Here is a 57,825-nt window from a genome sequence, read left to right as displayed (position 1 = left end):
TTACCGTTTAAACTTTACCTTTAATAACATAAAGTTTCCTAGTTTTTAAAATGCAATCAGTAATACTTTTATAACAAATTTATATCAGTAATGATTTCTTGGTTAATGTCAAGTTGTCATAACAAAGACATTTTGAATAATGTCAACTTTGTATTAAAAGTGTCATAATTTACTGAATGACTCTTTATGACAACAATCATAAATATTCATGAAGGCTTATTCATGTTCATGACAGGTTTTTATGACAGTGTCATGTCAGTCTTATTCACCCCCCTTCAAATAAAGTGTTACCCAGTATTTTATTGAGATTAAACACAAAGTAATGCATATTTATGAAGTCTAAGGAAAATGACACACAATTTCAAAAATATTTGACCAAAAAATGTCCACCTTTCTGACTCTACTTTGTTCCACCACGTTTGAGTTACGTCTCCACCAGTCTTGCATATTTAAAGATGTGAGTGTCTGCCAAGTCTTGTTGCAAAAAAGCTTTTGTTCAACCATTCTGGGCAAGGATGTCAGTAAAAAGCAATAATCAAGTCTCACAACATATCCTTTATTTGGATCTAGGTTGCCCTGTATTTAGCTCCATCCACCTTCCCATCCTGCTGAAGAAAATGATTCCCCCCGCATAATACTGCCCACACCGTGTTTTTTACTAGTGAGATGGTGGAAAATCTGAGAAGTGCATTACTAGTAGTCTACAGATTCTCACATGCCTATCGTGTTGGAATAGCTGCCTTTTGGTGGTTTTACAGTGATTACAGGTCGACAGCGTTGCATCCACAGGTGTTTCATCCACTTGTTTCTGGGTGGATAGAAATAATGAATCACGCACACATTTCCTTACTTTTTGTGCTTAATGTATTTAGCTGGAAATGACTTCATGTTTTTGTGGCTATAATATTTAATTTATATGAAAACCTATAGCGTAAGAGACACGAGATAAGATATTAGTATGAAAGCTTGAAGAAGGAAATCGGCTTGATTTTGTACATGACTGCATACATGTTTGATATTATGTAAAAAATGACACTAAGCTTTAGTCAGTTTGTTTCCAACAGTTTTCTTTTTCTGCGTGTGTGTTTATCTCTGCATGTACCCAGCTGCCCTGTGTGCAGACGTAGAGGAGAGGCTGGTGAGTCACCTGTTGTCACCGGAGCGGTATAACAAGCTGATCAGGCCGGCTGTCAACAACAGCCAGCAGGTCTCCATTAACATACAAGTGTCTCTGGCCCAGCTGATCAACGTGGTAATTGAATGCAGGATCCCACAGCTGAAAAGACATGCTGCTATCGCACCATCACATCGTCATGGATTGCTATTTTAAAGGATTTCTCTATGTGTCTCAACTGTGTTGCCATGTTTGTCTGCCTTTCAGAACGAGAGGGAGCAGATCATGACCACCAACTGCTGGTTAACCCAGGTTTGTTCAGCTGAACTCCATTGTCTGTTGCTATATTTGTGTGAGAAAAGGGATTGTTGCGTGCCTTTAGTTATATTAGTCAGTGTCATACGCTCACAAACGTATTTAGATTTGTCGCAGTGCAGTGGTTTGTAGAAAATTGTGCACAGACGTGAAGAGAAAGTTCCCTGGTGAGGTCAGCTCACATGTTAGCCAAAGATTTTGGTGTGCTACTATTATAAACACACGTTGACAGCTGACTCAACCAATATTTTTATGGATGAACCAGCCTGTTTACGTATGACCTCAGCATTCATTTATTTTGTTTTGTTACAATTATTTGTACATCTTTTCAAAGCTCCTTGTCGGGGATAAGTAATGGATATTTTGAAATGACTGTGTGTGTGTGTGTTTTTAACTTAATTAATTCACATGGATTTCCATAACTTTAATCTTGCATCAGGGATGGAATGACTACAGATTAATGTGGGATCCCAACGAGTATGAGGGAATCAAGAAAATCAGGCTCCCGTCACAGCACATCTGGCTTCCAGATATCGTCCTTTATAACAAGTAAGATGGCTTTCTGACTGTGTGTGTGTGTGTGTGTGTGCGTGTGCGTGTATGCGTGTGTGTGGGGGTGTGTGTGCGTGTGTGTGTGTGTGTGTGTGTACGCATGTGGTGCATGTGTGAGCATAGCTGGAATGAAATTGGAGGATTGAGAGAAATGCTTGACAAAACTCAACTTTCTAAATGGGAATTCAAATTCAGTTCCCCTGTTTCATTTCTGATATTGATATTTTTTATCTTGTCGTCGTTTCAGGTAATAGTTTTCAAGTTTCTTTCACTAATGGTGTTTCTGGTCACTACAAGGGAAAAAATATATATTTATATGTTTTTATTTTTAGGAAACACCAATTGCTAGGTAAACTCTTGGCTACTGAGAAATGATAGCTCTCAATGTAGTTTCTAAATATTGAGAAATGATATTCAGAAATGTTTCTTAATATCGTTTCTCTGGAGGTGTGGACTCTGTTGAAGCTTTAAACTTTACCCAATATCTAACATTTGCCAGTCATGTATACAGGCAAACCTTGTGGAGGCTATGAAGCTTACCGGAAATTGCCAGTGCAGTAAACAACTGTCCCCCACTGTGAACATGGCCAACACACGGACTGAACAGCTTCACACTTCCTCCGTCACTACTGTTAAAACTGCAGGTGGACAGATGTTGTCGTTCACAACTTCTCTATCTATTTTCTGATTGGCCCAGCTGAAATGCTACTGGAGAAAGTCTATGATATACTGAGGGTAACCTTTTCTATCAGACCTAAAACAAAACAGGACAATTGATGCCTAACACACATCCAAACTGGTTTTAGAATGGATAAAGTAGGCTGACGTAAAGCTTGCAGAATTATGTATCTAAAGTTTCAGCTTTAACTCAGTTGAAAAGAAGTCTGGCTGAAGGTTTGATCCTACCAGTTCAAATATCCAGCCAGAATTTTATCAGGAACTTGTTGATGGCTACAAAAAGTGAGTTTGAAGGTTCGACTCACTGAGAAAAATGTGCCAAAGCAAATATTAGTGAGGGTGTAATGATATGCTGGAGCTCTTGGTCATAATTTTGATCAAGCTTTATTTCAAACTTGATTACTATGTTTCTATGTTCTGTAATTATTCCGTCCTTGAAAAAGAAGGGTTTTAAAAACACCTTTGGTCTTCTCGTCTCTTTCAGCGCTGATGGAACGTATGAAGTTTCCTTCTACTCCAACGCTTTAGTTTCCAACAATGGAGATGTTGACTGGCTCCCGCCGGCTATCTACAAGTCCGCATGCAAAATCGAAGTCCGAGATTTCCCCTTTGACCAGCAAAACTGCACCCTTAAGTTTCGTTCCTGGACGTACGACCACACAGAAATAGATCTCAACCTCCTCAGCGATTATGCTTCACGGGATGACTTCAAACCCAGCGGTGAGTGGGATATCGTTTCCCTGCCGGGACGCAAGAATGAAGACCCAAACGATATCAGATACCTGGATATCACCTATGACTTCATCATCAAGAGGAAACCTCTGTTCTACACCATCAACTTGATCATTCCCTGCATCCTCATCACCTCCCTGGCCATCCTGGTGTTTTACCTTCCATCAGACTGTGGTGAGAAGATGACTCTTTGCATCTCCGTCCTCCTCGCCCTGACTGTGTTTCTACTTCTTATCTCAAAGATAGTGCCACCAACATCTTTAGCAGTGCCTCTCATTGGGAAGTACCTGATGTTTACAATGGTGCTGGTCACCTTCTCCATTGTCACAAGCGTTTGCGTGCTCAACGTCCACCATCGGTCCCCAAGCACACACACCATGCCGCCTTGGGTCAAGCGGGTCTTTCTCCACCGGCTCCCTTCTTTCCTCTTCATGAGGAGACCCGGTAGCTCAAACATCCGCGAGAAATTCAGGAAGAAACACCAGAGGAAAAAGTGTTCAGATCAGAGGCCGTGCGGAGCAGAGAGTGGGACGGGTATCTCTGCAGGGGTGGCGGATTCTTCGCCGTCCTTCTATGTCAATGAAGAGTCAGCCAAGCGCTACGGCTGGAGAGTCAGTGACTTATCGGAGAACACAGAGATCAGGAGGAGGATGACGCTCAAGAGCAATATTGATGTGGAGGACGCAGTGGATGGAGTGCGCTACATTGCTGAGAAAATGAAGAGTGAAGATGATGATGAAGGGGTAAGTTATTTTGAGGCACTAATACAGGGAAACTATTATCACTCCTTGAACTTTGGGTCACATTGCAAAAAACAACCCTCAATGTATTTTAATTGGATTTAATGTGAAAGTACGACAAACAATAGTGCGTAGCTGGAAATGTAAGTGTGCCAGTGAAACATAGTTTTGGAAATATCTCCATTGGATTTAGGTCTGGACTTTGACTGGGCCACATTGCAACCATCTCTGGTTGTAGTGAGACAAAATTTGTACAAAGCTTAAGAGTTACAAGAGTATATATGATGCTTGATACAAGTTTATCATTCACTGCAGAAATCCCCCTACACAGTATACTGCTTTTTTTCATAAAAATATTTATTTTTATATTATTATATTTAGTCTTTTTGTGTTTAATCTTAAAGAAGCACATCTGATGATTATAATTATATCTGACACAGCATGGGGTAATAATTAGGATCTGATTGCTGCGTTTGGTCCGGCCTGACCAATTTTTGACTTTTGACTAGACTAAAAGACCTTTATCAATACTAGAGGTGGTATTATGAATGCAGGTCCTTCAAGTCACCTATGCTTTATTTTTTATTTCTAAGGAGCCAGAATTGAATGTAATTTCTCAAGTGATCCAGAACAATATTTTTCCAGATTTCCTGAGGATTTTTCTTGACTGGCTGCTATCTCACTCATTATCACCATGAACCCATATATACCCGCTTTAATGATTGAAAAAGAAGTGGCTGTGTGAAGGAATGTTTTGAGTAACCATTCACATAGCCAGAAGAGTTGTTGCTTAACAACTTTAGAAATGAAAGCTTGTCTTTATGGAAGCAAAACAAATAAGGAAGCAGAAGAAATTTGGGGTCACTCAAGATTTCAGCAGAATATTTTACAAATTAGCTGCAGTGCTCCCATCTGTCGTACGCCTGCAGGTCTCTACAAGACAGCTTGATAAACTGCTCCCACGTGGACGATACTGTGTTTTATCAGGGAGGGAAAATCTGCGAAAGTGTGGATTATTTTGTCCAGGAAAAAAAAAATTAAATCCAAGTTAGGAGGTGCATCCCCTCCTCATATGCCCACGGACCTGGTTGCGTCCTTCCCTTTCTAAAGATTTAACATGTTAATTATGTTCGCTGTGGAGTCAGCACATATTAATTGTTATTCTCTGTCTCTGCCTGTTTAGCTTTGCATAACTGATTTTTTCTGTGCTGTTTCTGAACTTTTTGTTGAGAACAATGTTGCAGAAACGACTTGGAAATAATTCACGCTACTTATGGCAAAATGCAGTGAAATGATACAGAAAGTCAGCTTGAAACAACTGTAGAGACGTTGGATTGAAAGTTGAAGAATCAAACTGTGAACATTTTCAACTGCAAAAACTTAAAATGATTGACATTATGCTGCTACTACAAAATAGTAAAAAACTTCAGATCTGATTATCACTCTATGAGACAATAATTAAGACCAGTAAGTTGCTGAGTTGTGTTTCAACATGTTTTGACACGTTTCTGGTTCTGAGGACAACTTACTGATTGATAAGGCTTTTGTAGGTCCAGAAGTTATCATTAGTAGTCTGTTACATCTTTATTGTTTAATTTATTAATAGTACAACTTATTTATAGTATTAAATGAGCTCCTGGTTTCAGGCATTTGACTTTGACATTTTCACCATTTCCTTTTTTTTTTTTTTTTTTACCAATTGTTTTTTACCAATCGATTACTCCTTAGCTGAAGACCTTAAACAACAAACTGACAACTTTTAACAACTTCTCTGATTCTCTGCAGATCATTGAAGACTGGAAATATGTGGCCATGGTGATTGACCGCCTCTTCCTGTGGATTTTTGTATGTGTGTGCGTCGTTGGTACTGCAGGACTTTTCATGCAGCCTCTGTTCCAGAGTTACAACACCCCGGTTATTGAAGACGCAGAGCATAAATAAAACCAGAAGCTCCACCTTTAAATTCTAGCATTCCTCTAAAATTAAATTAATTTTCTGGGAACTAAACAGATCTCTGTTAGGATGTTTGACACATGCATCTTGCACATCCATCACTTCACCTGCTGACTTTTGATCTTCTGATTTTTATTGTCCTCTACGCACCATATGCCAGTGTTGTCATATCAGGTAATTTATAATCAACAGTGCAACAAGATTAATTAATCGTTGTTTATGAGGCAATATAACTCCCTTTGTTTCTTTTTGCCAATGGCACATATGCTGTATGGATTTATATAATTTATATTTGCCTTGTAAATGAGACACAGGAGAAAACAAATAAAAGTTCTGATGGGTTTTGTGACTGTGAGTACTCACATTTCTCTCTTGGAAAGCATTTGCCTAACTTCTTCATTGTGTGTGTGTGTGTGTGTGTAAAGCTTGCTTTGTTGCACAACCAAAAGATATTGTCCACGGTTGATAAAAAACAATTATTCTCAAATTGCTGCTACTGTTTCTTCAAGTGGATTTTAGTTTTTCTATCCAGTTTGCATTCATCAACTCTGAAACCAGCAGCAATAATGTTCATGTAATTCATCTAGACACTCTTTACTTTAATTTCTGTGTTCTCTTTCATATTGTTTTCTTGATCTTTGCCAATAATATAATACAACTAACCGTTGTTTAATTTCTTCAGTGATTTTTCAGTGAAGGTTGAACTTTATGTTGTTTTTCTCCTCCCACTGACAAATCAAATGTCTCTTTGTGTTTTAAACAAACTGCTGGGATCTGATGTCTAATATGAACTGATCAATAAAGGGGAAGGACGATTACTAAACGCTATGCTTAAGTTCAAACTCAGTAACTTTTTCAGTCCTGCAGGTTTTTGCTTTTTTTTATGCTACAACCACACAAACAGATTTTTTCTTTCTTTTTTTTTTTTTTACCTTTTTAGGGGGCTGCTGGTGTCTTTGCCCTCATTACGGCATCTTCACTATGCTGCTTATTTCAACAGGGGTTTTTGACTGCCACATATTCCAGACTATGGCATGTAAAAAAAACAAACAAACAAAAAAAAACATAAATATATTCTGAACAAGAAGATCTGGAGGGCATTTGAGTGTGCCTCCTTTCGCCTGTGTGAGAAACAGTCATGAACAAGGATGAATCTTAGTCAACAGATTCCCTGGACGGCCTTTTGACCTCAGGGCTTGCAACCTCACCTTCTGTTATTTTGAGATGGCATTGAGGCTGAAGAAACACTGACTGGGACTGAACACACTCATAATAACTGGAGTCAGAAGTCTGGCAATCTTCCCCATCTAAATTATATCACAGCTGCTGCTTCCTTATATACAGTGCAGTCCTGAAAAAAGGGTCACGAGCTAAACGGTAGAGTTAGCCTTTGGTTGCATGTCACAAATAATCTGATCCGACCTAATCTCCAGATAGATGTGAATCAAGCACCTAAGCATTCAGACTGCCTTACATGCAAACGGCTCTAACACAAACTTCAACTGGGCTTCATGTTAGCTCAAGAATGGCTCATTTCATGGGTTTCTGTAGCTGTACCTCATCCTGGACGTTGAAGACGCTGCTGGAGAGGGACGTATGGCTTTCCAAGTTGTTGTAATTTCAACATTTCACTGACACAAAACTCAGAGTAAAAGAACTCCCTAACACTTTAGCATGAAACCAGGTATTCAAAACAGAATTTAATAATTATTTTAACGATAACGAAAAGACACCCCCTTTAATAAATGCGTCTGTACACAGTGAGCTCTGAATTCAACCCTTCTTCTGTTTGAACGTTGAAACCACTTTGAGCCTGTGAATATCAGCCAAACACCCTCAAAATGCAGAGCCGACAACTTGGACAAGGAGGACATGCACTGCAAACACACACTCTAGTAATCAGAAACATTTATAATCCCTGTTCCCACTGAAGTGGGATTGTGTTTAGCAATTATGTTAGTAGCCCCAGCCCTATCCTAATATGACACATAAATTACATTCTTGACATCTCCATCACTTTCTATCACTAGAGTGGCTCTATGAGAGTGGGATGAGAGTTAAGGGGGGAGGATTGGTGTGTGGAGAAGTTGTTTATCTGCACGGCTGGAGAGTCACTTAGGGCTAAAAGTCATCATTTGCTTTATTTCAACACTTTATTTTATGGTCACTTTGATTTCCGTTTGTTTTGTTTTGACATTGTTTCTTGATTTATTGCTGCCTTTCCGCCCCTTGTGTCTTGTCTCAATAGAGACTGCCTGTTAGTAAAAGCAGGCGATCTCTAAAGAGCAGGCAGTAGAGGCTTTTACTCTTTTCCTCTCTATGATAAGAGAAAAAAAAACATGAATGAGTGTAGCCTGATCAGTTGACAATCCTGAGAGTTTCACTCTGATTTTATTAAATAATATGCACTTTCTGTGAATTTTCCCAGGGTACTGAATGCTGTTTCTGCCCACATCAGTTTTATATATTCCTGACAGGCCTTATATCAACATTATATTATGGATACATTTATATTTTGTCCATCTTTTCTACATCTTAGATAATAGCTCTTTGGAATTCAAAACCGTTGGAGTTAAAATATTCTTACTGCTATATTCAGTGTCTTAAACTGAATTATTTTGGTGGATTGTAGATTAAACTGAAGTAACATGGGAACAAACTGTATCTTTTTTAGTGGCTGGCTAATAAAATGCCTGATGATTAATATTAATTTTAAATGTTTGACTGGTAAATATTGAACAAACCATGAAGTTAGGAGTCGTTTTATGACTGAATGACCTAAATGTCAGAGTTAATGACTGAATACAGCAGCCAAAATTTAAAGAAAATATTTGAAGAAATCATAGAAAGCTTTTAAAATAATGATGATCGCAACCACATTTAAAGATTTATTAAAGTTAAATCATTGGGGGATGACTCAATGTCTGTTCATATTGTTGATGAAACCTGTTGTTTATGTCAAGGCCTGTGGCCTTAACCTATTTCTTGATTCTTGTTTATTTGCTATGTCTCCAACCTATTTTTTCATAATTTTTTAAATTTAATTTGTTGTTTTATTGGAATTTTGGTAAAATTTGTGAAAGCACTTCTTGGATTACATGGTTTTTGTTTCCTTTTTTTTTATCTTTGGACAACTAAACAACTAGTAAACAACTAACCAATCCTTTATGTACTCAAAATTAAGTAATCAAATGTTTGCTAAAGATCTCAAGACTGAGAGGAAACTATTTTATTCAGACGGAAAATCAACAATAATAATGATGAATGGGAAACACATTTTCGCTCAAATTTTCTTAAGTTCACCTGTTGCCTCTCCGGAAGATTTGACTTTTATAGCTGCCTGTTTGCTTTGGTAGGTTTGTCTTTTGGAGCCGATGCCTGATATTAAACTAACCAACCGTAAATACAAACTCCAAGCTTGTCAAAAATGAACTCAGTGATGCTACCTGAAAAGTCAGTACCTGATTTATCTTGTCGATTTGAAAAGTGGATTTTTAGAAGTTTTTTAATCCAACGAGTGTGTCTGCTGGCAGTGACCCGTTTAGAAAAGCATCTTGTGAAAAGGAGTCCTGCTGCATCCAGGTCCATCACTCAGACGCCAAACACTGAAAAAGAGATGGACAGACGGAGCTGTTAACACCGCAGCTCCATAAAATGTGACAAGAGCTGAAACCAGAACGGTGGAGGGAGGAAGACAAGAGGGGAGTAAGAGACGTGGAGTCGAGGACGACAGCAATGATAAAGGTCAGTCATAAACAAGAGGCACAGGGACCTCTGCTGCAGAGCCGACGTTAAAGACCGCTTCAGAGTCCAGCTGGAGATCAATAAGCATTTCATTTTCTCTGAAAGACAAACCCACATAAATGTATAATATGTGAGCATTCGCTGTGCGAGAACATACTGTATGCACCTTTGACGTATTGGAAACACGGCACTTTCAACTGCAGCTATTTTATAAAATATCTAAAAATATATAACTGAATTTTAAATGTATTTCTGCTTTGAGTGGCACAAATATGTTTAGTATCTTTTTAAAATCTTAGCTACAAATAAAACAGAAAAAGATACTAACACACATTGTTCTATTCTATTCACCTTCTTCTGGGTGGGTAGGACAAAGCCTTGCACAAATATCCCTACTTCTTGATAAATAAAAATAACCCCCAAGGCATGCCGCTGCCACCACCGTGCTTCAGTGAAGGTATGTTTAAGGTTAGTTTTCCTGCTTAAATGTCAGAGATATAGATTCAATAACTAGAAGCTGTTCTTCCACCTGAGCTGTGGATCTCTGCAGCTCCCCCGGAGTCACTAAACCTGTTTCTTCACCAATGTTCTCTAACAGACCTTTGAGACCGCACAGTGGATGAATTCACAGTAAGCTGAGATCAAATAATACTCATGTTTGCTGCTTAGGTGATTTCTCAGGGCAGATTGCAAAGAATTTTATCTCAGCTTATCAGAGTAACAGATGAAAATCCACATGCATATCACATTTCAGCATCAATACTTTTACATTTTGAATATAAAAATTTAATTTGGCCAAGGTGAAAAAAGGATGAGCTGCACTAGATTTATTTATTTTTTTCTTAAAAACCGCATATAATTCAGCTTTCTAATTATGGACTACTTGTTGTTGTCTATTACACAAAATACCAATAATATACATTGATATTTGTAAGTCTCCTGTGACAAAACGATCAAGCGGTAGCCACCGTGGCAGTGTAATATGTTCCCTGTATTTGGCTGTTGCTCTCATCTCATCTCCATCGTCCTCCACAGGACATCCCTTCAGGATTTATACCTGCCATTTCAGCTCCGAGGTCGATGTTTATGAACCACATTAGTGCGTCACAGACAGTGTAGCTGCCATGCTGTTGAATCAGACTGCCATCATTCTTTCTCTCAGTAAAGGCAAGCCCTTCCTCATGCAGGGTCCAAAACGCTGTACAGGGATCTAAAGTGGGTTTCAGGCATCACTGTTACAGAAACAAATATGTCCTTAGGCCTGCTACCTGGTGACAGATTAAAGGGCTCAAGGCTGCCTTCTAGTGGCCAAACGAGATACTACAGAGTCCAGTTCTTCTGCTAACATCAGTACATGTCTTCAGGTGTCGTTTTGAAAGGACTGAATATTAGTTAAAGAAACTCATCATGATAGAATACTTCATTCACATCAGTATGATTAATATTATGGAGGACCAAAACTGATATAATTAAACATTTTTTTTTTAGTTTTTCCTTTTCCTTACATGTGTTTTCAAGAATAAATATAATTTTTTTTCAAAAAAGTTTTGATCAGATTCAATAATAATTAGGCTGTTTAGACTCCTAGCTTGAGATTGTAAAAAACTGTTAAAATAATTGTTACTAAGCTACTTGAAACTGATCAAAGCAGTGACATTGTCCACAAAGCACTTCTTTCTATAAATAAGTGCTTACGTTTTAGAAAAATGTGTCGCATTGGATGGATGTGTTTGACCCCCTCAAGCCAGTCTAAAAAATAAAAAGGAAAGATGTCCAAGTTATTCTCATTATGAACTAAATATAAAGTATATTAAATTTCATTCACATTTATGTAATGGAAGTTTTTATTTTATGATTAATATGGGAAGACAGAACCATGTGAGAGGGGGTTCGTGCAAAAAAAAAAAAAAAGATCAGACAGAGACTGCTGTTTAATTAGCAGCGTTGAGTTTTAATCAGATAGCAGTGAAGGCATTTAATTAGTCGCCAGTGGCTGAATTCAGCAACAGCATGACCATCCATGCTGCCTGTAGTGGACATTGGGCTATGGGACGGCAAGCAGGACGATCCTGAGACCTTAATATGTCTTGAGCTGGAGACAGAAGAAGTGAGCAGCGATGAGGATGCGGGAGGCGGCTACATCTGAGGATGAATGTTTTGAAAGAGCGCGGGGTTGAAGAGTGTAGCGTGACTGGCACTTTGGGACAAGCTGCAGGGCGAAAGGGGACGGTGGAAGCTTTTAAGAAGAGGTTAGCGGACAGGCTGACGGTGGAGTGGCGGATTAGATAGAGCATAAGAAAGAAGGGAATTATAGGAAGAAGGCTAAGCATTATTAGGTTGTGTTAAAGGATAGAAAAAAGGAAAGATGAAGTTATATTTAAATAACATCCTCCACTTTGTATGTTTGAAATCTTACCCAACAGATAGACACACACCCCAAGAGTACTGTGCTTTATTGTGGGTCTGAACACACTGAAGAAAAACAAATAATTAATTATTGCATTAATAAAGTTAGTGAGAGGCTGCTGTAAATGTGCAAAAGAGTGTCGACAAAAGTCTTTCCTTCCAGCAGCTGTCAAACACAATCAGCAGTGCTTTCAGCAGAACATTATAACACAATAGTACAATGTCACCACTATTTATGTGAATTTAACAGCTTATATGTAACACACTTATGTATCCTGTTATTTAATATTAGTTACTGAACAATATTGCTGCATAAACTATTCTATTCTATTCTATTCTATTCTATTCTATTCTATTCTATTCTATTCTATTCTGAGTTCTGATTCTACGTCTTCTTTCACATTTTATTCATTGACGGATGAGAGCAAATTTGTGCTTGTAGGTATGACAAAAGTCACAGAGCACAACGATTGCTTGAGTCTTCTGTAATTTGCTTTTTCACTTGAAAAAGAAAATGGTCAGGGTCCACTAGATTAACTTTGAAGATAAGGAAAATGCTCTTATATGAGAAACACATCCCAGATTCTTTGGTTACATTTGATTGTTTACACTATGTAACTGAAATAACGCTTCTTGACTGAGAGAAGGATTAAAAGCAAATGCCAAAAATGTTTCCCTTGCAGTTGTCAGATCAGAAAATCCTAAGTTTCTTTTTTAATCAAAAATGTTTCCACCTATTTAGCTTCATGTATTCCTGAAAACCCACAGCTTTAAAGTTAAATCTTTAAAAACATGCAAGGACAAGGGATTTCAGGACCTAACGTCAATAAAAGACAAGTTAAGAGTAACGCCTTTTTGTCTTTTATACACCAAATGCCATGGGAAATCTTTGTATATTTTCAACATGACATGTGTCAACATCAGAGCACTGACTTTTCCTATAGGGACCAGGAAAGGAGACATACAAGACTTGTCAAAAAGAACAAACAATAGCAACACAAATAAACCAGATAAAACCATAAAAACTTAGCTTCAAAAATAGCAATGAAGCAACTTAAGTGGGTCAGTAGAGGAAAAAACTCACTTCACTTCCAGTTGTACTAATTGTTGTTAAGACTCACAGAATCTCACCTTCTTGTCTCCTGCTATTTCTTACATCACTGACCTTTTTTACACTCCATAGTCAGGTGGCCTGATCCTTGCTAGATGTCTTTCTCGCTTTACTTTTACTGATCACACCCTCTGTGCACCCCTCTTGTTGTGTGCCTTGCGTTTTCCTGGTATTTTTGTTTTTCACACAAAATCTTTTGTGCGGTGACTGGCTCAATTTCTTCTTTGCTTCTTGACTGTAAACATGTACAGCTTCCAAAGACAATGGCTGCTGCAGACACACACACACACACACACACACACACACACACACACACACACGCACACACACACACACACACACACACACACACACACACACACACACGGCTACAAACGCACAAGCTCTCTCTCAAACTGTGGTGGAAAATGTAAACGCTTTTTGTCAGAGTTGTTCATTGACTGAATCGATTCACACTCCTCCATACAGCCAGTGGACGTGCTCATGCCCACAAATGTATAAGTTGTGTCGTGAAAACAGAAAGAAAAATCAAGTGCAGTAAATTAACTGAGGGTTTCACTGACAGTGCTTTGCAATGTAATGAGACCATGAATGTCATCTTATGTTATAGACAAAGGCAAAGTTGTGCACATTTTTTCAGGACAATTTCCTTCTAAAAATTTGTTAATTGCATCATAGTTTTGTGTTCTTCACACCTGGACCACCTTTCACTACAGTTACAGCTGCTGAAGAAATAAGGCTACTACTGCAGAAACAAGGATTGTTCATAAAATCAAACTGATGGATTACGATTAATAAAATAGTTTTGAATTGGATTGAATTTGAAAACATACGTAGGCTGTTAGTTGAGGTGGACAGCCATATTTTGGTTGGTTTGCACCTGTGTCATATCCTTTCTACTTTTATTTAGGGGTAAAGAGAATAAATCAAAATGCAAGCCACACTTTGCAGATGTTTATTTTGCAAAAACACCATAATTTTCCTTCCATTATTTGGGTTAGTCTACACTTAAAAAAAAAAAAAAGAAGCACACAAGTTGTGTCAAAAAATGTGAAAAAGTTCAATGGGTAAGAGTGCCTTTGAAAAACTATAGGATGATGCTTATTTTTCTGCCAAAATATAAAAGCACATTGTACATGTAATTAAGGTTTTGTGTTAACTGATGTTTACTTCTGTCCATTGCACCGTCAGCTTCCCTTCAAAGATGAGCCAGCATTTAATCTGGACTTGCCTCAATATTTTCACTGCTATTACATGATGTACATCAATAGCTTTCCATTATACGAAATGGGCAGCTAATGCTTTATGCCGCCTCAGCATTGTTGTGCCTACAAAATCAATTAAGTGACTAAATGGGCCAAATGCAGCTCAGTCGTGAAAACACAGGATGCAGGTGTGTAGCCACTGTAATTCTTTCAGTCGTTTTTATTTAAATATTTTCTTTCCCTTTTTGAAATGCGTATGCAAAAAGTACATCTGTTGTGTGTTGAACACACAAATGCAATATAATCATTGCCTTTGCGAGGACAGCCCTCCCAGACGAGCCTTGATGCTGTGTGTATGAAAAATAATTTCATTATTTCACCGTCTCTGACTCGCTGTTGAGTCAGGTCGCCAAGTTTACCCACGGGGTGAGAGGGAGGGAGGGTGTGCGGTGAGCAGGAGCCGGGGACGGTGGAGGGGAGGCGGGACGAGGAGAAGCTGGTTGTCCATGTCTGCGCAGCGCATCCATCCTCCACGCGTAAAGGAACGCAAAAGCGGAATCTTCAGGCTTCACAGACCTCTGCAGGCAAACAGAGACTGGGACCCGCTGTCCGAGACCACGTTTGATCCAATTAAGGTGTCGCCAGGCTCAGATGTTTCGATGAATTTCTTCGGTAAACTACCAGTCTTCCTGCTGTTGGTGCTCCTCGCAGCGCAAGGTAAGAAGAGACTGTGCCCCTTATGTGATCGAGACGCAACCAAGTATTCCTGATTATCTCACAGGTCACCAGTTTTTTTTATCTTTGTAAAAAAAAAACAATAACGTAAGAAGTTAACTCTTCTGCTCTCTTACGTAAAAATGAATGGTTTTGTTTTTTACTCTGAATAGGCATACATGGAGAAATAAGTTGTAAGGTTTTCTTTTTGGCAAAAGTTAACTTCAGCTCATGAGCCACGTCGTGCTGCTTTTCTCACAAGAAGGGATTCTGACGGTGACAAATAGCTCCAAAAGCGAGTTAGGACATCCTGAAATTCCTCTGGGAGTTCAGGGGCGCAGAAGCAACACAATGAGGACAGGTTCTCATTTTAATGTAAGATGTTCTGTCCCATTTAGAAAGCATGCAGGTAGTATTTTGTATTTCTGAATAAAATCATGAAACCTGGCAGCTCCAGGTTTGTTTATGTAGTGCTGCTCTTAGAGCTCTTGATAGCTCATACGTAAGGTCTGAAATGAAACTGGAACTGGGAGTAGTCTACCAAAAGAGACGAACGTCAAGGTGATGAATCTATTGTTACTTAAACTACTTAAATTGCTTTTGTATAAAACAAACATCCATGCCCATAATGATGACTGTTTTATATCTTAATATCTGTCCTGCTGCAGTCTTTTATAGCAGTTTTATAGGGACATGCCTTACAAAAGTAGCCATGTCCTCTGAACACTTTTTCCACATTTTAAACACTAACCTCATTGTGTTTCATTTGATAAATGAACACAACGTGTTGCACATTAAATACAGTGAGGATGAACATTCAGGTCCTTTTAGTTGATACTTTTTAAAATCACCTTTTGCAACATTTACAGCTGCAAGACACGCTTCAACCAGCTTTTCCTTTGGTAAATAAAAAGATCAGACAGATCACATCTATAGACATAATTTTTCAAGTTTTCCCATTTGGTAGGACCGAACTTTGACTGGGCCATTTTGATATATCATTATGTTGTGACTATAACTGTTCTATTGTTGCTCTGGTTTTTTGTTTGGGGTCTTTGGTCTGCTGGAAGGTGAGTTTCCATCTCAGTCTCAAGTCTTCTTAAACCTTCAATGCTTTTTATTCCTAGACTGCCATCAATCTTTCCCTCAACTCTTAGAAGCTTTCTTGTCGCTGCTGGAAACCTCCCTCCCCCCCAAAAAAAACAGCATCATGTGCTTTTTTTCAAACAAATTGGTAACACTTTATTTGAAGGGGGTTGAATAAGACTGTCATGACACTGTCATAAATATTCATGAAGGCTTATTCATGTTCATGACAGGTGTTATGTCATGTTTATGAAAGTGTCATTACAGTCTTATTCACCCCCCTTCAAATAAAGTGTTACCAACAAATTTTATTCTTGTCACTCTTTCATGAAGGCCACATTTTAGATTTTAGCTGAGAAAACATTCTCGCTGGCTTGAAACTCATACTTTATGAATTTATGAATGACTTCAAACAGGCTGTTTATTTTCAATACTCTACAGCGATGCTGGGTTAAAATGACTGAAATATTTCTGAAAGGGCCACTCAGTCAAGTTCTCCAAAGAGGTAAAAAACACTCATTTGCAGTTTTTGCTAATGGTGTCATGATTCTTACCTGAGTTTAGTTTTCTTTTGTGTTTTGATAATTTTCTTGTTTTTCATTTATGTTTGATAAGTATTTCCTTAGTCAGTTGTTTTTTCAGTGTTGGGAAGATGGCCATTTTAGTTAATTCCTTTAGTCTCTTCTTGTGTTTTGTTCTTTGTACATTTGTGATTATTTCTCCTAGATGTGTGTTAATATTTTGCTCTTGGTGTGTAGTTCCTTTTGAGCTTTAGTTCACCTCCCTTTGTCTTAATTAGTTTCTCTTCTTTCCTGCTTTCATCCTTTGACAGCTGTATCACATATTTTTACATTTTTACATTTTTTCATGTTGGTTTTCATATGGCTGTTTTTTTTTTCTAATATGCCTGATTAGAAAAAAATGTAGGTATGACCGAATAGATAAAACCTGAAGAAATCTGCAAAACAGCAAATATGTTTTCACAGAGCAAAACAATTTCTCACCTATACTTGATCACATTTTCTTAGACATTCAGTGAGTTGTCAAGGGAGATAAAAAATAATATCCAGACGTGAGAACTGCAATAAATAATGTCTTGTCCCATTAGATGCTACATGCCAACATGTTTTATGAGAGTCTCCCCAAAAGGAGAAACAAAACATGCTACAATCACAAACATAAATGTGTTGGGTTTGGCTCAACTTGAACTTTTTCTTCAGTAAAACAAGAACAAGACTGACAAAGGAAACCATACATAAAAGCACCGAATGTTGAGTACGTCTGTAATGATGCGGTTCTGTTTGTCCTGGGAACTTTCTCATTATGAACACAGCTGGGCATTAAATAGAAATGTAGTTTTATTCTGCCAGAAAACTAAAAACGATAACTTAATAGGAATTGCTAGATGCTTTCATAATTTTGAAAAGGTAACTCAAAATAAAATGAAAAATTCTTCTTTTTACATTGATTTCACAAGAATTGTTAGGAGTGAGAACAGCTGGTGCAAAATGTTGCGATTTAGTAAATGAAAATAAGAATTTCTTAATTTGTGATTTAAATTGAATAAAGGTAATAAAATAGTGGATTGATTTTTCAAACATTTGAGTCTGAGATTATGGTACTACATTTTCTGATTACGTTTTTGGGGGCTTTTTAACCATTTACCTTGGCAGAAAAAAGGGACATTGCATTAGCAAGCTAAATGAAAAGCTTACATGAAAATGTCAAGAGTAATTTTATGTAAGATGTGAGAATAAACCATCAATAAATTAGCTGGTGTTTCTTGATGCACAGATTAGAGAAATTTTAAGCTGCAGGCTGAGTTCTTACTTTGTACATATCATGTTTTTACTTTATGTTATCCTGTTTGCGATGTACAACTCCACAGATCATACGGGCTGTTTTTGGATTTTCAGAACGGGACGGATGTGTTATTTCTTTCAGTTTCACACATTATGTACTGAGCGTCAGTGTAATTTTTTCAGTTTCAAAGCCCTGCGTGCAGCTGCAAGTCTGTTCCAGATGTGGTGCCTGCAGATCTCCCATTGGGAGCAGCTTTAAGTGCTTCTATGTGCTCATGCCATGTCTGCTGTGTGAAAGTCAGTATCTTCTCACATCCTGTAACCTGACACAGAAACGTAGTTGAAGGTAGGATTGGTTTCCTTTACACAATCTGTGGGATAAACTCTCCCGACTTCCTCTTTCATACTCTTCTGTCATTCTCCTTAGCGTTACAGACTTGCTGCGGGTTTGTCCTTGAACTCAGGGAATCTCAGAAGAAAAGCGATGCCTTGAAAGTGCGACAGTGTCAGTGCTCTCGGAGGAGGACAGATTTTGCTCAGCAGAGATTAAACACAGTTTTTCCTCAGTGGAAGTTTTTAATTTAGCACTTTAGTGGAAAAAAAGGAGAAACAAATAGTGTATTGTGTTGTTGCTTTGTCCTTTTATTCGTCAATCTCTATTGTGTCATTTTCAATAGCAACCGTTCATTCAGAGGAATTACTTCAAAATATACACTGATATACATACTGTATACACATTCACTCCCAGTGGGGATGTGCTTTGTGGGCTTCAAAAGGTATTGTCTCGTTCTATCCAGGATCTGGTGGTTTGTCCCCAAAACAGAGGAGATGCTGAGCCGCGGTTCATGGGATTGGGGTATTTCATTTAAAAATAGAATCTGACTGAAGTGGCTCAGAGGAAGGGACTAAGAGACTCGTTAAATACGGAGGTGTTTGTTGGAAATGTGACATTCAAAACAAAGTTTCAGCCTGTGGGACAGATTGGCGGCGTGCATCAGCATATTCTAGGACAGGATGGGTTCCTTCAGGTCTGAAAGGCAGTGATTAGAGATAGACTGCATAATGCATTTCCCTGCAGCTTCTCGCCTGCATCATCTCCAGCACAAAATAGCTGAGGGAGATGTTCAGCCACGCCTGCATTTTTCCTCATCTAATCCGCATTGTAGTTTATGCTTGACCCCTTATCTCACTTCACTGTGCATTTTAATAGGCTGTGGCTGCATGTTAACTGTGCAAAGAGGATCTGTCTCCGCCGAACTAGCTGGGCCCCAGAGAGCAGGAGCTGCAGGTTGCTGATAATTAAAAAAAACAAAACAAAACACACAACTCATTAGAAGTGAATGCTTTGAATCTGCTGCCTTGGTTGCAGTTCAAGAATCAGACCGATATTTTTCTTTCAGTATTGTAGAAATGATTTTGATCGAGTCTCTGTAACGCTTATCAAAGCTTTCTTGTGTAGGGTTGTCTGCCCTCGTCCTGCTATCACCTACTATATTGGCTCCAAAGACTTAAATGCTCATCTGAGCTTTGCTGTGCACTACAGAAAAGCTCTCTGGTTTCTCTCCCAGAAGCAATATAGTTGCATTAAAGCCTGACAGGCAACCAGTGCATGTGTGTGTGTGTGTGTGTGTGTGTGTATGCTAGTGTGTGGCTGTGAGGCAGCTTGAGGATCCTCTTAACGCGATTGTCATGTGATTATTGCAGCCAAACGCTGGTGCACACATGGTGTGTAGCCACCACGGGCAAACAATTTTTTCCACCTTCCTATGGACGGGCTTAAACATCATGGTGCCCTCAGATCTAAAGACCCAAACTCACATCTTCTTCAAGACTGTCAAACTCCTCTGGGACACCCTGCTCTTTTATGCTGGGAATTGCGTGGGGTACATTTCAGGATGGCAGTAAAGAAAGTAAAAAAGAAAGAGTTTTTTTGTAGTTTTTTTCTAAATGAGATGCCTTAGATGGCGGCCAAACTTTTCAGCTTCTGTTCCTTAAATAGCCTGTTAAAAACAGTTGCTTTCTTTGCATATAAATCCTGCTGTCAGTGAATTTATTCCTCCAGAAAAAACATTGTTTAAACGTCAGCCTTTGGTTGAAAAACAAAAATATTTTTGAAACTCTCAACCTTTTGCATCTTCGGTCTCCTTCTGACTTGACTAACCTGGCAAATTATATGTACTCTTTAATCTTCAATTCATAAAGATATAAATCACATTTTTTTAAAAGGAGTTTTGTCTAAACTGTCTTCAGTTTTCTCAGTATTCCTAAAAATATCTGGTTGGCATTGATCCGTGTGAAGTTTGCAACCTCTATGTGTGTTTTTCTTTTTAAATATGTTGTTCTAGTGATGGTTGTGAGAACTCCTGTTGAGTTCAGAGAATGGTGATGTTTAAATACTCATATCTCAAGATCACAAGCCAATTATCTCATTAGCCTGATATTATTACACATTTTCTAAGATAATGTGGTAATTTTCGTTTTTTTAATCTCTGTCTAACAAAGCTTGTCCTCTTGTGATAAGATCATAATTACATTCTGCTCTCCAGAAATCAAACGTCTCACTCTTAGAAGTGGATGGCAGATTGATAAATGCAGCAAATGATGGAAAATGATGGAAATGTTAAAAGGGAGCAGAAATGGTAATGAGTAACATGCAGTTGAAGAACAACAGATCTATGGATGATCTTTTTTCTTCTTCTTTGACTCAAAAGATCTAAGGTTTCCAAGCACTTGAAGAAGTTAAAAAAAAAAAAAACTAAATTTGATGCAATCAAATGAAACCGGATCACAAAATCCTGAGTCTGCATATGAACCCTGTGATCTTTTTGTCTTTGTGATGAAACATAATAATCATCATAAAAAACAGTGAAAGACTAAAATGAATAAAACAGTACAATATTCTGAGCTAAAGATCCACTGGCTTTGCACATAGACTGACTGCATATTTTGCCTTTTCTTCTTTGCAAAACGCACAGATGGCCGTCTATGTAATAAGAGATTTGGAGGCAGATGCACTGGATTTTGAAGGAGTGTCATTTATTGTAGTGCTGCCACTCTTAAGAATTTATGGACACTAATTTCAAAACTCAAAGCAAATTAAAGATCGTGGGTGTATGGTGATCTGCGCTTTCAGGAGGAGACTCAACATGTGTGCAGCAAAGTGGAAAAAAATAGGAAAAAGAAAGAGCTTCAGAGACATTGAAAGGATTATACAACAAAGACATCTGCATCCCTGAAGATCTAAAAACAGGAGCAAACTTTTGTATTTGCTGTGACTTTGAGACTCAACATCTTCCCTGAGTCCTGATTCAGTCAGTGTGACTGACAGACGTGATAGATAAGCCTGATCCATCGTCTCTCGAAGACAGATATGACATGTACGGATTCCCCGCTGGTGTTTCCATGGCTCTGCAGGGTTTACGCGTTTTAAACAGGCTTCTGATACGTTACTGTAAAAAATCTTCTTAATTTGACTAACCCGCTTCATAACGTCTCAAAGTTTTAAGGTTAAACATGCACAGTTGAATTTTACAATATGTCTACCCTCCTTTTTATCTGCAAAACAGATGAGCTGTCAGTGTTTATAAATGACAGTGTTGATTTCTTCTTCTTGTCCTTTCAGAAAAACAAAACATTCACGAACTTGAGAATCAGTGCTAGGAAAACACATTTTAAACTAATTGCAGCTATAATCTGAAAATTTTTTTCAGAGCTTGAATTGGCTGGATCAGTTCGCAGAGTTACTAACTAGTCCTTTATGATAAAAACAACAGATAGGTTGAGAAAAATATCTGCAAAGATGTCAACAAAGATGTTTTAGAATTTACAAATATATATATATTTTTTCCTTTTAAAATCAGAACACAGGTTGAACTGTTGAATTGCAGGAATAATGGCATTAAAAGGGAGCTGTGCTCACAATCATACAATTTACTAGGCCGTATATTGATCAGGCTCTCCTATATGAAGAGTCTCGTACTGCAGCTCGTGCTCATTTGGATGGTCATGGCTAATGCAGTAATCACCGTGGATCCTCTTTTGCGTCACTGAGCGTGTCAAAGTCAGGCCATCGAGTCCCCTGGAGAGGAGACCCATGCTATCTGGCTGTTCTCTGCACGTTTCTGCTGTCAATTTTCTCCTCCTATCTCCTCGTGCAACTGCCTCCCTCTGTCTTTGTATCCCCTCTCCATATACTCTCGCTCTCTGTCAGTGGTGTATTTTTGGAGGGTAATTAGTTCCTTCAGACTGTCCACCACAGGCTCCCAGGCTCATCCTGTTAAGCGCATGTCTGACCAAAGAGTCTCCCACAGGCCGCGGGTCCTTCTGCAGCTCGCTCCTCCTGAAGCCACGAGAGAAACTAAAGCACTCACTGTTTGTCTTGCTAAGTCTCAATCAGTGTTGCTTTTCCTTAAAGAGAAATGCTTGATTGTTTGGCTTGGCTCCAGCCGCTCCAGAACCAAGAACTTTCAATTTGACATCATAAAGACGGGGAAGAAAAACAAGAAAAAACTTGTTTTGTAATTTGAAATGTGACTCTCAGGCTAATTTCATGTGATTTTCGTCATCAGAGACAAAAACAGTTCTGATCAAAATGATAATGTGTTGAAATCTGAGCTGTTAAGAGTGACGATAAAGATGATTATGATAAGGGAATGTTTGACAATCTGTCTCCTGCAAAATGTATGTTTTAAAGTTAATAACAGCACACTAATCACCGACAGAATATTGTGAAAATCATAAAGCGTCAGCATGGAATGTGGTTTCTATCTTCTTTTGTGTTTAATTGTAATATCATCTACAAAGCCTACATGCTACAGTGAGTTAACTAACATCAGTTTCAGTTTAAACTATGAAAAAACAACTCAATCTCTTCACGATGACAACTGAGTTGCCAAAGAATAATATAAAAATGTATATATTAAAATTATTATGACAGACATATTAAATTTCAATGTCTTGCCATTTTAGAAGACTCAGTTGATGTTATAAAACAATTCAAATCGTCAGACAGGCCAACTAAGTATTTTCTTACATAAAAATTTGTTAATTCAAGACATTAATAAATTGATCAAATGTAATCGCATAGTCTAAATGAAAAACACTGCTTATTGATACACCATTACAGTATTTTCTGCCTTGCTTTTCAGTGTCATATGAATATATGTAGCTTCAAGTAAACAACGTTAGAACACATTTCTTTATTTATCTGGTACTGTGGTTCACTGAATGAGCTCTTGCATCACTATGCAGATGCTCTGTCTGCATTTTTGAAAATTCACTTTTCTTCACATGCTGAATGCTTAGAGTAGTAGAGTAAACATAAGACCTTATTTTCTCATTATTTTAGCTTATTCTTTGATTACTCAGAGGACTCTCAGACTATGCATGTATTTATTCATGCATGAGCAGGTTTCAAATGCTTGGTTTTGAATTACTGCACACACTTAAGCCTTACTTTACATATCAGGGAAACGTAAGCAGGAAAAGTTACACACAATCATCTGAAGGGTAAAGGAGAGAAAAGGTTATATTTAACACTCTTAATCCTAGAATACTTAAGATTGTCCCTTAAAAAAATAAAAACAAGTACAGGGAATTAGGGGAATTACTGTTCCAAGGAGGATTTTTTTTAAAACTTTTTCTATGCAACAAAGAACAAAAGGTCCAATTAATTGACTGATTATAATTGCCCTGGATTTCCCTCAGCCAATTACAGGCTTTACCAAGGTTCTGGCGCAGCAGCAAATCAGCAAGCGGCGGGCAGTTTTTAAGGCAGGTACCAAGAGCTGAAATTACACAAGTGTCTCCAGAGAAACGTCATTTTATTAAAGTTTTAAGGAGCAGCTCGCCTCAGCCAGTGACCTCAGGAAACTTATAGACTTTACAGCAGCACAGTAATGAGATGTTAGTGGTTTTAGTTCCCTTATTGCACCAACCATTTTTATTTTTCAGTTTTTTTAATTGTGACCAATACGTCTATTACACAAGGTTTGCTGAAAGTAGTTGGTCTACAAAGAAGTACAGTGATAAGAAGGTGATAATAAATGGCAAAATAAATAAACTTATCGCAACTTAAATTTTATGGTTAAAAATGTGGCTCCAGCCATTACACAAGCTTTACCAACTCGGCCAAGAAAAGTGATGATTTCTGCCAGAATTACATCTGACGCTTGTTTGATAATTATAATCTTGACTGGGTGTGGATAAGGGAAGATCCCCCATAACTTCAAACTTGTGCATTGAATTCCTATTTTTAAAATGCTTTGAACATGTTAAAATTAGGGTGATGGCAAGGAGCCCTTTTAACTTCAAAGACTTGGAGTTTGTCACCAAGACAAATCATCGTGGAAGCATTCGAAAACCAGGTCAGAAATTATTTTAGATTTTTGAGAAGGAAAAAAAATCATTTAAATAAATACACAAGATCTTATTTTCAGAACTGATGCAACTTTTATGTTGTTTTATTAGCTTTTAAGAGATGCCTGTCTCATTACTTATCGCAAGCAAGCTCCTTTGTTGAATAAAATTCAAATCAAATTTTACACCAGATTAAATTTGATTGTTAAATTAGTGATATCAAACAGCTACTGCAAATTCTGCTGCTTGATGCAGAACCAATGGATTCTGCTTTCATCCTTTTTGGTGGCCTGCATGTTGCCTGCAGTCATGTGATCTTATTGTTTGGTTTGCTCAGACATCATAATGAAACTGACCCCCCCTGAGGTGAGCTGAGGCTTGTTGTAACATCAGAGCTCGTTGTTATCAGACCAGATCTGTGCAGATTCACACAGTTCATCTCTTAACGGACGTTTCCTGCTCCGGCAAGTCGGTCACTTTTTGAGAACGTGAACAATTGAACTGATTCAGGATGTCTGGAAGATGCTCGTCACGATACTCTCATTAGAAATGCTTACGACTTTACTGTATGAACAGCGAATATCACATCTATTTCAATACAAAGGTTCCTCTAACATTGTTCAGATTTGATTAAAGAGAACTTCTTCAGGCAGCCCAGTTTTATCTGAGAACGCTTTGGTAAACATCAGCCATATGAGAAGAATAATAAACCCAACACTGCTGGGAATGAGACCGAAGCCAACCACACAAAAAAAGACTGTTTTGTTTTTGTTATATTTTATGCTATTCATGATGAAAGATCTTAACTCCAATTGTTTTGATGTTAAACAAAATCTGGCTACACCTTTACTTCCTTCAGTTGACATTAAAGACTTTTATTTTTAATTATAGCTAATACTTTCTTTAAAAAAAGAGTAGTGTAAGCTGAAGTACTTTCAGCATTTCCTCCTTATATTAGTATGAAACATGATGCACAATATAAGATTGTGCAGAGAAAAGCATGATAAGTAAAGGAGAATATTAAAATGAATCTTTTTGATTTGTGTAGCATAAATGGACTCAATAATAAATTAATGTTTTATTTAGTTGTTTAAAAAAAACTCTTTAGTGACTGTTTATATCTCTGCAAATCAAATTTGACCTCCTTATCATTTTATTTACTGACTCACGCAGCAAATAAAGAGCCTTTTTTTGATGTGAAAGCCTTCAATGATATGCACATCTCTACTTGACTTGAAAGCTATGATGGGAAATTTCATGTTTAGATTTTCAATATGTTTGTGTCTTACACGCAGAAGTGATTTTGTTCAAAGACACTAAAAGTCAAACAGATGGTATTCAGTGTCGAGTTTAGAGAACATAATCAAGGGGTTATGAACATATTATAAAAGTTAATTAGATCAGATTATTTTAAAGTAAGAGTTGGAGGTGAGAGACGCCCTGGTGGATCCGTCTCCAGAGTTTATAACTTTTCTCCGGTGGCGTGGCTGCATGCTGTCCCAACATTTTCTGCTCAGACAGACGCAGGTCTGTGTGCCACCACAAGCATTACTTGTGACAGTTTTTCATAATCTGATCTTCGGCTCAGTCTTCACCTCTGCAGAGGCTGTTTTTCCTGCTTTGACTGAAATCCTCTACTGATAGAGATGGACAGTTCAGCAGCGAAATGCTCTGTCACCATCGTGCAAGAAAAGAGAGAGAACAGACCTTTTTCTGTCACGGTTTTAAATGCAAACATATCGCATTAGAAGAGACTGTTTGGCAAGGCTTAACATAAGAACTTCTATAATTGAGCTCCATTTTTAGACTTGTTTAAGTTTTTGTCAGATTTTAAATAAAGTCATCATTAAATTATCAGCTGAATTCCATAAATTACCACATGAGTCCTAACATGGTCAATATGTGCATTAATTGCAGTAGCTACTTGTGCAGGTGAAGTAAAAGGATCTATTTGTTATAGTGTACAAGTTGCTCAATTTCTCCTAAAATAAACTGAAACAGCTGCAGCTTGGACACAAATGGTTAGAGTGTGTGTCAGTCTATTGTCATTACTGCAGCATAGTAAATCATAACATCTTACTGACTGACGGTTTCAAGGGAAAGATGAAGTAAAGATAAGGTTTTTTTCAGTGATTTTGTTGAGACATTTTGGGGAATAAACAAGGAACCTCTCCTGCAGAATGTTGTGTTTTTCCACACAGACTGATAATAACCTTTATTTACCAAGAGCAGCAAGCTAAGCAGCAAGCTCAGCACCTTGCCTGCTAAGAGAAGAAACGTTCCCCACCTGCACTGGCCTCTTTACACCACCTCCTTCCAGTTCAGTGTTTTATCACTTGTTTTTTAAATGTTCTGTATGGGTATTACGCTGTAGGAATAAACTGGAATCGATCTGATTTGACTGAGTAAGAAAAGTCTGCTGAAGACTTCATAGAGCTCAACTTATGCTCTGACTTTCCAATGATATCATTACATACATTTGAAAAATATATTTACATACATGGGGGCGAATAAATAATTGCATTTTCACGCTCGGACATTAAATCAGATTAAACTTTTCATTTTTAGGTCAGTTCCGATTACCATTTTTAAAATTTTCTAAATGTGAGAATAGTGAGTGAGACCTTTTCTTTTCTTTTTTTTTTTTTTTTGTAAATTTCTATTATTTTCTTTGAAATAAATAGTTTTGCATATATTTTGTCAATTTTTGGGGAATTACTTGTCAAACTACCAATTTATTCAAACATTTTTGCTGCCCCTCTGCAAGCTTCTCACAATAGTTTGCTGAAACTTTGCCTATTTTCTCCTGATCAGGTTTGTTGGCACAACTTTTGAGCTTGGACCAAAAGTTTTCTATTTAACTGAAATCAAGTTTTTTTTAAATGGACTCATCAAAACTTCATTTTGGGTCTTTAGCTACTTTGAAAGTATTTTAGTAAAACCATAAGGGTCATCGCCCGCTGGAGGAGCCATTTGTCCCCAAGCCCCACCTTCTGGCTTTTATTGAGATGTTTCTTCAGTATTTCTCATATCAAATTGTTTCCCTTATGACGACATCTACAGTTTGTGAAGTGCACCGGTGTTGTTCTCAGCCTCAAATGGTCATGATGGATAAAAAAATTGTAATTTTAACAGAACGACGGTTTATTTTTGCCAAACATAACAACTCTGTGTTTCTGTTGTAGTTGTTTTTATTTAACTTTAAAAAAATAATATCAAAAGACAAAGAAATATATAGATTTTATAAGGATTTACACATCATTGACCACCATATTTGTATCAAAGTTTCATCAGCTTCTGCCTGATACTGTCTCATATACTTGGGAAATGTAACCTTGATGTGAGAAAATCTTCGACTCCCTATAATAACTTTCTGTTTGCAGACACTGAAAATAAATCTGTTTGGAGCGGTGACCTTTCTGCAGTATTAGTGTCAAGTTTAATTTACTGGCACTGATAATCACAGACGGCTCCACAAAGCCCCACTTTGACTCAGTCAATGTAAAGTGGCAGTCTTTTTTTCTTTTTGCCATTTTCGCTAATCTTCTGTTAATTTTTTCAACGTCGTCACCCTCTGTTTTTTTTTTTTTCCAGGCTGCTTCTCATCCAAGGCAGAGGACAGATTATTCCGAAGGTTGTTCCGAAGATACAACCAGTTCATCCGACCTGTGGAGAATGTGTCTGATCCAGTTACGGTGGAGTTTGAAGTGTCCATATCACAGCTTGTTAAAGTGGTGAGAACACAGAATCATCCATCCGTCGGCTCCTTGATCTGTCATAAATTATTTGTTCAGCATTTATATTCTTTCTATAGGATGAGGTGAATCAAATTATGGAAACTAACCTGTGGCTGAGACATGTAAGTGCTGCTGTGTTTTTTATTCGCTATGTTTTGTGCTGTTTGAGTTTCATCAGCATATCAAGTATTGCTGTAGAGATACACTAGTCTCACGATACAATGCGATACGTGATATTCTACTCACAATACAATTTGGTACATTTTTAAGATTTCCTGAAAGATTTCATGGGGACTTTGGTGACATTTTGTGACTGTCCCATAGACTTGGATTGAATTGATTGAACTGATGGTGTAATGCTGGTGTAATAAATGTTGTTTTTGTTATACATTTGCTTTGTTTAATTGTTAATTGCGTGGCTTTTTGTATTTGGTTATGCAGAAAAGAAACCTTTTTTGCCTTATTCACTTATATTATATAATGTAATTTATCTATTTCATGTCATTATTTAATTAATTGTAACAGGTTGTTTCATTATATGTCATTTTTAATGTACATGTGCAACTGGGTAAAAAATGTCCTGTGTGATAGCTGTCATTTAATTCATGTGGATTTGACATAAAACTCAAAGTAGGATTTAACATATCGATATTCGCGGATGAAAAATCGAAAAAAAATATCACTACATATCGTAGAATCGTTAAAATTACACAGCCCTAATGTCAAGTGTTTCTGTTTTACTACCCTTCAGGTTTGGAACGACTATAAACTGAGATGGACCCCTGTTGAATTCGACGGCATCGAGTACATACGAGTCCCATCCAACAAAATCTGGAGACCGGATATTGTCTTATACAACAAGTATGTTTGGATAAACAGATGATAGGAGGATTACGTTTTTGTCTGTTTGAAATTCTGTTGTAAAAAATGTTAAATAAGTCTTAAATAGAAACCAATAAAAACAGCAGGATAAAAAACGTAGGCCAAGTATTCCACATTTTTTGTTTGTGTGAGACTGGATGGTATTTTTTTCTTGTGTTTGCTACGTTGTCAGTTGTCGGCTCAAAATCCTCTGACGTTTACAGTAAATGCAGTAACCTTAGAAATGTTCTCCCACAGTGCTGTTGGTGACTTCCTTGTAGACGACAAGACCAAAGCTCTGCTGAAGTTTGACGGCACCATCACTTGGGTCCCCCCAGCTATATTCAAATCCTCCTGCCCAATGGACATCACTTACTTCCCCTTTGACTACCAGAACTGCTCTATGAAGTTTGGATCCTGGACCTACGACAAAGCAAAGATCGACTTGGTGCTCATTGGCTCAAAGGTCAGAAATTAAAAAAGAAAAAAAAATCTTGGATATATCTTGTTTTGTGTTTTTATACATACTTTTTAGTCAATATTTTTCTACTAGCATTAAAAAGATGGCTCATGTGATTGTATAAATGGACAAATCCCACCAATGTAAGTGAAAAATAAAGCTATACCAGATTATAACATACGACTTCTGTTGCTCTAACGCTAAACTTTCCATGTTATTGCAGAAACAGCTAACATTATACACAATATACATATTTGTCACATCCTACCAAAAACATTCCTTAAAATATCAATTTTATAATCTATTACATTATATAAAATTTTACCAACATGGAAAAATATTGTTGTACAGTTCAGCTTTCACATTGGTAGAAAATAATAAGTGTCTGCCTTACAAGGATGTTAATGATGCAGATCAATAATAGAGAAAATGTTTTGTGTATTGGAACCGATTAAGTTTGATTTTGTGTGGAGACATAGAGAGATTTTGTTGTTATTCATCAGATTTGATATGGCAATTTCTATTGCATCAATATTTGTTTATTTCTGACACATATGCAACACAAAAATACCCTTGAATTGTTAAATATTGCCACATTTCTAATAAAGAGCTTCTTTTTAAACTTACATTTTCCAGGTGAACCTGAAAGACTTCTGGGAAAGCGGGGAGTGGGAGATTATTGATGCACCTGGATACAAACACGACATTAAGTACAACTGCTGTGAGGAAATCTACCCGGACATCACCTACTCCTTCTACATCCGCCGCCTGCCTCTTTTCTACACAATCAACCTCATCATCCCTTGCCTCCTCATCTCCTTCCTCACGGTGCTGGTTTTCTATCTGCCGTCAGACTGCGGGGAGAAGGTCACCCTGTGCATCTCCGTCCTGCTCTCCCTCACTGTGTTCCTGCTGGTCATCACTGAAACCATCCCCTCCACGTCGCTCGTCATCCCGCTGATTGGAGAGTACCTTCTCTTCACCATGATTTTTGTAACTCTGAGTATCGTCATCACCGTCTTTGTGCTGAACGTCCACTACCGCACTCCGATGACTCACACGATGCCCGAGTGGGTGAGGATGGTGTTCCTCGGGGTGCTGCCCAGAGTGATGCTGATGAGACGGCCGATTGACCAGAGCTGCTCGTCACCCGCCAGAATTACAGGAGCGACAGGAGGAGGAGGAGGAGGAGTCGTCACCGGCGGAGGCATTAAGAAGAGAAAGACCAGCGTAGGAGGAGGAAGCAGCTCCGGAAGTGTAAGCGTTGGGGGCATAACTGGAGGCGTGGCGTGCCCGCCGCTGGATAGTGGCTTGGGGGGAGGCGGGACTTCCTCGGCTGGCGGCTCCATGAACTGTGTGGAATATGGCGATGTCAACCGTGACCTTAACCGCGACATGACCAGGAGGTGTCCCTACAGGGGCAAGGAGGTGCCGACTCCCGTTCCTCCACCGATGGTCCCTCCACCTCCTCCCCAGGCAAACCCAGCTCAGGGGCCTCCGGAGTCAGAGCCCCCGAAGGCGCCGAGGCCTCTGAACGCCTCGTCGCCTGTCAATGCTGTCGTTGCCTTTTCTGTGGTGTCGCCGGAGATCAAGCAGGCCATCGAGAGCGTGAAGTACATCGCAGAGAACATGAGGACACGCAACAAAGCCAAGGAGGTACATAAGCAGGCGTTTAGTTCGGCATGCCTGTTGATTATTTATGTTAGTATTAAGTTTCTAATCCTAATTAGATTCAAAATTTCTCTCTAGAGAAGACCTAATAATACTGTAAAATGAGTATGCAGGAGCTGCCTGTTAAGTCATGTGGAGTGGGAATAGGCCTCTGGGCGACGGTTGAAAGTTGATGCTTTAAAGTGATGCTGCACAGATTTTATGTAAGAAAACAGTAATGAATAAATAACTCACATAATACAAAATCCATAATAAATATCTCTAGACCAAGTCCAGTATTTGCATGTATAAATTTCAATTGGCATTAAACCAAAACAAGTAGTTGTATCGACATGACCAAAACTTTAGTTTGATGTTAATAATTAGAAAAAAGAAAATACATTTACGTTTTAGTAAACAGTATGTCTTTCCAATCCAGTGATAAGCTCTTTAATGCTCAAGTATTTCACTTTTTGTGGATTTCTGTCTTAAATACAAGCAGTTTTACAGATCTCTCAAATTGCTTCAGAAATATTACGGTGACTCATTATCCTATAACATAAGACAATATTATTTATGACATTTTCTCGTGGCTTTAACAGTTCTGTGTAAACTATTGTTTCTCCAGTTCTGGATTTACTGTTTTCCTGTGAAATGAGAGTAAAAAGTGGAAAACAAACAGAAGAGGTCAGGTGTTTCTTCTGCTTTTTAATCCAGTGGTGACTGGGGTGATGTGTGTGATGCTGAAGGCTGTAACTTATGTCTCAACTCAAGAGCATAAATACTTTATGACAGAAAATAGAAAGAAGTGGCATTAGGTGAACTTGCTTGCTCATTGATCAGAACTGCCTAACTCAAAACACCAAAAGCCAGATCTCTGAAAAAATGTTGCTAAATTTATTACATTTTATGCAACAAAGATCAAGTTTTCTAACATGAAGAAGAATGTGATCTCTAAACAAAATTCTGATTTTATAATATAGAAAAAACACATGTTGACCTTTTAGCACTGAAAAGAAAAAAAACAAATCACCTAATCTATTAAATACTTTTTTCATGATAGCGTTTCTTAAGGGGAAACCAAATAAATTAATAAAATTTCTCCTTTTGCCATATCCTTATCCAATAAACTGGACTGTTATCATTGCAGCATACAGTATATGAATTCACACATGCACTGATTTACTGCCCTTCATCTGTTTTATATTGTTTTGGGACCAAGAATCTCTACATTTAAGAGACAAACTTTTGTTCTCACAGTTTGCATACAGAAGTGTGTGTTACTTCTGCGTGGTTAGTAAAATTATACTTTTCTTGGTAAACATTGTAGAAAGCATTTCCCCTCTGCTATATTTGGAGTTTAAAGCTGCTTGTTTGTTCCAGAAGCGGGGTTTTGTGCCCGTCGTCCTCACTTTCTGGATAGTCCTGATATCTTTGTTGCGTCGCCTCCATCCTTCCTCAGCAACACGCATCTTTCTTCGAGGCTTGGAGAATAGCTAAACTGCTTCCTCAAAATGCATAATAGCATTACGGTCACTGGATAATCACAAGCTTATTTTGCACACCTGAAAAACCAGATATAGCTCCGGGAAAAATGCTCTATTCTCTAGTTGGACAGCTCTAAAAGGCTTTCCAACTAACAAACAACCTAAAAAGTAAAGTTATTCCAGAAATATTTTCTGTATTTGATATTTTCTGTTGCCAACACTTTCTCCGTAAGCCTTTTATTAACCTCGAGGTAGTTTTTTTTTTTTATTTACCTCATGTTTTTTTGTGAAATCCATGTATTGGGAATAAACTTTTTTCTTGACTGCATCTGCTTTAGATTCTAGTTTCCACACGTTGCATAATGCCCTTTCCGTTCTCTCTTCAGGTGGAGGATGACTGGAAGTACGTTGCCATGGTCATCGACAGGATTTTCCTGTGGGTTTTTGTGACAGTGTGTGTGCTGGGAACTCTGGGACTTTTCCTCCAGCCACTTATAAGCTTCTTAAAATGAAGAACTTATCTTGCCTCTCTTTTCCCCCCCTGCTTTACTTGTCTTACTGATAATTTCTTTACACCTTACTTGAGTTACTCTAGGAAATATCCTGCATTTAGCAGTATCAAAACAAGCACAAGACCATCGTTGTTCTTCTTTTTTTGGCTTCTGTCACTTCCTCTCTCTGTGTCTGGGGTGCCATCATCAACCATCCTTTTCAGCTCTCTTCTGTAGATTTCCCTAGACTGAAACACATCTCTTTATTCCTCATCTATTTGCCCTTTCAGCTGCCAATTCAATGCTATAGCAATGCTGCCATCTTGTCTCCTCACATATTTTCCGAAACCTGATTTCCTCGTCATCTCCCTTCTGTTTATTTTTTTTTTACCTCTCCAGTGTTTTACTTTGAGCTCCCACTGGAGGCATCTTTCCACTGTCATCTTCTTGGCGTAGCCGCTTAGATGTCAGTTTCCAAGAACTCTTTGGAAACACATTTGAGTAGAAAGAAGAAGAAGAAAGTTACTTCTTCTGAATTACCTTGCAGTAGCACTTAGTTGTTGTAGGCCAGTTCAGTAAACCACAATCTGGTCCAGTAATGACACCAAGTTGGGAATTATTGCACAATGTGATCTTTTCTAGATATGATAATGATATAGATATGGTTTCTGATAGAAGATAATGATCTGTTTATCTATGTTTTCCTTGTAGAGAAAAACAAAAGCATAATGCATGCTGGCCTCTAACCTTTAACCTTTAACCTTTAACAATGACATGTTTTCCAGTATATTTATATGTGCACAGGATATGAATTCAGGACAGGAGTTTGCAGTGTATGGAGGCACTTTTAACCACAAAATGTACAATTGAACCTGTAAAATGACTTGAAACAATAAAACTGTTTCATGCAAATTATTATAATCAGTGACATTTTATGTTTTTGGTTTTCATTGTTGTATTTTCTCTTTTTTCTATCTTTTTTGTTACATTCAAGTAGCATGTACAGCTCATAAAGCTGCTGATTTTTTTTCTTGTGAATCTGCTGTGATGCTTATTTTTCCAGGTCTATGCCCAAAATATCTCCAGACAGAAACACATATGTTAATATGAAATATGATAGTTTTCCATCTTCTTTTGCAGATGGTTGCAAGGTGTAGAAGCGTTCTTCTATGAATAAGATCTGAGTAGCTGCAAGCTGGACTCGCTCATGAAAATCTTCCTCTGAATTTCCAAGCTAGAATCACTTTGTCTTTTTATTTTTAAAGGTTTGTTTCATTTGTAGGCTCTTGTGGCCTTTGACAGGTGTGAGACAGTAAGGCGGGTTGTGAGAAAGAGGAAGAACATGGGGCAAAGGTCATCGAACCTGTGACGGTCGTGTCGAGGAACAAGGCCTGGATTCGTGGGTTGCACTTTAAACCCGGGCGCCACGCTGCTCCCAAGGTGTCTGCTTTGGTTTATCAATGTTGAAATTGTGATATTTTTACATGCTTACTCACTGAGTTTGAAGTTATGTGTCTGTAGTAACAAACATACTTTCAGAGCATAATGTAAACGAGCATATTCAAATGATGATTATTCTAGGAACTTTTGTGGGAATCGTTTCCAGAAAACTTTCTGGTAAAGCAAAGAGGTAAGTTCGTCGTGGCCTATAAAAGATACACAATCACATGGATTAACGTGCATCTAGAAGATGCTTTATTCTTCAATTACACACATTTAAAGGTGACTCGTGAGACTAAAAGGGGCCGTCATCTCTAACAGGCGCTCACACACCAATGTGTTCAACGTTTAGAGTAGTGGCAGCTCAACATCTGAGTAAAATAGAGTCACTGTGGCTTTGAGTAGGCCCATCTCATGCCTCCGAACAGCTCAACAGTTCAGTTTAATCCCTACTTGAGTCAGTGAGCATGCACATACGTGTTCCTGCACACGTGTTTGTTGGCGAGGAGAACAAAAAAAGGCTGCACGTGTCTCCGCAAGATGTAAGAGTAGTCGAGATGGTGACAGAGCTAAAGCATGCGAGTTCCTGTGTGTGCCTGGCAGCATGAGTGTCACTGAAGTCGGATTAAGGGATGGATGGAGGCTGAATATGGAGATGAAGGGGGAGCTGTAGTACAGACACACACAGTAACCAATCTGTCTCAGTCTTCAGCCTGACAGTCACATCGTCTTCTGCCTGTGACAGATTGAGGATGTCAATTAAAGATCCACCGGCTTTTCAATCTATATTTGGACTGTAGCTGTCTGATGCGTGGAACACTAACAGGCTCTAGTCACTGCAATGCCTCTCAAACTAATAACATAGAGAGTGAAAAAGTCAACAAGCGGGACAATGCTGTGCTCTTTTATCCCTCTTCTCATAATTAACCCTCCTATTGCTTTAGGACAACTTTTTTGTTTTTTTTTTTACTTTGATTTCAGCAACAGAATGGAAGAAAGAGTCAGAAATCAGCAACTTCAAGACAGCTTGGGCCACTTAATCTGAATTTGAAATGGTTTCCCTTTCATATTTTAAAAGCAGGCAGATCTTTGATTCATTGTACTTGAAGTGCTTGGTGGCAGTCAGGTCATAGCAGAGTGGTAAATTCAGGGATTATACATTATTGAGACCACCACATGGATGAATATTTTACATGATTTGTTGCAGCTAACTCTTGACTGTTGGAATCCAGCTCACGGATGGCAGACCTTCCTGGACTGAGGACATTTCCTTGCTGTACAGCTTCTCTTTTTGTCTGTCTCTTTCCTTGCACTTCTTGCCCTTTACTTGGAATTTTTTTTTTTTATATAACCTGTGCACATACACTCGCGGTGGAATTACAGGATGAGACAGGGTCACTGCACTGCAGAGAGGCGGATGGTGAGCTAGGCTGCTCTTTTCAGCCACTGGGTGCAGAATGGAACACGCTTGCAGTCAGTGGGCCGTGGTTAAGCGAAGGAGACTCGGAGCTAAATAATTCATTCAAATGGGAGCCTTCAAAACACATGCACACGCAGATAAAGGGTATTCTACTTGTCAAAGCTAGCTACTGCTTCCACTAGATTACTGTCCACACTTACCCATAGAGAGCAAGTTTCTAATTTTACTACTTGGTTAATATTTATAGATGGGGTGAAGAACCATTGACCTGGAACTGAAACAATAACTTCATCAAGAAATTAATAAAAGATTTTAGCTTTTATTTTAGTTACATGTATTAATCAAAGTTTAATGAATGAAAATATACATTTTATACTATTTGTTTTATTGAACTGGATCCTAATTTAACCTCGTTTTTGTGGTGGATTTCTCTAAACGTTAACTCTAACCTGCATACGTTGACTCTGGTGTTAATAATTATTCACAGAAATTCAGATTAACTTGGGATGCCTGACATGAACCTTTATAATATAATGATGTAGGAAGGTTGCTATTTACATAGAAGTTGATTAAAATTGCATTGACAGTCAGAATAATTGTCCAGCTTAAAAGCAAAGTCAGATAAAAAAGTAAAACTTACTGTAACAGTTTAATGAAAGAATTTTTCTATTTGGGTATATATCCTGTTCTCAGTATTCCTTTATTGAGAACAGGATCATAACTGTAAATATCCACACAAGGCAAAAATTTATAGAAAAATGTGTGTATTTTCTAATGCAGACCAACAGAGAGGACTGCGTGGACACACATGCATAGGGGCTTTAAAGTGATTTTCTACATAAAGCATACAAGTAAATCAAAAGAAATAGCTGTGACTCAAGCTGTTTACTTTAGGCATTTTCTTTTCACAATGTCATGTAAAATCCACCTGAAGTGGACTTAAAATGTCCCTTTTTTATGTTTAGATCGTATCTACTGAAGCTTTTATGTGTTATTAAAAATCAGTTGGATTTCTCAGCTTTATTGTGAAAAACTGCTTGAGAGGGCCTTTCAGAATGAGGTTTCTCTCCCTTTCTTCCATTTTTTTTATTTTTGCTGGAAGGTGTGAGAGGACGTGTGAAAGTGCAGAGGCAAGCAGCACTCAAGTCACACTTTTATTAGGAGGAAGCTGTGAAGGATTCAGCACCTCGGACAACAATTGCTGCATCATTTCACCATTTCAGCACCTTAAATGACAGCTGCAGACAGTCAAAACCAAAAACCTGAAATGTCACATGTCAAAAACTGTGGAAACCAAGAGAAAATTCACTAGCAAAACATTTGCCTCCATCAACAACAACAAAAGGGAAATGTGTAGGTTTGTGAAGTCAGACGTATTAAAAAATGATCTATAATTTTATTTTAGTTATTCAGTTTCACATCGTGTGGTTTAAAAGATTGTAACAACAAATAATTTGAATTTAAATGTAAAAGGTATTAAGTTTAAAGTTAAAAGTAATTACTCAAAAAATCACTTAATATGTATCCAAAGAGGCTCAATGTTCAGATTAAAAGCACCTTCAAAAAATAACTTTTAGTAAAGCATTAATCAACTCCACATTTCTGTCTTAATGCATTTTTATTGCTTTTAACTGCGAAAACAAAACATTGTTGAAGTGCACACACAACCATGTTTTCTTTGTTTGGACTTAAATGTGCAGAACCTGCAGGTTTATGCTGCAGGTTTATGCCTCTCCATGAAACATACGTTCATGGAGAGGCATAAAGAGCAAGCAGAGGATGAACTGGACCAAAGCAGATTTGAGTATAGATATAAACATTAGCATGCAGAGATACAGACATGATTTTGAATAATAGTGTATCTTTTTTCTTCCAATTTGTACGTAAGTCTGACTTTGTGTTCCTCTATAAGATTATCTATAACATTAAATTTCCATAAAACGTTATATACAGTTTATGAAAATATTAAAAACATATGAATACTTTTGCAAGTCAAAGTACTTTGAGTTCCTGGGTTCATTCCTTCTTTTACAGCTGGAATTAAGAGCTTGTGACACATTTACATCTTAGTTTTAGGTATTTATCTCTCTTTTAAACACAATGTCACTGCATTTGTTGTTGTTGCTTAAGCAATCTTGGCTAATAAAGTATTTTCAGAAAGATATACAGGGTATTTTAAAAGCCACATTGGTCCTGATAGCTCTAAATATTTCCTAGTGAGGCACGGTAATAAAGTTGTACATGACCCTACAGCATGGAAATCCTGATTTCATTACTTCCATGCATTATATAAATACATTAACATTTATCCGTCTGTGTGATGTTCCATGTTTAAGCATGTTAAACCCAGTAATTATTACCCTGATGATGGAAGTTGAGGAATGACCTGATGAGTAATTAGGATTTGTCTACTTCAGACCGTGAGCTGAGAAAGTCCAACATTTACCCACTGAGGTATTTGGAAGTTATAAAAATAAAATGAAGACACCCACACATTGCCAAATTCCCCAAATCAAAAACTGTGTTAAAACCTTCATAGATCCAAGTAAAAATTGCTTTATTTTAGTCTTAACACATGCAGTCACATCTTCCTCATTTCAGAGAACCTTTCCTAGATAATTCCTCCAAATCACTTGCTACAATATTTTAAGATTTGTGTTATGTGTAAATGCTTGTTATTCCAGAAGTAGGAATAGTCTCAACAATATCCCTGTGTGACATAACACAGATGTTACAAATTCAAATACTCATATATGCAAGTACAGAAGTAACATTCTAGGGTTTTGCATGTTGCAGACTTGATTACTGTTCTTCTGAGAGACTGTACTGCTACAGTGAGCTATGGGCATTACTTTCCATCAATTATGGTTTTTATCAGATCAGTCAGATGAAATCAGAAGGAAAACCAGTTTGAGGCAGCTGAACTGAGGTGTCACGTTTCAAGTCAATAACCGTCTGTGCTGGTGGGGAAGAAGAAGAAGAGGGAACATTTTCCTGCTAGAGTTTTCCAGGTCAAGATTGGAAGATCCAGATTTAGTACTGAATCTCAGTTCAGTGAGTATTTATGAATATTTCTCACTTTCTTACCGTTTTGTAGTTAAAGGTCCATCTGCTCTTGCGTTAGTCTGTAACTCTCTGGTACTTGGGCGAAATAAAGCATAAAATAACTGAGCTGAAGCGTTGTTGAGGAATGGGTGATTTTTGGAACAGATTTGAGAAACATCTCCTTAAGTCATCTTATATCTCTTTTGGGAATTTCGCTGGTATGAAAGCTTATCTAGGATCATTTTATTGGCACATGTGAAACTACTGACTTAGAGTTTGCCTTTGAAGTATGTGTGAGATTTAAATTTCCTTTGCTCTGCAATCTCCTCTCTCACTTATCAGCAGCTTTTCTTAAAAAGAAAAAAAAACTCCTTGAAATAACAAACTGATTAAGATTAAATCCCCCAGGCCTGTGAAGACATGGCTGTTTCCTCTTATCAATTAAATGTTTCTGTGAAATTATGCAGCCTTTAATTATGGGCGCAACGGAAGCTGAGAAAACAAAAACAACCCAAAACAGAGGCATAAAAAGGAAACAAGACGCACTAAAAACAGGATTTGATTCCCACATAGCTGTGCAGACGGTACACACCAACTAAAACACCCACACCTATCCGCCCACTGTTAACTAAAAAGGACTGGCAGGTTTGCAGTCAGCGAGAATTTGTGTTTTTCAATGATTAGGGACGAGGCAGACGGGCAGCTGCCCGCCCCACGGCTCCAAGCGAGGCAGAAAATTAGGATAATTTCATTGTGATAATCAGCCTCCCGTTATCCCTGTCATTCCCACCCAAGGGGAAGGAGAAACTCGGAGCTCTGGGGAGGAAGAGAGAGTGAGAAAAAAAAATTGTATTTACATCTTTTATTTACAGGAATAAGCGGGGGGAAAAAACTAGAAAAGAAAAGAAAATGTGTTTCCTGTGCCTGGTTATCAACAGAATGCGTGGATTTTAGTGAGTCGTATTAGTGGAAAGGTCAGCAGTCACCCTCATAAATGTTGGAACAATACTGCGGCACTTTTGTTTTATCTGCCTGAGGTTTTCAGTAAATACTGATGATTTTGTCTGGATGTCCTTATAATGATGCCCAGCTGGAAACTGAGCACAGTATGTTCAAACTTCACAGCTCCAGTCTAATGTATGTGGAATTTGGGCTCTTATTAACTGGAGTGTGTGTGTTGTGTGTGTGCGTGTGTGTGTGTGTATGCGTGTGCGTGTGTGTGTGTGTGTGTGTGTGTGCGTGCGTGTGCGTGTGTGTGTGTGTGTGTGTGTGTGTGTGTGTGTGCGTGCGTGTGCGTGTGTATAACTGCCTTGCAGCATTTTGCTTATTAGTTTTATTAAAAAATACCAAACATGCCGGGACCCAACTAAACAACTACATTCATCCAGCTCTATCACCCGCCTAGAATCAGCAGGTGTCGCACAGTAAAGATATCACTTCCCACATTTCTTCATCAGATGTGTTGCTGGCCACACCGATGGCTTAAAAAGCTTTTTCAAAATCTAAGCAAGATGTAAAACACAGTTAATAATTTTAATTAATTTGAAACTCTCTTTTATTCCTCACACATAATGCTTTTCCATTTCATTTCACAACTGTCATTGAAATATATCTTCTTTCTAGAGTGTTATGTTATGCTTTGAGTTTATTAGTGTAATTTTTGCGTAGTCTATCTTGGTGTGATTTTCCTATTTATGTTTTCTTTTTTGTGCAGGACCTAAACACAGACAAGGGGAACACATAATCATTTGAGTTTGGAGATTACTTTCATAAACTGAGAACCAAAGTAACACAAAAAAACACAAAGGGGCTCAAGAGGACTGGAACATAATGACAACATGAGAAAAATCCTGCAAGCAGTGGATAAACGAGACAGCATAGTTGGAGAGATGATCATTGGAGCAATGAACTGATTTAGTAATTAAATGTGCTGCAGACGAAGGAGCGCATAAACTGAAGTACTAATGGAGTAATGGCTAGAAACAATAAAGAAATTATGGGAATGGTGCAAACAATCACAATGGAAACATAACTACGAACAGAAAACACAAGAATAGAGAGAAATGTGAAAACAAAACACAGACAAAAGGTAACCTTGACTACCCTTTTCTATCCCATAAACAATAATTATTCATTAAGTTTTTCTTTACAAAACGTGCTGCCTCTTTTACTACTGTGGCAGATCCATAATCAAACCTGAACACATAGCTTGGTATTATTACAGGTTCTTACATTTGATTTATTCCCTCTCCTGTCACAACGTCTCAGAACGATGTCCAACAAGTCAAACCAAAGCCAGCCAGCTGTAGCATTAATCAGAGAGTAGTTCGACAAGACCGGTGACAAATGGCACCATAATGGCACTTTAACGCCTAAAATAACCTAATTAAAATAAAGAATACCTACCATTCAACAAAAGACCGTAGAAACTAAAATGTATTCTGAGAAAGTAACTAAGTAGGAGCAAGCCCATTCTCACATAAAACATCTGAAAAATCTTATTAGATCTTGATGATTAGGATCCAGCGACATTATTTTTGTGAAAGCAGGACAAGGTAGAGGAGAGGTTAACAAAAGGAGCAAGACAAATTAAAAAGTGGAGAGTACTGAACTGCTAATAAAAAGATCACAGTTCAAAAAGTATCTACAACACAAGTAAAGCGAAATTCTGCTGTAAGTGATACTTTAGCACTCTTTAATTTTATCTTTTTGGAGATGAAATGGTCCCTAATGTTTTACTCATATTGATTTATTCACTTGATTAAAAAACAGTCAGTATTCCTATATTAACTTCACTTAAATGACTAAACTTTTATTATGCCTGGTTCTCCAAATGTTGAGCAATTTCCACAAATAATACAAGGGCTAACTTTTGCAGTACTTAGAAGAAAGGTTAGCACTACAGAAAGTAAAATTATGTGTAATACAAGGTTAATAAACCACCAAAGTAAAAAACACAGTAGGATGACAATGTTGATCTTTGCTAACAGTGGAGATTCTTGGTTGGCAACCCGAGCGAGCCCCGTCTTCTGCTGCCACACCCACCTAAAAACAAAGAAAAGAGAATAAATTAAAAACAAACTTTAACTAACTTACAAGCAAGAATCTCTTGTGCTTGACTGATCTAGATATTTTTATTTTCTGAATTGTTTTGAATTTGAATAAAGAATTGGAATTAACAATTGCATTTCAATTTTATTATAGTTTCACAAGTAGGATGAAGATTTTAAGAATATCCAGATTGTGTATTACGTAATCATTAGTTCATGACCATCTATCTGACATCAGATTAGTTCAAGTAAATCCATCCATCCATTTTCTTTACACCCTTGTCTCCTCCTGACCCCACTAGGGACTAGGGACAAGTAAAACATAAGATGGCTTAGAGTATTTAGCAAGACTTGAAACAAACTAAATAGACCTTTAATTTAATACCAAATCATAATATGCAAATCAGACTCCAGGTGATGTAGCTGAAGAGATGTATTATTATATTGTCTTACAGAACTTTCATCTTGGACACCATATGTGTTCAGTTCAGCTGTTTTTTAGTTTTCCCTTGTGGCGCCCCCCAGTCCATGATGCCCTGAACAAAATGCCATACCAAGAAAACGCAACACGGGCATGTGAACTGATTTCTGGTAAGATTATAACTTTGTAAATGTTTCTGTGTGGGAAAAAGCCAAAAATATTAAGTTGCATGTGTTGTGAACTTGACTCTATTTGTTTTTGCTGAGGTCGTCAGTGTAATATAGCACATTAGACGCTAAAGTTTTTTTTGTTTTGTTTTTTTTTAAGTCAAACCAAGGCTATAAATATCAATCCTTTACACGCTTTGACTTGTGAACGTGTGCAAATCGAGCATCGTTTAAAAATACAGATTCCCGACCACACTAACACACCTGTTTGTTTTTTTTTTTAAATAATTTTTTGTTAGATTTTTGTTTGTATTTTTAAAAGGCTAAAAACATCCCAGACCTATACAGCCTTCCACAAAAGCAAAGGAGTCCCGCGGTTTAGAGGACATTTAAAAAAAAAAAAAACTCCACATCTCTGCACCAATCGCCCTCCTCCCTCTTTTTTGTCCTCCTCCTCCTCCTCTTCCTCCTCCCCATCCAGAGAGACTTCCCGCTGTGCCGCTTCCTATAACGCCTCGATAGGGAGTTGCAATAAACAGGCACACGCACAATCAAGCCGGGCCTCTGCCCGCTGGATAACTGCAGGAACGCGGTGATTTTACACACGCTGCTGATGGGAACCTCGGCGAGTCATTGTCCTCCGCTAAACGGGACATAGTAATAATAGCAACAACAGACGACTGCGAGCGGGATTGGGAAACAAGATGAAGTTGGTGGTCCGCCTCCTCCTGCTTCTCCTGGCGGTGTGTCCTGTGTGCCGCGGTGCCGGTGAGGAAACTCTTTATGTAGGTGTTTGTGATTGTTTCAGGTTTAGCCAGGTCATTGCCTCATGTGAAAAGAAAATAGTATTTATTTAATTATTTAAAGCGTCATGGCAAAGATCCTCCGAGATAGGTGCACCGAAGTTTTCACAATCTCACAGGAAAGTGATCATTTTAAAATTACAGACGTAAAACAAAACAGCAGTTTACTTATAACAGCTTTTATTTTCAAGGCTATCAGAAAGTTGAAAATGTAACTTTAATCGCAGTTCGTTGAAAGCACTGGAATTAATCGTTTTTCTTTTTTTTTTTTTTTTTTTTTTGCATATGGTTGTAAAAATATAACGGTGAAGTAGAAGTGTTAAAGAATAAAAAAAAATCAACAGAAATAACAAATGTGTACTTTCAGCAAAAAAAAAAAAAGATTGTATGTATTTGAAAGATTTGTTAAAGTTTGTAATGCCAATCTTTACTGCATCCTGCATGTGGTTCGCTTCAAAAGAGCACTGCACAGGATTATGATGACCTCTGTTAAAGTTGTTTGTTCATCAGTTAAACAAGAACACAAGAGTCCAATTTCAGTGTCGGCGCCTCCTGCAGCTGCCCTTGAATGTGCAGCATGTGCTCATGGGAATAAATGCTGCACAGTTTAGACCTGATAGACATTTATCCATAAGCGCCATCAGATGACGAAAGTTAGATGCAAGCCAGTGAAAGGTGAAAATGCTCCATCTTCTCGTTAGGATTTCCATTTACCCCCCTCTGATTTCTCCTGTGTCGGATGTTAGAGCCGTCTCATATCAGTGTTACAGATTCTGTTCCTCCAGAGACCTCCTATTACTGACCGATATGCTGACTATCCATTTTATGGACACAGTTATATTATCCTCATACATTATGCACAGTTTTAATTCCCTAATGTATTCCAGCAAACATGTTTACTCTGATTTCCTTGAACTTCAATTTATAAACACTTCTAGAGAAATCATATCTGTAAACATGCCATTGCAGCTCCGTGTTCTTCACATTTGTGGAGATTTTGTTAAAAGCTCTTTTGTGTGGGAAAGCATCACGAGGTAAAGTTAATTTGGATTTCTGCAAAATTTGGATGCAACATTTAAAAAGTGTCAACATGTATCCACCTCTCAAGTTCAGAGGTTTGTAAGACAGTGAAAACCCCTTTTTCGAGATAGTTGAAAAGCATATCAATATTTTCTTTGTTTTAGCTTCCTCTCCCAGTAAGTTTGTCTTGGCGGAGAAGGAGGACGCTCTGCTTAAGAAACTTTTCACGGGATATCAGCGCTGGGTCAGGCCCATCCAGCGAGCCAACGACACCGTCAGAGTTCGCTTTGGACTCAAGATCTCTCAGCTGGTTGATGTGGTGAGATGACTCCAACTATATGAACACATTGTTTGTTCATCCTCTTACATTTAAGCAGCTCATTCATTTTTTTTTATCTCAGTCTAATCTAAAGTGGAAAAAAGGAACGTTTCTCACATCCTGTAGTGAAGCAAAAATATTCACACAAGCATTAAATCAGCTTGTTAATATATATGAACTTTTTTTTAACAATTGAAAGTTACTCTATGAAAGTTGGGGGTTTTCACAAAATAGCAAATGAAATATTTTTTTAAATACATATCAAACTCCATATCTACAAAGTCCTCTTAAAGGTCTAATCTGGCGTCTTAAATCGTAAGTCTCAACTAAGTTATTTTTCATTCTTTGCAAAAACAAACCCTAAATACTCCAGTACAAAGCCAGTGTTTAATTGGTGCTTTCTCTGACAAACTTACCAGCATTCTAGTTTTGAAATTCGAACTGTAAAACCAAAGTTATTTTACAAGTGCTAATAATCTGTATTGTGTAAATGATTAATTTGGTTGATTGGACTTGATAACAGTTTTATGTTTGGGTATTTTAGCTAACCTTAGTAATTAGATATTTGAATAAAATACAGTTTTGATTGTGTCACCACAATAGACAATCAAACTTAGACATTTATGGAAAACTGAGGTGGCCTGCAGAAATAACTTTGACTTGAAGCAACAGAAATCTGGACCCAGTCCTCCGTATGAGTCTTTGAGGCTAAAACGAATCCTCAAGTTGCTGTCGCACTGTTTTCACGTCTTGCAATGCATACTGCCAGATTAAAAACATTGGGTCTAAACATAAAGAAAAGGACAATTTGTAGATTATTAAGTTTTTTCGAGTCATTGAACTATGGATCAATTTCAATTCTCACTAGGGTTGAATAGTACATGTGTACTGGGATGAATATTGTGTGAATTTAGTGTTCATTTTTTTATACTTGCTTTTTCTGTCGTGCCACATTTTTATATTGAAGGATCAACAATCTAGAAATTAAATGTCTATATTCCCTGAGTGTCCCCAAGTGGTCAAGTTATTACAGTATTTGAGGAACAGAAAGTAAAATTTTCCTGTGATGCCAGATTTTCCCACGCGACTGAAACAAACTGCAGATACAGAATATTATTTGTAATGGAAAAAAAAAAGCACAGTGATCTCAAATAAGGCAAACATGGCTGTAGTTTGGTGTTAATGCACCTGCACTTCTGTCTTACCATCAAAGTCAAATTAAATTAAACATAAAAATTTTATTTTCAAAGTGTTTTCAAATTATTATAAGTATTTCTAAAAAGAATGCTAAAAGAATAGACTAAATTTTACAGCCTAGCGGTGCAGCATTACTGAAGCAAGTAGAAAATTACTCATTTTAAATAATAGAAATATGTAACTTAACGACACTGTTCTTTTAAATTTAAGTATAGGTGTTATGGCAACAAAATATTTATGTGTGAATGAGCACTATGATTATTTTAAGAATCTACTATTGTGTGGGACAGAAATTGTTGATTTTGATAGAGAATATTTTTTACAGGTAGCTATAAATTATACTCACTTGTATGTTAATAAGAAGTACTTGTTTAGCCAAGAAAAATGCATTTAAAAATATATGAGTAAAATGAATTAAAGCACAAATGAAAATGGTAATTGAAATCTTTACCTTTTGGTTCTACCTGGTGTGCTGAATTCAACAGACCATTGAAGCTCTACCTGGTTTTAAAATAAATGTTACTCACTGTGGTGCTCTTTAAATATTTTAGCATCTATCTGTGATAGGTTGAGATGATTTAGGTGTTTCAGAAGAGAAAACTGGGACTGCTGATGGAGGAAGCACTCTTCTTTGCTTGAAATATTTATCTAAATCAGTTTAAATATATCTTGCTATTCTTGGTCTTTGCACTGGAAACAGCTATGAGTGGATAAAACCTCTCAAGGCTCTTCGGCTGCTGAACCGGGCTTGGAGAGAGAAATGGCAGGAGAGCCAACAGTAAACACTGCAGCTTTGCTTCACTGTTTATGTCCCCAGAGTCTCCCTGGGCTGCTGCATGGCCCAGTATTAGATTATGGTTCACATCTGGTCTGTGTGATCACCAAAACATCCAACCCACTTTGACAGCTGAGGCTTGGACTGGATGATCTGCTGCAGGTTTGGATACATCTCCTTCAAACGCAGCACTTATCCCTCCACAACCTTTCTCCTTCGTCTAAACCTGCCTTTGCTGATGTAAAAACAAGTTAGCTACATCCAACATATCATTTCCTGATGTCCTTTGTTTACTATTTGCACTGGGTTGGTTTGGTCCACAGCTAATATATTTTAGTTAATTAGGTTCTTTTCCAGAAAAGAAGTGATTACTTTTACACAACAAAAATAGTTGAACAGGGGACAACAACATAGCACATCAATAAGTATGTAGAAAAAAATTGTAGCTAGATCAATTAACTAAATATGCACAAATACCTGACATGAATCTATATTCTTAAAGGATATAGAGTTTTTTTTTTTTTGACAGTTTCACTATATTAATCCAAAATCCAATATGTTATTTAGATTTATTTAAAAAATAATATAAGATGTACATATGAAGTTAGACTAATTTTCCAAGCTCTGAAAATGTTCTATATTTTCTTCAGATCTGTAAAATATAATAAATAATTTTACACATCATCTGAATGTGTCACATAAACGAACAAATAAAATAATCACTTGCAGTGTTACTTAACTATTGTTTTTACTTATTGCAGTTAAAAAATATGGGCTTTTTATATGTTGTGTCTTATTCCATTAGCCCTCTCTTACTTAGCCTTTTACCATTTTCATTGTTTCTTCTCGTGAGTAGATATTTAGATTTTTTTGCTTGTTTTTTTTTAATATATATTTTAGGATGAGAAAAACCAGCTTATGACAACAAATGTTTGGTTGACTCAGGTAAGCCCTGCTAATTTCATCATGAATTTACCCACCGTTTACCCTCATGAAATAAACGATCAGTTATTTGTGTAATGTTCTCCAAGGTTTCCAGAGTTATGATGTATTTTGTGTCTATCTTGACCAGGAGTGGATTGATTACAAGCTGCGATGGAGTCCAGATGAATATGGAGGAATCACCTCCATCCGAGTTCCCTCAGAAAATATCTGGCTCCCAGACATCGTCCTATATGAGAAGTAAGACGTACAGAAATCCCTCACACCATCTCACTGTTCCCTCTATTTGTGCAACCCTTTCTGTACCCTTCAGCCCCACCTGGTGGTAACTGATCGATACAGCAGGTTTACGCCAGCACCAGCAAATCACATCGTAATTGATTAGTGAAGATGAAACGCCAAATATGACGTAGAGGGTTTGTATAAAAGCAATGCAACAAAAATAAAATCTCATTCCTTCTTGTTCTTAAGCTAATACCACCACTGCAGAACAGATATATGCTCCAAGAAGTTAATGAAAGGAGGTTTTAGTTTAAACCTCCTGTGAGTTTAATTCTTGGATTCCATATCAGTATGGAAAGTGCACTAAAAATATGTATATGATGCTTATTTTATTTAAAATGTACAAAACATTGATGTGACATTGAATAGCATGCCATGATTGCATTCAGTTTTCACTTCTCTATTTTAATTTATTACACTGATGAAAAATAAAATATGATGGAGATTTAACCACTAACATAAATAAAACAACGTACTGTAATTTTGTTGGAAAAACGACCCATTCCTGATTTTGACTTTACGTTTCTTCAGCGCTGATGGACGCTTCGAGGGCTCCCTGATGACCAAAGCCATCGTAAAGCACAACGGTGCCATCACCTGGACGCCACCCGCCAGTTACAAGTCTGCCTGCACCATGGACGTCACCTTCTTCCCCTTTGACCGGCAGAACTGCTCCATGAAGTTTGGGTCGTGGACCTACGATGGCAACATGGTGGACCTGGTCCTGATGGACAACCACGTTGATCGGAAAGACTTCTTCGACAATGGAGAGTGGGAGATTCTCAGTGCTACTGGAGCCAAAGGAAACAGGAAGGATGGCTTGTACTCCTACCCGTTCATCACCTACTCCTTCATCCTGAAGAGATTGCCACTCTTCTACACGCTCTTTCTCATCATTCCCTGTTTGGGTTTGTCCTTTCTTACTGTCCTTGTGTTTTACCTTCCCTCTGATGAAGGAGAGAAGCTGTCACTCTCCACCTCTGTCCTAGTGTCCCTCACTGTGTTTCTTTTGGTCATAGAGGAGATCATCCCCTCCTCCTCCAAAGTAATCCCTCTCATCGGAGAATATTTGCTCTTCATCATGATCTTCGTCACCCTTTCGATTATCGTCACCGTCTTCGTCATCAATGTGCACCACCGCTCCTCGGCCACCTATCACCCAATGTCGCCATGGGTTCGCAGTCTCTTCCTGCAGAAATTGCCCAGACTGCTTTGCATGCGAGGACACACGGACCGGTACCACTACCCGGAACTGGCTCCGGAAAGTCCTGAACTGAAGCCTCGCTCTGGAAGTCGGAGGGGAGGTTGGAAGACGAGCAGCGGAGCATGTGGACAGGCAGCTTCTGATGGGAAGGAGGAAGAAGCTTGGGCCACCATGTTGGAGAAGGCCATCTACTCGGTACGGTACATCAGCAGACACATCCGTAAAGAGCACTTCATCCGCGAGGTGGGTATAGGTATCATTAATCTCACTCGATTGCTTTTCCCATATTTTATGTCTTGTTTCTGTTTTTCACAGGTGGTTCAAGACTGGAAGTTTGTTGCCCAGGTGTTAGACCGGATCTTCCTCTGGGCTTTCCTTACTGTCTCTATTCTGGGCACCATACTCATCTTCACTCCAGCCTTGCAGATGTTCCTGAAAATCCCTCCTCCAACTGCAACTGAGGAGCCGCCTCTACACCAGTAAACATCTCCATCTCTATCTCTGGCAGCTCAAGGTCTTCACTCCAAAATTTTTAAGTTACAAGTAAGCAAGAAGAAGACACCATCAAAGACTATAAAGTCCTCTGACCACATTTATATATTGTTATATGTATGTTTCAAGCACAAAATAACATTTCACAAACCGATGATGGAGCATTTTAATGGTCACACATGCTCACTCTATGACTGAATGAATGCTGATGTTTAATAAACTGGAATCTAGAGAGCAAAACAGAAAAAAAGATATGCATATAGTGTAAAAGCTGGATTTATGCATCACTTGCTCAAATAATTTCTGTTTGGATGTTTGTTTTTCAATGTTTACAACCTGCATAACATCTCTTTATCAAGTTGAAAACAGCCAATTAAGATTCCCAGAAAATCAGATTCTTAAATCCTTGGCACTGAATGCCAATTAACACCAAAACATGTCTTCTTGCTTATCCTAGTTTCTAGCAGCATAATTAAACTACCGTACATGTTCACTACCAAGACCTTGAGTTTTATGTTAGTGGAAAGTCAGAACTCTTGTTTTAACTGTATTTTATGTTCTCTAAAAGGAAGCTCATTTAAAATATAAGTAAAGTTCCCATAGAGTTCTGTTTTGACTTGTTGCATAACACATTTTACTAAAAGTTTTAAATAAGCTGAGCTTTTAGTTGCTGTTAATGGCATTTTTGGCCCTTTTTCTGTTTGATAGATTTGTATCCAATTTGTTTTCAATAAATCATGCAATAAAATCTAAGTCTATAAATGTAGGTGCTGCAACAAAGAAATCAGAGACGATATTTGGCAACTCCTGAAGAAAATAAATGTTTGATGCTGATATCGCCACCCAGTGGTAAATCAGAACACAACATACAAATGTATGTAATATCCTCCAGTAAAATCAAGTAAAGTAGAAAAAGTCACCATCTGTGGCAATATTTGATATGGACAATATGGTCAGTTGCCAATGCAGCATTAGGGAAGGAAACGAGCGAGAACCAGATTGACAAATATTCACATATCTGGCAGTTCTGTCCCATTGTTTTAATGCATGAGCAGACAATGGGGAGTTGTCATCCCTTTACTGCTTTAAGGCGGCGCAGCTACAAATTATGTTAACAAAGAATTTAATTTTTGCATTTTAATTGTTGGGGGAAAAAGAAAGGGCATGCCAAATGCATGTTTTACTACTGGTCACCTAATTAAAACAACTTTCCATCCCAATATCATCAACTTTCAGTAAAACCCAGCTGTTAATTAAAGATGTTTGTAAGATAACTTTAGTCAACAACTAGAATAACAGTACTGAGGATAAAGCTGTGGAGAAATGTAAGGCAGGGTTAGGGTATGAGACAACTTCTCAATCTTTCAATATCTCACAAAGCACAGTTCAATTTAGCGTCCAAAAATTAAGAGTATGGCACAACTGCAAACATACCATGAATTGAGCGTTGATCAGAGATGATGCCAAAGATTTACGGTAACTCTGTAGCTGTAGAGATTCACAGCTCAGGTGAGGGAAACCTAACATGACAAAGCTAATCTGTGCAACTTGCAAAGCTGGTAAAAAAAAAAAAAAAAAAGCTTTCACTGTAAAAAAGCTATAAGAAATCCACTTCAGACAAGGTGCTAATTTCATGGAGCGATCAAAAACAAACATTTCACTCCATGTGTTGGGAAACTAGCACTGAAATCAGAGCGTTTTCCCTGAACCTACCATTACCACTGTGAAACAAGTTGACATGTTTTGAGGATGCTTTTTTGTCTTCAAAAAAATCAGGGACAGGGAAGATGTTTCAATAGGAAAAGAGATGATGCTAAATATGGAGGAATCTTGCAAGAAAACATATAAGAGGCTGCAAAATAGTTCAGTCTGGAATGAAGATTGACGTACCAACAGCACAACGATCACAATATGAATATCTACAATGGAGTGGTTTGAATAAAAGCAAAGCTAGGTGCTAGAGTGGTCCAATGACAGACCAGAGCTAAATCCTAATTGGTGGCAAGACTTGAAAACTGCTGTTAACAGATGCACTCCATCTAAATATTGCTGAGTTTGAGTTATTTTAGAAAAAAAAAATCTTTCTTGAAACTAAATTTGAAACCATGTATTGAATTTCTTCCACTTTTATTCCACACATAAGAATGTGCCACTGAACTTTGGTCAACCACAAACAAAAAATCCCAATAAAACCTCTGCGTGCTGCTGCCAGTCATGGCCAGGATTCTCTTGCAAAAGAGAATCGCAATGAGCATTTCCTGGTGAAATAGAAAAAGATAAATGTGGCTGAAGATAATTTGCAAAAGCTCAAGGTGCAGAAATACTAAATGTTGCATGAACCTAAATTCATTCAGAGCTGAATTGCTTAATAGCAGTTTGAGTGTGTGGAAATAAAATCAACAAAGAAAAAAAATCACTTGCCACTTAAAGTCACCAGCAGGATCACATACTTCATGACTAACAAATGTTAAATACAAATTATAGCAGAACAAAAATGAACAAAATTCAACAAATATTTCTGACTTTCTAAATAAGCATACAGTCTAGAAAGTAGCAGAGAGTGAGTTTTACCTGCAGGCTGAGTGTGAAGCTGGCAGCTGAATGCCTGCTCTCTGAGCTAAGAGCTTGTCAGCATGTTGGAAGAAACAGGAGTTTCTTTCACTGATTTTTAGCAGCAGTGAGAGGAATGAAAGGACTCAAGCGTCAGGCACAGTCGCTCACCCAAAGTCAGTTGCCAGGTATCGTTCAGGCCTTCCGGGCAGAGACACAAATAAACACTTTGGAGACTTACGGGAACAAGTCAGGCTGTGAGATTCAGCAGAAAGGTGTTGCTGGCTGGAGGAAGCATTAGCAAAAGCAAACTCACATTTTCAGCATTTTCTACAAATGGATACATTAATCAAGTGTTTTTTTTGTTATTATTTTGCATTTGTGCAGAAAATCTGCTCACAGCTCACAAATATGTGCATGTGCAGACATCATTGTATGTTTGGTTAGTTCCTCCAAAAACAGGAGGAACTAACCTCCTGTTTCAACCTTGTGAAGCTTGCTTTTATGAACTTCTGTTCAGCGTTGAACAGAAGAAGTGCATTTATTCTGGTTTCTTTTGTGCACTTCACTCATGTCGCCACTAGTTGGGGTAATTGTCAAGCTAAACAGGACAGATACAAACTCTGCAGAGATTTGGTCAGTTTGCTTTACATTTGGAGAGAGAAAGTGAACCCACGCTGATGGAGTAAAACACGACTGACTTCTTTCAAAGTAAGATTTATCAAAGTAGAGCCATGACAATATTATGTTTAGGATACATTGTCAGGTAAAACGTTGTGTATGTCTGACAAAGTGTTTCAGTTTTTGTTTACCACTTATTTCTTATTTCTAACTCATTTAATCTTCTAAAGTTGGTTATAATGCTTTAATTTAAACATTACTGTTGCAAAAAAAAAAAAAAAGAAAACAATAAAATTCACCAGAAGAACCTGGAACTGGTGGCTGATGCTGTTTTTTTTTTTTGTTCACCTGTTTGACCATTTGACTACACTAAATCACAGTATGTGTGCATGAGGCTAAACTGCATAATGTGGGCTTAACACATGAAGGGGGGGATGTAAAATTTGTGTTCAAATCAAAGGCCAAGACTTAAAATAAATATCAAAGTAAGTCCCAGGAGATCTCAGCATTACGTCTTGTTGAGATAAAGCTCCAAAGACTTTAAAGAACGAGCCAAAGATTTCATGTGAATCATTTGCATCATGTTGCATCTGCAGCATTTTGAAATTGCTGTTGCAGCTGCATAAACACAGCCGTAGGAAAACTGAAGTGGCCATCGGAGTTAATTCACACATGTAGTAGTGGTAAACAGAGGACAGAGCAAAACTGAATATTAAATAAAGTTAAATAGGAATCTAAGCGTGCGGACAATGACCTGGGGTGCTGTAATATTTGTAAGAGTTGTTCTTTGAAGATTCCCAGTTCTTTTAATCCACCCACACAATCACTAAACTCTCAGATCTCTTTCTGCAGATCTGCTTATGTTTTCCAAACTGTTTGACTCTGACACCTTCCTCATCTGTAACGGCACTGCTGACCTTTTCCACAGTTAATTTTAAAGTATGTGTGAGAGATTTGACCTTTCACTGACATTCCATTAAAAAAACAGAGTCAGTACCTGCACAGACTAACAAATTTGCAGACTTGCAGTGAGAGGACACAGGAGACGCCGTCTCTGGAAGACCAATGTGCCAGTCTCAGGTTTTTGGGTGACATTACTGTTGAGATGAGGCATCATTTCCAGGAAGATGGGACTAGTGCCAAAATGAATAGGACCAAATCTACTTTGTACGGTTATCAACTGGATGAAAAGGTTTAAAAATACAAAACCACAATAACCTGTACTGTTTGCATGTACAAAAAAAAAAAAAAAAAGCTTTACACATCTGATGCAAAATAACTGAGACATTTCTCAATTTATAAATTAGAAAAATCAAAGTGTCTGAGGATTTATTTAATAAGAAGAATCAATGTTTTCCTATTATTCAGGTATAAATATGATGTGACAGATAAGACCTTTTAACCACACTTTAAAATAGGACAGAAAATAAAAAACGACTTTCAAGTGAGAGAGCTGCATGTTGATCTTCAAAATCAGTGCCTAACTCAGTCTTTCTATAAACAAATCATTTTTGTGCTACTGTGTAAATATTCATCAGGGTGATGAATAACTCATTAGTCTGGATATGTGACAGAAAATATTTCAATGTAAATATTGTGGATATAAAAACATTAATACACAACTAACTAAACTAGAGGAATTTTCCCTCATTTGGTTAAACCAGTTTGCTAAAGTTAACCCTTAAAGTTCCACTTATTTGATGTGGTTCCACTAGGAAGGAGCACTACATCACTTGTGAAATCTTCACTTGGATTTGACAATAAAGCCATATCCTGTATTTTCTTTTCTTTTTCTAACTTTCCTGCCAAAAAAAAAAGTCAAATATGTACATGTTTCAGGAAATGTTATATGCAAACAGACACAGAGAAATGCACAAACACACCTTGGTGTCTTTCACACATCAAAGGTAGCAACTCAAACTAGAACTAAAACTCTTCTGACCTCATTCTATCAAACACCTGCACACATATGCACCCTACTGGGATGGGTGTATTTTTTTTAAACAAATATTTAATTTAGAAACATGGAGAGATGCTATTGGGTCTCTGATAATATGCAGAAAGCTTAAAATAGTTATTCTGTCATCTATTTTCAGAGTTAAAAATAGAACCAACATATAGGCTAACCTCTGCTGTTTGCTTTTACAGCGGTTCTTGCATGCATTCTCACAATAACATGACATACACATACAGCTGTCAATCATTGCATCTGCTTGTTTTTTTATGGTTTGAAAAACAGCATACACAAAGAAGAACATTAACAGAATACTTTGCTTATAAAGGGCATCAACAGTGAGTTTTGCCCTCCACATTCACATCTGCCCTCACCACTTTTACAAAGATGTATCACAAACAAACACGCAATGTCACACATTTTCTGCTTCAATTGAGCAAGTTGACAGAATGCTGGCTTTGGGGTTGGTTAATACATTATTTATGCATATGTTTTATTTTATTTTATTTATCTATTATTAAACCTGCCTTTGACCTGATTTCCTGCAACAAAATGAATAGGCTGATCATCTAAAACTTGAAGGACCAAGTTGCATCATCTCCGCTTTTACATCCAGGCAGTACAAACAGTGTATCACTTTTTTAACATCTTGTTATGTTACAGCTTATTCCAAATTGTGCTAAATTTATGTCTTTCCACCAAACTTCTACACACCAATACCCCAGCACAGCGATGGGGTAAATGGGTTTTTGAAATATTTACAAATGTATTAAAAATGGAAACCAAGAAATCACATTTATGGAAGACTTCACAGCCTTTGCAACAAAGCTCAATATTGAGCTGTTTCCAAAAATTAACCTTAATATGTTGTGACACCTTAAATGGATTCCACTTGTGGTTAATTCTGTTGACTTGATTTGGAAAGGCACTCAACTATTTATATAGGGTCCCACGATTGACAATGCAGGTCAGAGGTCACACACAAAGCATGAAATCAAAGGAATTACCTCTGAGACAAATCTGGGGAAGGCCCCAGAAACGTTTTTAAGGTAAAACTGCCTGAAAATGGGTGCGCTAAGCTTGTTGCATCGTATTCAAAAAGACCTGATTCTGTATTTGCTGCCAAAGGTGGATCAACATGTTACAAAGCAAAGGCTGTGATTAGTTATGTACCGTATTTTCCGCACTATAAGGCGCACCGGATTATAAGGCGCACCTTCAATGAATGGCCTATTTTAGGACTTTTTTCATACATTAGGTGCACCGCATTATAAGGCGCATAGAATAGACGCTTCATACTCTATTATTACACATCCACATTAATAAAAAAATGGTCCCGAGTACTTTATATAGTAGGCTGGCCCAGCCGTTGTTTCACTCACGGTGTTGGTGTTGCGATATTATGCCCAACTGCTTTCTGGGTAACACAGACCAACCGACACGCTGCCGCTGCAGTCTCTGTCTCTCTTCCCCTGCCCCTCCCCCCCTTTAAATGTATTATCAAACTTTATTAACAAACCAGTGTTCTGACAACTATCCCAGCATGCACCGCGCACTACTTCTTCTACGGGAAAAAGAAGTTGGCGGCTGCTTACCGTAGTGGACCAACTACGTAAGCAGCCTACTGCATGTCTGTGTAAACATGACGTCTTTCATTTCGATCTGAGTTAATTAGCGTAGCATTTCTGCCGGATTTTCACAACATATCAGCCACGACAATGGACAGGGGAACCAACAAGTTCATGTCATCTTTTTTGGACTACATCAAGGTGTTTGAGCCACTGGATGCCTCCAACATTGTGCGCGTCACAGCTAAAAGCTACCGATAGATGAGGAAAACAGCAGATCCTCACACCCTCAGCATAAATATAGCTGTGGACAAGATCACTGATGCCTATTGTTCTTGCAAGGCTGGGTAAGTCGGCATTCATGGTTTTGATGGTCCACAATGTACATTAGCATATGTTTACTACTGTAGCTTGTGTTTGTGAGACGGTCACGCACGTGGTAGCTGCGCTGTGACGTAAAATGGGCATTAGCCAATGAAACGCGGCCCCTGTGGTAAGGTCCGTTGCTGGACCTGTTGTGGCTCAATATTGGTCCATATATAAGGCGCACCGGATTATAAGGCGCACTGTCGGCTTTTGAGGAAATTGAAGGTTTTTAGGTGCGTCTTATAGTGCGGAAAATACGGTAAATGTGATTTCTTGGTTCTCTAATTTCAATAAATTTTGTCAAAAGTATTTTTCCACATTGTCAAAATGAGATATTCATATGTAGAGTTTCAAAGAATGATATTAATTTATGACAATTCTGGATAACGCTTTAACCAAAAACTTTTGGGAGAAGTGAAGCACAGTGAATTTTTTCCGGATGCACTGCAACTCTCAACACATTCATTGTTGCTTTGCCTTATAAATATTTTACTGCTGACAAGATTTGTTTTAATTCATAAAAATAAAAACTGACAAAACCGCCCATAAAACTCTCCACCTGTGCTCACACAAACAAGGGGGGAAAAATCTCTCTAATGCTGTTCTTGGTGCTATTTTTCTTTTTAATTACCATGTGCTTTCAACAAGCAGTGAGGCCACAGAGCCTCATCAGTTATGAGTTTGCTTGGGGCCAAACAAACACTGCTGAGAGTGAGATGTTTTTATTCTTCATCTGGCTTTGAGCAGAAATACTTTTTTAACACAAAGGATTTGTTTGTCACTCCTTCCTCTGGGGATAAAGTCACATACAGAGCAGTCAAGGAGGAACGACTTCCAGTGACTCTAAAATAAGCTACAGTAAGGCATAGAGTCACTGCAGAGACCCTCGCAGTGGTTTGCAGCTTCCGCTCTAGAATATTGGTTTTGTACATGTAGCCGATAACATGGTAAAGAAATGCATTAGTGTAAATATTTTAAGAAGGTACAACTTATT

At 37.8% G+C, this 57,825-nt stretch overlaps 3 protein-coding genes across 3 annotated transcripts in view; all 3 read left to right on the top strand.

The window, feature by feature from the left end:
- The window catches only part of LOC106920849 (neuronal acetylcholine receptor subunit beta-2-like), a 12,069-nt gene extending 5,577 nt beyond the window's left edge, over positions 1-6,492 (top strand). Inside the window, exons 2-6 of the mRNA XM_014992141.2 lie at positions 1,107-1,252; positions 1,382-1,426; positions 1,869-1,978; positions 3,144-4,134; positions 5,917-6,492. Coding sequence (XP_014847627.1) covers positions 1,107-1,252; positions 1,382-1,426; positions 1,869-1,978; positions 3,144-4,134; positions 5,917-6,072 — 1,448 coding nt within the window. The 3' untranslated portion in view covers positions 6,073-6,492. The remainder of the gene's footprint in view (positions 1-1,106; positions 1,253-1,381; positions 1,427-1,868; positions 1,979-3,143; positions 4,135-5,916) is intronic.
- An 8,564-nt stretch (positions 6,493-15,056) lies between these two features.
- LOC106920850 (neuronal acetylcholine receptor subunit alpha-3-like) lies at positions 15,057-34,107 on the top strand. Its single transcript, XM_088009723.1, has 7 exons — positions 15,057-15,267; positions 28,053-28,243; positions 28,324-28,368; positions 28,998-29,107; positions 29,366-29,573; positions 30,204-31,223; positions 33,091-34,107. Exons 1-7 carry the CDS (start codon positions 15,057-15,059, stop codon positions 33,214-33,216), a joined length of 1,911 nt encoding a protein of 636 aa, XP_087865849.1. The 3' UTR covers positions 33,217-34,107.
- Positions 34,108-43,394: 9,287 nt separating this feature from the next.
- On the top strand, positions 43,395-50,022 carry LOC106920851 (neuronal acetylcholine receptor subunit non-alpha-2-like). Its single transcript, XM_014992145.2, has 6 exons — positions 43,395-43,506; positions 44,726-44,880; positions 47,753-47,797; positions 47,925-48,034; positions 48,608-49,523; positions 49,596-50,022. Exons 1-6 carry the CDS (start codon positions 43,443-43,445, stop codon positions 49,761-49,763), a joined length of 1,458 nt encoding a protein of 485 aa, XP_014847631.2. The 5' UTR covers positions 43,395-43,442; the 3' UTR covers positions 49,764-50,022.
- The last annotated feature ends 7,803 nt before the right edge of the window (positions 50,023-57,825 follow it).

Source organism: Poecilia mexicana, unplaced genomic scaffold (assembly GCF_051168715.1).
Source record: "Poecilia mexicana isolate PSO_F unplaced genomic scaffold, ASM5116871v1 scaffold_10, whole genome shotgun sequence".
Classification (NCBI taxonomy): domain Eukaryota; kingdom Metazoa; phylum Chordata; class Actinopteri; order Cyprinodontiformes; family Poeciliidae; genus Poecilia; species Poecilia mexicana.
The sequence above is the reverse complement of the archived record's forward strand: the minus strand, read 5'-3'. Positions and strand labels throughout refer to the sequence as shown.

Bases quoted from the DNA above. Each gene is read 5' to 3' on its own strand.
- LOC106920850 (XM_088009723.1), top strand. From the start codon at position 15,057: ATGTCTGCGCAGCGCATCCATCCTCCACGCGTAAAGGAACGCAAAAGC. The intron at 15,268-28,052 runs GTAAGAAGAGAC...ATTTTCGCTAAT, and splicing joins GGTGCTCCTCGCAGCGCAAG to CTTCTGTTAATTTTTTCAAC. The intron at 31,224-33,090 runs GTACATAAGCAG...TTCTCTCTTCAG, and splicing joins CACGCAACAAAGCCAAGGAG to GTGGAGGATGACTGGAAGTA.
- LOC106920851 (XM_014992145.2), top strand. From the start codon at position 43,443: ATGAAGTTGGTGGTCCGCCTCCTCCTGCTTCTCCTGGCGGTGTGTCCT. The intron at 43,507-44,725 runs GTGAGGAAACTC...TCTTTGTTTTAG, and splicing joins TCCTGTGTGCCGCGGTGCCG to CTTCCTCTCCCAGTAAGTTT. The intron at 48,035-48,607 runs GTAAGACGTACA...ACGTTTCTTCAG, and splicing joins GACATCGTCCTATATGAGAA to CGCTGATGGACGCTTCGAGG.